The sequence below is a fragment of the Crinia signifera genome, chromosome 6 (assembly GCF_055691185.1).
Source record: "Crinia signifera chromosome 6, ASM5569118v1, whole genome shotgun sequence".
Lineage (NCBI taxonomy): Eukaryota > Metazoa > Chordata > Amphibia > Anura > Myobatrachidae > Crinia > Crinia signifera.
In genome coordinates this window covers 115,525,407-115,590,406 of record NC_139222.1, presented here as the reverse complement: position 1 = coordinate 115,590,406, position 65,000 = coordinate 115,525,407, and the positions used below count along the sequence as shown (strand labels likewise).

The following is a 65,000-nucleotide window of genomic DNA, read 5'->3' as shown; positions in this document are numbered from 1 at the left end:
GTGTGTCTGGTGCACTACCAATGCCAACTATTTTAGTGCCACTGTTGAGATACCCTAAACTGCCATTATACACCAACTCCATGCATAACTTTTCAAAAGTAAGTTGCTGGTTAGGAGCCATGTTGCGAACACACTCTGCCACATAAGTGAAGTAGTTGTCATGTTTGTCCGGGTTTCTTTGCAGGACTTGATGTGCCCGCATCATAAATTCTTCATGTGCCGCTGCTTCTCCTTTTTTTCCTTTGCCACGCATTTTTTTGGCACGGGGGAGTGGTGGAGTGGGTTCCAGGGTGGGTGGCGGAGTGCGTGCCGGAGTAGGAACTTCGTTCGATGTGCATGCATTCTCAGATAGGACAGATAGGTCTGGGGTTGCAGGTGGGTAGTCACCAAGCTGTAAAAAAATTGAACATGTTTACTAATCAATTCTATTTACTTCTAATTTCAGTTCCCTACCAGCGTGAATGAATGGAAAGTCATCGCAGAGGAGTTTGAACAGCGATGGAACTTCCCAAATTGCGGTGGAGCCATTGATGGCAAACATGTCCGCATAGCCCAGCCTATCAATAGTGGTTCCTACTATTTTAATTACAAGGGCTATTTTAGCATTGTACTAATGGCTGTTGTTAATGCGAACTATGAGTTTATCTTCCTGGATGTAGGAAGGAATGGCCGTGCATCGGATGGTGGCACTTTCAAGGACACAAAGTTCTACGAAAGGCTCATAGCGAACACCCTTCACTTGCCGTCTGTCCAGGAAACTAAACAGGGGCTTAACTTTGTTTTTGTGGCTGACGAGGCTTTTGGCCTGCACGAGCATGTCATGAAGCCATATGCGCAAAGGGGGTTGAACCATGACAAAAGGATCTTTAACTACAGGCTATCCAGGGCACGGCGTGTTGTGGAAAATGCTTTTGGCATCCTGGCAAGCCGGTTTCGCATTTTCCACACTGCCATTAACCTGAGGGTGGACAAAATTGACTGGGTTGTCACGGCGTGCTGTGTCCTGCACAATTTGCTCCGCAGAAAAGCCACACAGCAAAGGGCTACAGGCACAGCACTCCAAGAAGACCAAGAACTGCCAGAGGAGGTAGTGCAGATATCCTCCTTGCAAACCCCAACACAACACTACACAGGGAGTGCACGAGCCAAACAGGTGAGGGAACAGTACATGGCCTACTTTAATGGGGAGGGCGCTGTGGATTGGCAGGAGGAATCAATTAGATAGCCAAAAAAATAGACTCACCGATGCAGACTGCGAATTCTCCTCCTCCTCCTGCGCCGTGACTTCTTGGTTTTCATGTTCTACCATAAGGACTACTCCTGTCCTCATCGACTCCTGGCTGAGGGTGAATGTCAACCGGTCATAGTACCAGAGCGATGTTTGATACATCTCGTCGACTCCAGCACCAGACTTCTTTGCAGCCTCCACCTTCTTGTGTTCCTTTAAGAACACCGTGCGCAGATTCTGGATGCGTTTCCTCACCCATTCAACATTGGCCTCTGGGTGAAATGGAAGACTGTAGCGTGCCAAGTCCTCCAAGGCTTGGTTTCTTTTCATTTTGTTTGAATACTCCTTGGATTTTGTTCGCCACAGGCATTCGTGTGAACGATATTTTTCAATAAACCCTTCAAGAAACTCTTGTTCCTTTGCGTTGGACATTGGGACTGTAAAAAGATAAAACCATTTTAGTTGTTATAGTTATACCCATGTTTTGTTTCATATTTAAATTTTTATAGTTATAGTTACCAGTTTACCTAGTTCTTATGTTTTAAGTATTTAAAATGTTAATAAACTTTTATGAAAACCACTATACATTTTATTGTGCAGATTGCTATTCACACACACAGGTGAATGGGGCCTAGCAGAGAGGAGTGCATGGAATACTGCAATGGTGGACAATGGTTTATGTATATATATCTATATATACACAAACACACACACACACAGGTGAATGGGGCCTAGCAGAGAGGAGTGCATGGAATACTGCAATGGTGGACAATGGTTTATGTATATATATCTATATATACACAAACACACACACACACAGGTGAATGGGGCCTAGCAGAGAGGAGTGCATGGAATACTGCAATGGTGGACAATGGTTTATGTATATATATCTATATATACACAAACACACACACACACACAGGTGAATGGGGCCTAGCAGAGAGGAGTGCATGGAATACTGCAATGGTGGACAATGGTTTATGTATATATATCTATATATACACAAACACACACACACACAGGTGAATGGGGCCTAGCAGAGAGGAGTGCATGGAATACTGCAATGGTGGACAATGGTTTATGTATATATATCTATATATACACAAACACACACACACAGGTGAATGGGGCCTAGCAGAGAGGAGTGCATGGAATACTGCAATGGTGGACAATGGTTTATGTATATATATCTATATATACACAAACACACACACACACAGGTGAATGGGGCCTAGCAGAGAGGAGTGCATGGAATACTGCAATGGTGGACAATGGTTTATGTATATATATCTATATATACACAAACACACACACACACACACAGGTGAATGGGGCCTAGCAGAGAGGAGTGCATGGAATACTGCAATGGTGGACAATGGTTTATGTATATATATCTATATATACACAAACACACACACACACACACAGGTGAATGGGGCCTAGCAGAGAGGAGTGCATGGAATACTGCAATGGTGGACAATGGTTTATGTATATATATCTATATATACACAAACACACACACACACAGGTGAATGGGGCCTAGCAGAGAGGAGTGCATGGAATACTGCAATGGTGGACAATGGTTTATGTATATATATCTATATATACACAAACACACACACACACAGGTGAATGGGGCCTAGCAGAGAGGAGTGCATGGAATACTGCAATGGTGGACAATGGTTTATGTATATATATCTATATATACACAAACACACACACACACAGGTGAATGGGGCCTAGCAGAGAGGAGTGCATGGAATACTGCAATGGTGGACAATGGTTTATGTATATATATCTATATATACACAAACACACACACACACAGGTGAATGGGGCCTAGCAGAGAGGAGTGCTTGGAATACTGCAATGGTGGACATTGGTTATATGTATACACACACACATGGGGCCCACCCAAAAAAAACAGTGACATGGTCGGGTGCACGGTTGCCAAACCAGTGCTTTATACACACTATATACATTGGTGGCATCAGTGGGCATGCATAGAAGAGCATTGGGAGTGCAAACATACCAGGTTGTTGTTCTGGGAGATGAGACAAGAAGGAGAGTCCAACTGCTGCGCCAGCGCTGTTTGCTATGTGGAAAAACATGGCGCCGGGGGAGTGTTTAGGAAATGCCACTCAAATAGGCTGGATCAAACGACGGACGCACCGACGGACGGACGACGGAGGCGGCAAAAAACACTCACGATCTGCATACGATTGACGGTCGGTCGGCCTGGGATTGACGGATCCTACCTGCAGCACGTAGGACCAAAGATGCGACCAAACGAGCGGCGTGAACGCGCATTGGATCGGAATCGGATCAAATAAATGTCAAAAACACACGATAGTACATACAATCTGCATACAACCGGTCGGAATTGGATCTAAATTGACAGAATCGGGCCCTAGTCGTCCTGGTGTGTACCCAGCATTACCTATGCCTACAATTAAAAACTGTTTGCGCAGCATTGCAAAATAATCGAAGGAACACTTTTTGTTTAACAAGTATCACACTTTCAAAAGCAAAACCAGTTTTGTGTAGATTTGCTAATTTATTGAAATCAGAAACTGCTACTCCCACAAAATCTAGGTGTATAAAGTATCTGAAGTAAATATTGTGGGATATATTCTCTAAAAGATGAATAGTGTAAATGTTGCCATGTCTTAATGGAGTTGCTGCGGCTTTAAATGCAATTCTGCAGACTTTTATTTAATTTTTTTTGCTGAATCTGCATCTTAGTTGCAATGTGACTAGAGCACAAAGGAGACTACGGATTAATTTGATACGTGACACTTGTATATCTGGATTCAGTACTGAATCCCGGCGGTCGGGATCCCGGCGTTCAGAATCCCGACGCCGGAATCCCGACAGCCGAAATGCCGACAAGGGGGGGACGTGGATCGCCCTCCCTTGCGGGCTCGCTGCGCTCGGCACGCTAATTTATTCTCCCTCCAGGGGTGTCGTGGACACCCACGGAGGGAGAATGTGTCGGGATTTCGGCGGTCGGGATTCCGGCGTCGGGATTCTGAACGCCGGGATCCCGACCGCCGGGATTTTAACTGCATCCCGTATATCTTTGTGTGACTGAGTCTGCGTACGAAGCGCAACTGAAATTGACATGGAGAAAGCTGTGGCTGCATAGTAGCACTTAGTATACAGATTCAGAGACTCAGTCGCACACAGATGTGCAAGTGTTGTGTTTCCAATAAATCGGCACAATCTCTCGGTGTGTTTTAATTGTGTTGCGAATAAGATTATATTTCAGCAAAAACTCTGCTGATACTAGCAGAGTTTCGCAGGGCCCAGCGCAACAAGATTGGCTGTTTTGGTGTGACTGCAGCAATGATGTATGAGGGCATATCTGCACATTGATGTGGCTAATTTCAAAATCGTACATAGTGGTTTGCCAGATGTTCAACCAGATGTCTTCAGTTGTTCATTGTAATGAAGTGGTGTATCTATTCCAGGATTAAAAACACCTGTTGCATGCAGTTCACCTGCAGTTTGCTGTCAGAGAAAGTGCAGTGTTTACAGCAATAAGCCAGCACATGCCTGCCATGTTGCTTCTCCCAGCGCATGATCTGACCGTTTTCATTTTAGTCTTTTGTCTCTGAGAATTGAGACATCTGCAGAGGGAAATCTTTTTTTTTTTTTTGTTTAAATATATATATTTTCAGCAAGTGCATTAGCTAGATAGAATACTATGTACAATATCTTTAAACAAAACAAACAAAGCAGAACCTCAGATTTTTTTTCTATCTTTTTTAGTGGAATATGAGTGTCCCAGCTCTGACGGGGTCAGTAAGCTGCACCTGAAAAAACAGCTTGAGTGAGTCAGTTCAGTCTTAAAATATGTAATACAATAAACATTAGGAGCAAGGCCCAAAAATGGGGCAAGGATAAGGGTGCAATGTTCTGTGCAGAATCCATAGAGAGACTCTGCATGGAAGGTAGTGCAAGCTCATCAAAGCATTGGATAAGAGGAGGCTGGTATGAAGTGGGTCGTTTGTTGGGCATTGATGGACTGGAGCCATCAGTTGGCCTCTCACCCAAGTACAGGAGATGGCGTCCAATGTTGTCTTGCTCAATTTTGAAAAGTTCATATTCCGTGTGTGGCAGGCTTATACCTAACACATCACAGCCTCCTGTTGCTGTAATGTCCTGTTCCTCCCCTATGGCCCATAATTCAGCCACACCACAATTTCCAGGCGGAGAGGTGTTCAACATCTGCAAAATTTCCTGGCTTAATGGTTTAACCCATACTTTGCTTACTATGAACACAAGTTCTGTGCCTCCTTTAACATTCTTGGAGTTTACAACTTTAGTGTAGTGTCCTTTAGCGCAAAGTGTGAAAGTTGGCTGTTTACAGAGAGGGTCAGCATAGTGATAGTAGTACCCTTCCCACGTGTGGTTATCGTTATGGAATATCAGGTAGCGGGTGAGGAAGAGGACTGCTGGGCGCACTTCACACTGGCTGCTTACCCATTTGCCTTTAAGATGGCCTTGTGCCTGCAGAGTCTGAGGCAGGACCGGTGGTTGGTGTTCATCCGAGTTGTATATAATTCCACAGACACGACACGGATAGACATGGTGCTGTAAACAAAAGTGGAAGACAAATCTAAATGAGATCTCATTGTAAAAGTTGCCCAGACTTTTTAAATGTAATATATCTGCTAAAAATGCCAGGGACTGATCTTTTAGAATAAATAAATACAACTACAGCCAAGTCACGTAATTGAAGCTTAGTTAAATGTTGCACCCAAAAAATTTGATGTGAGCGATGCTGGTATTTTTAGCAGATATTTCGAGGCTCTCTCGCAGAAACCTTGGCACTCAAAGGGTAAATGACAATTTGACGTCCAGAGCTGATTAAAAAGTAGTACATCCTATTGGGTGGTAATTGATGGATTCGGTACTTGTGGGCTCGGTGGCTCGCCACGCTATCTAAAATCAACTCCATGCCAACATGGATAGTTGGGGTATGAACTATCCATGTTGGCATGGAGTTAAGTTAGTTTATTTTAGATAGTTTGCCGAGCGTAGAAACCGGAAGTAGCCATGCTGGCGTCGTGAAACTACACAAGTACCATGGATTCTAAAACAATGTGATCACTGAGCAAGTTTAAAATGTGATTCTCTTGTATATTCTAAAACTAGTTAAGGAGCCCATACACGGTCCGTTGTGGACCGGCTCCGTTCTGTACTATGCGATGTGCGCTCCCGCGCATCACATAGTACGGTACAAAAAGTATGTGCTGCACATACTTTTTGTACTAGGTACACATGGTATCGGATCGCAGTGCATGCACAAGGCATGCGATCCGATACGATGTGTACTTTAAAAGTAGCAAAACGGAGTGTGTATGGGATCCTTTACCAATGATTAGTTGGTTAGTACATTAAGGGAAAAAAAAAATATATATATATATATAGATTTTTTGTAAATTACAGGTAATCTGTATCAAGATGTACAGTAATCCAGTAATAGCCTTAAATATTTTTTTCAATTACTGCCTGGATGCTGCATTGATGGACCTTAAAAAGGGATATGCAGTCTTTTATTTATGTATATCATGCCTTAATTTGGACATACACTTTTCAGAATTAGGTTAGAATGAAAATATTGTGATGGATGAGAGCAAATAACAATTGTACATTTGCTCCTACATGCGGTAAAATGGACGATTTGGTTCAAGGCATTGGTGGGTGACCCAGTAAACAGAAACTGTTATGGGTCCTTGTGGACCGAGTTTCAGAACCACTGAGATAGTGTACAATCCAGTGGTTCCCAAACTGTGTGCTATGGCACCATGGGGTGTCTTGGAACACTTGCAGGGGTGCCCCGGGTCGGTAGTCCAGGACCAATGTATATTATTTATGGTTAATTTCCCAATAACAAACTTTTGGCCTGAGTATTTTGATACTCTGCGGTGCCGTAATTCGAAAAAGCTTGGGAACTACTGGTATAATCCATTCAGATATTTTCAGAGATATTGAATCTAGCATACTAAATGGCTGTCCCCACCATAAGGGTAAAAAAAACCAATGACACTACAACAGTGACTGAGATCACTAGGTGTTAGCCTTCTCCTGACCTGTTGGCCTCCTCAGTCTAGTACTTTGGTTAGTTAACCTAGTAATGCCCTGTAGAATGATGTATGTTGGGAGTAAGTGAATAAGGGACATCCAGGATCCCCTTCCAGTACTATGGGCTTGTAGTTCTACAGTGGCAGGGTTATACTGTACTTTTCCTAAGCCTGGTGTAGGTGATACTTACCAGGGCACTCTGTAGTGGTTGCTGGTATCCGTTCGGTCTGTAATGGATTCTTTCCGACATCTCTGTATGGATGTCTCCCAGAAACAGCTTTTCCACCAGTCCTCCCATCTGCTGAGAGTTATATTGTTTTTCCAGTCTAACCAGGCTTAGCTCATGCATAGTGAAGTTAATGGCAGCAGTACAGTCTCTATCTGCTTTGTCACTGAGAAGCTCATATACTCTTCCTGGTGCCCAAGTCCTGGCAGTGGATACAAAATCAGCACATGTCCTATTCATTTGTGCTCTAATGTTACTCATGGCCTCTTGGCTGTAAAACACAATTCCAACTTTGTGCAAGTGATAGTCTGCCTCTGTAGCTCCTCTCATTATCCATGAGGCTTGACGCAAGCGCAGTTTTCCCTTGATCACGAGAGAATAAGAAGGCTGATGGCATTGGGGATCTGTGTAGTAGAATTGGAGAGCTTTAAACAAACGATTAGGATAGAACATGTAGGATCTGGTAAGAAATTCCGGTCCAGGTCGGACTTCACATCTGAAAGTGGTAGAGTTAAAAATAAAACATGTTACAGCATCTGTACAACTATATGCTTTTTTCATTTTCATGCAGTCTTTATTATTCAAAGCAACAATTTAATAACCAAATTACCAAATTTCAGCTAAAACAGGGGTGGCCAAACCCATCCTCAAGATCTATCAGCGGTCCATGTTTTCCAAATCACCTAGCAGGTGCACAGCTGAAGTCATTACTAACTGTCACATTTTCAGACCTGCTGCATTCATTCCTACTATAGATCCACAGGTTTCCTAAAAAACATCAACTGTTGGTAGATCTTGAGGACAGGTTTGGCCACCCCTGAGCTAAAATGTCCACCCCGATAATAAGTTAGAATCAGTTTCAATAAATGGATGTTTTACCAGAAGAGCAGGCAACTCTAATAATATCTACATGTCACTTTAATATAGTTTATAGTCTAGCACAAGTGCAGTAGTGAACTCTCCAGTTTCCTGATCGACATAACCGCTCTTTTTCCTCAGCATTATATAGTGTTCATAGTGATCTCAAGCTGCATTCACCATGTAGTGACCACATCAGTCAAAACACCATTAATGTATATAAAACAGGGAGTGCATAAACTTTAGTGTGTTTTGGGGCAATTCTGTTTAGTTAGAGACTGTTCAATTTATCAAGATAAAATTAGACCAAGAGGGGCTTTCTCATTGATAAGACTAGAAGAATAGGACATACTCCATCATTGTAATAGTTATTTTGGCAGTGTAATTAACCACTTGAGTGGTATGCCCGGAAGTTTTCCGGGATCAGCTGCGCTGCTGCAGCGGGCTGTCCCGGAAAATTTCTGGGCATACCACTATGTGGTAGGCGAGTACCACTGGCACACTACCTTTAGGGGTCCACCCCCCCCCCTGTCCTGTCGCCCCCGCCCCCACCCCCTCCACTCTGGCAATCGTACGCCGGAGATCTCCGCAATTCACCATTACAGCAGTGACGTAGGCGGCAGGCTCAGGGATGTTCGGGGCGGCTCGGAGGTCAGGCGCCCGAGTCCTCCCGAGCTGCCGCAAACATCCCCGAGCTCCGGCGTACTAACGCCGGAACGGAGGTGAGGGGGGCTGGGGGCCAATGTTATGTGGTTTTGCTGGGGCAGGACACACCTGCCCTGGTAGGTTTGTCTTGCCCCAGCAAAACCCACCACTCAAGGGGTTAAACATGGTCTTCAGGTGCCAGTCAATATTGAATCATGTTATCATCTTTAAGGTTAATCCTGAATCAATCCTTAATCACAACACAGAATCATATTTATGATGGATCCTCCTTAAGCTTCTTCCCTGGGTAAAATGGCTGCACAATGCAGATTATTGAATTCCATGAGGGGAAAGGTCTGGTGAACAAGATATAGCTGGAAGGCGGTCCTGCAGCTGTAATAGGGGTTCCTAAAGTGGTAGTAGGCTGGACTTTGAGATGACACATTCATTCATCATGTGCATTTCCAGAAACAAAGTAGGCTCATCTCCATTTTCTGAGACCATTTCTAAAAACAGGAACGTGGGGATGTGCCCAGCTTTCATACAGTCATGTGCAGGAAAACTCGAAAATGACTGCAGGGGCCACACTTACACTTTTGAAAAATGACCTCTATAGGTTTTATGCAGCTCTCTTACCCTGTTGAAATCCAATGACCTTCTATGTTGGGTGGCAAGATTGTAGAAATACGGGCTCCATCCTGCAGGTGGCGCAGTTGGTATTGACACTGAGGTTCCCAATTCATTTTACCAGAACCAAGGAACTTGTCAGAAGGGACTGGAACATCCCACAGCTTGTCCCCATGTACCAGGGCTGCAAAAAATATGTAAAGCACATGCCGTGAACTGCATCTATAATATCTGAAAGCTATTTGTACCATTTTGGGTCAGTTACACTGAAAAGTGAACAAGAAGATAAATAAATCTGAACAGCAGATATATTCTATAGATAATTAATCATGTATTCAGACATAGCTCTAGTACAGGGATGATATTTACTGATATAGATATGTAATTGGGTTTCTCCCTAGATGTACTTCCGCTTGCTGTGCACCGTTCACTTTTTTTCTTGGAAATCACATGTGCATTATTTCCAACTGGGTTGGCCAAACTGGTCCTCATGATCTACCAAAAGTTCACGTTTTCTAGACCACCTAACTGGTGCACAGGTGTAGTTATTACTAGCTCACATTTTGAAACATTGGCCATTCATTCCTGACCAACACATTTTACAGATCCACAGGTGGGCTGGAAAACATCAACTGTTGCTAGATCTCGAAGACCGGTTTGGCCAACCCTGATTTAAAAAAACCGATGTTGCCAGGTTAGAGATTACGGGCCGTATGCATATAGTCTAGTGTGTACCTGTGATAATATGCTCCCACAGGTTGTCTGCATGTGCTGCACACCCAATGGGTGAATCCTGGCAACGATGACATGCAGGTGAATGTTGCTGCTAATTATATATCACACAATCTATCATTCAGGGTATGTGGCAAAACTACTATATTGTTATATCGGTCATGCGATTGTGACATTTTAGCTCCGCCCCCTCCTCTGAGACCCGCGGATTGCGGCATTTAAATGCAGAGGTTGGGGGAAGACGGCCGCGATCGGGGGCGCAATGGGGGATTTTCGGGAGACTCCCGGCCATTCCGGGAGGGCAGGCAACCCTGATCTAGGCAAGTATGTCACTATTCAGACCCAGCACGTAATATTCCATTATATACAGTTCTATTTAATTCACAGAGGTAAGCTGAATTGAGGTATATACATTAGCAACATATATATACATCCATAAGGCATAAAACATCCATTAGGCTCCTGAGAGGGGTTGCAAGGTGAGCATGGACAGAACTTGAGGAACATACAGAGGGTCTTGGACATGATGAGAAGTGCACCACCCCACCTTACTACTCTGTTCTTACTGAGGTTGGTGGGGTGTTAGTGACTGACACACTTCCTGTTGTTTTCTGTTCATTTCTGTCTTTTCATTTTCACCAACTTCCTATATTTCCCAGTAATAAATATTGAAAGAAGGGATGTTTACCGAAACAAGCAAAATGAATGATGTGGGGCGATTCCACACCCACTCTTTAGGGCAGCACCAGCCCCTATTACTGTGTGCCATTGCTACTCAATAGAAACCAGTGTAACTCAGTAATGCTAGCTCCGTGCTGGCATCATCATTGCCTCTCCTCTCTGCATGCATGGATTTATTGGATTTTTTTATTCCAAGGCACACAGATTGGAAATAGAGTAACTGGAATAACTCATCTGTCTTAATATTTTGTAAGCAGATGTGAGGTTTTACCATACAGACTTGTGGGACAAAATACATAGATGTACGCTGCCATTAGTCTCTTGCTGAGAGTGTGGAGTAATGGAAGAGTGAAAGCACTGCATGACATTACTTTATGGCCCAAAGAAATCTTCTTGTGCTCTCATTTACTTTCTAATACAGTACATGACTGAGACAGGATGGCACACTGTTAAACCAGCCAGAGACACCCTAATCCTCTCTGAGTCTCCATGAAAACAGCACTGCTCTGTCACACAGAGGCAGGAAGCTTGCAAACAGCAACTCTCAGAATGTTAACCTTTTCATTACACTGACCTTTCATTTACTTTCATTAATTTGGTTACCATATACAGAACATTATATTTTGATATATTCTTATATTATTTGTTTATTAAGGAAAGCGAACACCTGGATTCTATTGTCGACAATGGTCCTGATTCAGAGGTGACTGTATTAGGACAGCCGCTGCCTCTGATTCAGAGGTGACCGTATTAGGGCAGCCGCTGCCTCTGATTCGGAGGTGACCGTATTAGGACAGCCGCTGCCTCTGATTCAGAGGTGACCGTATTAGGACAGCCGCTGCCTCTGATTCAGAGGTGACCGTATTAGGACAGCCGCTGCCTCTGATTCAGAGGTGACCATATTAGGACAGCCGCTGCCTCTGATTCAGAGGTAAAATGCTTCAAAAAGTTATAAAGTGGAGAGTGAAAAATCACCAGCCAATTAACTCCTACCTGCCATGTTAGATTATGTGTTTGAAAAATGACAGTTGGGAGTTGATTGGCTGGTCTTTTTGAAGCTCAGTACATCTGGCCCTCTGTATTTTATAGATGTAAATATTTTAGGATAAAAATATATAACTTCTAATACTATGTGTAAAAATCAATAATTTAATTATTATGACTAATTTCTAAGATCTATAATTGGCTCCAACATTTCCTTGTGTTTTGTAAGATAGATATCTCTATGCAGGGGACAGTTCTTTGGCTGCAGTTTTCTATGAATGTGTTCTTATGGCCTTTAACAGCTTTTGAAAAAACACATAATAACTTTGGATTGTTATTATCTAGTTATCTTAAAACATTCCCAACGTTGAACCTCCTTCATTGACGCATATTATTGGAATGACTTTCAAATTTTCACACTTTTTGATCTAACTCACACAGAGATTATCAGTGTTTTACTACGCACATTTAGCCAGACATGTGTGGGAGCCAGCACACTTCCCATTGCTGTCCCTTGACACTGATTAAGCCAAACAGAACAATGAAATCCAAATATGGTTGGAGCAAATACCAATCCATAGAAAATGTAAGTATTAAAATCTCTTACTAAACTATGCTATAACCGCTTTCATGTCATATAATATTATTTATGAAAATTATAAAAATACTGTGTACTGTTTAGAGTGAAATATTGGTCATTCATTCTTTCATATCTATTTTAGTAGCTTACAAAGTGTAGTATTTATACATTTTTGTTTATATTGTCTTAGCATATGTTTTAGATGATATCAAGATAATGTGCTCTAAATGGTGCCACCACACCACAGTCAACATATATTTTGAAGAACTGTTTTGGTGCCTTGTGCCAGAAAGGGAACTGAAAACAGGGGCAGTGTGCTCCAAACGCGAGCCGCCAAAATGTAGGGGGTGGCTTCATGCAGAAGGGGGCTTGTCCGTATATTAGTACTAATTCACATTACACCACACATGACATCGCTGTGTGCCACTTGTACACATTCCACTGCTGCTGCACACAGGGTAACACCACATTGCCCTGGCACACACAGTGTTGCACCACACTGCACCAACAAACACACAGGGTTACAGTACAGGATACAGCGTTGGTCAGATACAGTATGGATCAGATACATTGTTGGTTACAGTGTGGGCCGGGTGCAGTGCGGAATAGAGTGTGTTGGATACAGTGCAGGTTGGATACGGTGAGGATTGGATACAGTGTGGGAAACAGTGGGTTGGATACAGTGCGGGAAACAGTGGGTTGGATACTGTGAGGGTTGGATATAGTGTAGATTATATATAGGTTGGGATACAGTGCGGAATATAGAGCAGACTGGATACAGTGTGGGATATAATCACAGCTGACCCTGTCAGCAATACAGGTGTGCTGGTGATGTACACAGTTTGAGGGAAATGGCGGTTTCAGCATTGCAGGGTGGTAGTTGTGTCAGCAGTGCAGGAGTGCCAGCGGTATCCTCAGTGCCGGTGGTGGCTGTGTCGGCAGTGCAAGTATACCAGCAGCGCAGGTGCAGTCGACAGCTTGGGGGTGACGGTGCAGTCCTAAGTGCAAGGGGGGGAAGGTAGTGCAATCTTATGTGCTATCCTGCTGCTGCCACCTACTGCGGGGAGAGCAGCGCACAGTAGCAGTAGAGCAGCAGCACCAGCAAGAAAAAAGGCTTCTGTGGTGGTGGGTGGGCATGAGATTTCAAAAGTCCCATTGAAATCAATGGGAAACCACTGATTGGCTGAGAGCCATGACAAACATCTCTCAGCCACTTAGCGACTGCCCATTGATTTCAATCGACTGTTGAAATCTCCTGCCCAACTGCCAATGCCGCATGCCTCTTTCCTGCCGCTCCTACTGTAGTTTCAAATTGCAATTGCTCCAAGGTGTCAAAGCATTTCCATAATAGCTTGTTTTCTAGATATACTTGTACATTGTCTTCATGGTCATTCATATCAGCTTTTCTGTGCAACAACAATACAAAACCCACCCATATTTATAGGCATTTATAGAAATTAAAAGTATAAAGAAATGAATGCTTTACATATGCATTTCAAATAAATTCAAGTTATAAATAAATTATATTGTTTATTTAATAAAGGAAACACATTGAACTAGTTTTCCTGATAACATTGTAGGTTTAGCTTTATAAGGAATTGCCCTTCACATGTTTGTTATCACCTTATTTCTGGATTTATCATCTGACTCAATTCATGGCTGAGCTGATAATCCACACACGCAGTTTCCTTGTCGCGCCTGGATAAAAAACAGATTGTGTGTATGTGTTTTGTTTCTGTAATAGAGTTAGATCTTATGCTTTTGCTGTCACCATCGTACCAACAGAGGTTCACAACTTACCTCATATATTTCTGTACAGATGTTTGTAATACTGTGGATTCTAGTGCAAGAAATGAAACATATGTACGTATCTTTTTGCCTTATACAGTATATAATACTACCACCATTGGGTGTACACTTGTCTAGGTCTACAGTCACTAGGTCGACTGACAGGAGGTCGCCACAAGCTTAAGATTAACATGGACATGGTCAACTTGAATAAGGTTGACTTGAGTTTTTCACGTTTTATTTTTTTTAAAAGGTGTTTTTTCATACTTTACTATCCAAATTGGCATAGAGTGAGAATTTAATAATGTGCCAAGCACAATGAGGCACCGTGACCAAAGCAAGTGCAGCGAGCCATGAAAGGGGAAGTGGTACACTTATAAGATGTCCATGTCTATATAGGTCAACATAGACAAAAAAATAGGAAAACTCATGTTGACCTTATTCATGTTGACCTTCTGTCAATGACCTCTGAAAAAGCTACAGACAGTAGCGAAACGCGTCAGGGTTTACAGCATCAGGACTCTAGGACTGACCTTTCACATCAGCTGCCATCACTTCAGCCCGACCCCGCTCCCCCCTCCATGTTGGTGAAATGATCACAGGACCCACTGCGGCCTTCGACAGGACCCTAAGCTATTGGGACATCCTCAGGAGATTGTATCCATTTATCATCACCCAGAGGACTCTTCCCTGATCTTGCATCATTTCACACACCCTCTGCTCCTCCAGCGGTAACTGGGGGCACTGCATCACCAGAGAGGACTTGGGGAATATGTGAGGGTCCTTTTGCTTTAAATGTTCCTCCAGCGGGATCAGATTGGGAACCGTAGAATTACAGAGGATTCACCATTTTCTTGAAACTTCACCCATCACCTCCTGGCAGCTGAATTGGTAAAGTGCACTTACCTCTTAATCTATGACTTATCCTAGAGCCATATGACAAACTAAGGCTTGCAAATTCTTCATACGAATGAGGCTATTTATCATTGTATGTATTGTGTGTATATGTCAATTAAATTGTGTTATATATTTATTATAAATCAATTTTATTGAACACTTGGTTTCTTTTATTCATTGTGGTTGTAGCGCTGCTTCTTTTGTGTTTTCCTCTGTCAATGTCCACCTAGCCAAGTCGTACCTGGCTTTTATTACTTGAAATTAGATAAGATTGAATGAAAATCATAAATCACACATTTGTTTCTCCACAGTGAATACTGAGTAAACCTTAGGAAAAAACTTTAATCAGTGTAATACATTTTAGAAATCTAAATTGTGATTTCAAAGGGAATTATGTGAAAATATGCTTTCATAAAGTGTTCATCCATCCTCTGTCAGGAGCCTTGGTGGTGGGTGGCTCACAGCAGGTAGCTGCTGTCATCTTTCTCTCAGTTCTGCCTGCTCATTGCTAAGCAATTAGGATGACACTACCAGGTTTCTTGGCAGTCACATGATCACAATTCTATCAATCTTAATTGGAGGTCTTGTACCTAATGCTGGGTACACACCAGGACGACTAGGGCCCGATCCCCTCAATCTAGATCCAATTCCGACCAATTGGATGTAGATTGTGTGGTGATTGGGCCCTTTTCTGTCCTGGTGTGGACCGACACCGATCCGATGCGCGGCCCCGCGGGTCGGTCGGTCGTTATTGAGATCCTACCTGCTGCAGGTAGGATCTCAATGACGACCATACAGCCGGGTGCGGGTCGCCATTGGATCGGACCCGCTCACGGTGCACATCGTGAGCGGGTCGTGCCCCCCGCGTCACCGTGAGCGGGTCGGATGAGACACTGACGACCCGCTCACGATGTGCATCGTGAGCGGGTCGTCCTGGTGTGTACCCTACATAAGAACCACACTGCCAGAGATACTGTTCTCATTCTTACCAGTTACTGTAAGCTGTGCAAACATTCTTTAAAAATTACTGATAGATTTTTGCCTTACCTGCTTTCAGCTACCTATAATGTTATTTGTCTACATTTATTGATATAAGCTTACTTGCTGCCTGGCCAAAAGAGTTGCTTGTCTGACTTGATAGAACTTGTCTATTTGCCTGGCTTAACCTTTGACCTGTTTAGTTAGCGGAACTTATGGGTTGTGAGCCCAGGTGCAAAGATATATTTTGGACCCCTCTCCTCCAGCCCAGTCGAAGTTTACAATATGCAGCACGGCAGTGGGTGATGGGGAAAGTAAGAGGGTAGCAGGGGGAGGCAGGGTGTGACAGAGAAAAACATTGGGTGGCAGGAAGAGGGTGACCGGGCAGCAGTGGGCCTCCTGACCACCTTATCTTTTAATCTCCAGACAAAATAAGGTGGTCTAGACCAGAGGAAACTGCTTGGCAAGATTTCAGACAAGCTTTATGTTAAGAGCCTGTCTTGCAAGCTCCTGATTTTTTTTTTTTAACAGTTTTTCTTGCAGACAGATTCCTCTGGGACAGGATTGAGGGCAGTCCTTTCACCAGGCGGTAGATAGAGAGGAGAAACCGATCCTCTACTTTAGCCAAAATTTACTGCCCAGAAAATGCAAGAACTCGACTGTAGAGCAGGAGCGCTTGGCAATTAAGTGGCCAGTTGTGTCCCTAAAATATTATTTGTTGGAATGAGAGTTTTTGTTGGTCACAGATCATGCTCCCTTGCAATGGATGCACATGAACAAAGAGGTGAATGCTCGTGTGATCCGTTGGTTTTTGGCCCTACAGTGGTTTAAGTTTGAGGTGCGGCATCATCCAGGGGATCAGCACCTCAATGTGGATGCCCTTTACAGGAAGTTTGTAGGTTCCGATCCTCCAAGCAACCCTATAGTGAAGCTCGGGGAGGAGGAAGAGGACGAGGTGGGCAACTTATGGAAGTTATGGAGGGCTGTGTACCCGAGCGGATGACACAACTAGAGGTGGGGGAGACAGAGAGCTCACCAGAAAATTTGTTAGCTTCACCGGGGTGGTTGAAGCTAAAGGGGGAGGAGTGTGGAAGGGACAACATCTATACAGATGAAAGTAACGTGGAAGATCCAGTCCAGGTTTTAGAACAGCAGCAGCAAGAAAATTAATGTGATCAAAGTTGGAATGATTAAGCAGCACCTGTGGCTTCCTAATAAAAGTGTTTCCAGGGCAGAGGGTCATTGCTCTTGATGGTGGAATAGCTGCACAACTGATAGGCTGGTGTGTGGGCTATGGTAGGGACCACTGGAGCTTTTTGAAGAGCTTGTACTATGCTGCGACACCTGTATGCTGCAATGCTGTTACCATTCTTGCTGTGTACCTGTAATGCTGTGACCTGCTCCAAAATAAAGACTTCATCTTGATCCATTGAATGTGATTCCTTGTCACAATATATATATATATATATATATATATATATATATATGATATATATTGACATATGATTATATATATATGACTATCAGCATCAAGTTCATGCTGTTCATTCGAATGATAATTATATGCAAATGTATGTTGCACTATGACATTTTGTAAATTGGAAGTTTTAGTATAGTGACAAATCTTTAAAGCTTTAAACCATAAGGCCACTTGAATTTCACACCATGTACGCTATCACAGGTAGTGACATATTATAATTGTGTTTTAGAGAGGATTGACGGACAAACCTCTTTTACATATCGCCCTGTTTGGCCCATTTCACACTGGAGTTGGTATGTACCTTCCCCGTTATACCTCTTAAATAAGAAATCCTATGAGCTCATCTTCTGAAGATGCTACTGTGATATGTACAGATTTTAAAGTCTTTATGGTTCAAGACTACTGAGGAACCATACAGATAGTGGTAGATGCTCAATTAGTTCAGTACCATTACCCAGGTGCATGAGGGAGGGGTTAACTACTACTGAGGAACCAGCTTAATCGTTTGCTTTTTAATTTGAAGCATCTTCTTTCGGTATGTATACCACTATATAGAACCACATCATAGATTGGTTATGATCGTCTTGACCGATACATTAAGGCCAATTCTTGTTTTCACCACCTAGAGTCTATTTCGCCCCTGATGAAGTCCAAGTGACGAAACGCGTCGGGTTATTATGACGAATTAAATCATTGACTCCATATGAATGACCAAACGAAGCAATACTGCAATCTGTTTTATTTATTGATGTTTTAATAAATTGTAAATTCTTGTGATACTCAAACAAGAGCTTTATTACCATCTATACTAAAGGTGGTGGTGGTATTACTTAAAGAAGGCGCACTCTATATATTCTTGTTGTCTATGCTGTTCTTCTTCCCCCACTAACAGGGGGGACTTATAGAGTTGCAGCCTACAAATACCTTCTATAGCGCAGTGAAATTGTTATCTTCCATATATATATATATATATAAATTTTTATATATATATATATATCTATATATATATATAGATATATATATATAGATATATATATATATATGATATATATTGACATGGCAATAATATAAACATTCTGCGTGTTGACATAGCAATTCTACAGTGTTATGGTGCCCACACGTATAGATATCAGATCCAATGCGATAGCTATCCAATTTTCTTTGAAATCCAGAACACCCCTCATCATGGTAACACACAGAAGGATTGATTCAACAATCAGAGAGTTTATTCAATTGTTCAGTGTGGCCATGATCAGGGGTGTTCGGGGTCTGCGGCACAGCCCGCCTCCGCCACACCTCCACCACTGGCAGACTGAGAGAAAGGCCAGCGGTGAGCAGGACATTTCAGATGAATAGAACTCTCAGGGGTTGCGGAGATGCAGTGCGGCAGGGACTTGCCGGGACATGGCCACATCGTTTGTCATGCCTACACATTTTAACGATGTGGCTATGTTTCTGCATGATGGGTCTTTCATCTTTCTGCCTGATGAAGGCTCGATGAATGACCTGTGGGCACCAACATCAGATGGTCATCAAGCCCGCACACAGTAACTTTTTAAATGATTGATCATTCCGATTGGTCGGAAATGGCCATATCGTTTTTAAAAAAATTACATTGTGTAGGCACCTTTAGAGTCCTAACTGCAACCATACCCTGGGCAAGATGTACTAAGCCTTAAAAAGTGTTAAAATAGAGAGTGATATACCACCAATCAATCAGCTCCTGTCAATTTCAAACACAGCCTGTGGCATGGCAGTTAGGAGCTAATTGGCCTGCACTTATAACTCTACATTTTATATCTGGCCCCCTATCGCTAAACCTAACCGTAACCACCACCTAGTGCTAAACCTATCCCACACCTAAACAGTAACATGAGCAGGTATTGACAGTCATTAGTACAGAAAAAAAGGGGGAATGAGCAGCGCTACTAACTGAATAACAAAAAAACTGATTGGTAGATCTATTACAAGGTTTTTATTAGATTACTAAAATGACATACTAAGCCAGTAATAAAACAATCTATGATGCAATAAAAGATGGGAGAGTTAAAAACTCCAAAAGATCTCACCAAACCGACAATAGGTTGTGGAATGACCAGGAGAGTCCCGATTTTAAAGGTCCATGTGGAACAATGAGATTCCCCAATTGAGCAATATAGAGGGACGACAAGATGGATCATCCAGGAGTGGCCTAAAGATGGCCCAAATTACCAGCTCCAACCGCTGACTTTGACAAAGCGGGATGATGTCCTCAACCTCTAGCTTCCATGGAAAGTGTGTTTGTTTGTATCCAAAATGGAGATTTGGAGGGGAGTCCAGATGGAAGTATTCGGGTCTGCAATCCCACGGTCCTTAGTTGTATGAGAGTAGTTGGGGATGGTGAGTTCCTGACGGTTATCGCTACTCCAGGTAGCTTTATCAAAGGTTTATCATTGACAGTCATTAGGTCGACACAAATAAAACTGACATGCATTGGGTCGGACACTGAATGTCAACATGGCATAGGTTGATATGGTTGGAAGGTCAACACAAGCATTAGGTTGACAATGGCTCGGTCGACAGTCAAAAGGTCATCATGGGCTTTTAGCAAGATACTGCTTCTGGTTCTTTCCTTATATGTCTAATATTTTGAGTGAAAAAGACACATAGGCCCTGGTGCACCAATCGCCTATCTTTAATGTCTCCTCCTTTAGGAGGTTATTCTGATCGTAGCGGCCAAACGTGCGTACGTTCGCTATTAACGTACGCTATCCGTACGCGGCCGTTGGGGTTAAGTCCACCCACAAATCAGCCGCATACGTACGGGCAGAAACAACGTCGAAGGGGAGTGGCGTACAATTGAGCGTACGCCAACGTACACGGACGGACCAGCCCTTACACTCCGACAACTGGCGTACAATTGAGCGTACACCACCGTTTACGGACGTCTCTCGTCCGTCTTCCCACCGACTTCTTGCGGCTATCTGAGCGTACGCCAGCTTGCACGGACGGGTCCCTATTGTTTTCAATAGAAAAGTCAGCTTATGTCACCGCTCGTGAGAGTGAGCGTACGTCCGTGTACGCTGACATACCCTTCACATATATGGACCTGCAAATCTTGCCTTTCAACTATAATTATGAAAATTAATTAATTGATTGAATTAATTAATGTGCAAAATAGTGGCCATGGGCTTAAAACATTGCTGAAACATCCTTTGTAGGTGTTAGATGTGGTTTATGTTATTGTATCATAAATACAAAACCTATGTTTGTATTAGAGTGAACACGTTGACACATGTCGACTTGTGTAGATTGAGTGTGCTACTGTGTAAAGTCTATGAAAGCACGTAGTGAATGTGTCTAACTGTTTAACAAATACCTACCTTAGCATATATAAGCAGGTCTTAAAAAGATTCTTACCTTAAATTAAACAAACCTTTAAATGTAGAGAAGTGTAGAAAGATAAGCTTCCAATGTGTTTGCGTGCTGTGTGTGGCTTGCAGGTAGTGAAATCATGGTTTGGACTTAATAGACTGCAGCATTGGTTATTACATTCAGGTGTATGTGTTTGAGTAGTAATCAGCGTAAATTAGCAAACCCAGGCGCACGCTGGCATGCGGTATCTGTAGGGGTGGTCTGAGGTGGCGGTTGGCGGCCGCCTGTTTTGTGTCCGAAATGAACGGTGCTTTAGTCGATCGTGCGGTAGTAGCACCGTTCATTTTTGGTGCACACCCCCGTGTACGCCCATGTTTACACCCATTTTCCCTCATTATTTCGGCCGCTCCCCTCAACACGCCCCTATGCCGCCCCCAATGCCCGTACTCTCGCGTACAGGTTTTTTCGCACGGAGAGACCCGTCCGTAAGCGTTGTGGAGTGTTCGCGCCTGCGCATTAGCGAATGTACGCATGCGCAGATCATGAAAAACCCCGGAACGTACGCGTACGGCCCGGCCGCACCAACCAGAATAAGGCCCTTAATGTCTCCTCCCTGGCAGAAGTCCAGAGCGGAGACATTGCATGCATCTTCGGAGGGGTGGGGCCAGGCTCTCAATCTCTATCCCTCCTCTAAAAAAAATGTATGATTCGCAGATCCATGAGTAGTGGGCAGGGCTAAATGGCAAATATTGTCATCTGTATATGGAGAGCACAGTATTTAGAACAGTACTGAAGTTATGAAACCTAAATCCGCTATACACTTCTTACAGCTGTCTGATGTATAGATAGTTGTATTAAGCTTCTGTACTGATACCACATACCACATCAGGTTATTTATCAATTTAACTGGTTTAAGAGCAGGGATTGAGTTATTTGCAGTGATAGTATGAGACCTTCTGGTTTATGTTACAAATATGAAAAAAAAGCCCACATTGTGGTGTACAGTTCTAGTAAAATGGACACAAATAGAAATTACTCTCCGGCAGAACGTGATCTCATATCCCAAAACTAAAACATTATTATCCACAGAATGGGGTCATAAGATCATCGCCAGATGAAGCTTAGCGTCTTCCTTCCCATGGAATTTATTGAAAACATAACAGTTTTGAGCTTACAAAAACAGTTAAGTCTGGCCCCACAGGGCCCTTCTGAACTCTGTCTTTTTTTAATTTTCCTTTTAATTTGGACAAGATTTGTAGTTTTGGGATTGTGTAAAGCTGTTCAAGCAAGCTAAAAGCATCTCTTTAGATGTTTGAACTGTATTAATGGAGGTCTAGACTAAATTCAGCAAAGGATTATGGGGGAGATGTACTAAGCCTTGGGGAGTGATAACATGGAGACAGACAATGTACAAGCCAATTAGCTTGTAAAGTCCATGTTCAGTGGTGCACCCAGGGGGGGGGGGGGGTTTCTAAATACACAGAAATCCTGGGTTCAGAGATGGCGGTACCCTTGTCTCAGTCTCTAAAACACCTGCGGGCTACCTGTGATCAGAGCAGCCTACCTGTTTCTCTCTGCTTAGCTGTCAGCACCTCCGTGTTAGTCTACAGAAGCGCCGACTGCTCAACCAGCCATTTGCTGGGCAGCGTTCCATGATCACAGGCAACAGGTAGCTCTCCCAGGGGGGAACAGGAAAGATGGAGTCTCTGCACCACCCAGCCGCCCGTCACCAAGGGTCCACAGCTACACACACAAAGGACAAACTGCAATGCGTATGCATGTAGGGGAGGTGTGTATGCTAACTGTATATTTTGAAGTATGTTGTGTGTGTGTATTATATGTTTGTGTGCGTGAATAATGGGCGTAATGGGCTGTAATTGTACAGTGCTTGAAAAAGGTATGTCCATGATGTAAAATCTACCAAGTCTATATTATTAGTCAGAATGTATACTGTAAAACAGAACAGAATCAAAGTTAAGACATCAGTAGACCACCAGGGACCGAATGTCGGCAGCTCATCATGTCAATATATCAATCATATAGAAAAATGTAATGACAACATAACTGTTGACCAATTGTATCCAAACCATCCTGAAAACATTTCTGTTTAAGCAGTGCTTCATAACCAGGTTTATCGCTATTTTCATTCCTAGATGAGAAAGAAGGTTACATGTGCTGCATTACAGGGGGGGTTTTGTTTCATTTAAAACAAACCTAATAGTGAATGAGTTATAAAACCAATATATCAATATACCTTCCTTCTGTTTATGATTTGGTTGTGGATAACTGTATATAGGTGTATAGGTGTCCATAGACTACTGTGATTTCTTGCAGCAGTATATGGCCAACCGATCCCCCTTAAGCCACCCGGGTCTTTTGACATGTGATGTATCGCATGCGACCCCATTCCATACCGCCGGGAAAAGATCAGAGTCGGAGGTCGGACGTGCAAGCAGGTCCGACCTCCGATCCGATGCGCACAGGGTCAGATTTCAAACGCATGCAATTTTGGATTATTTCTTGTCCCTATCCGTTGGAATAAGGTGAAATCGGCCCAAATCGCATCAGTATATAGGGGCCTAAAGTGTGCCTTACATAACCCTTGTAATGCCCCTGACTCAGCATATGGACATTAATATGGTCTTTTACTTGCGGCTTTTGAGAGGTTATTTTGTTGATGCATAGCTGTAATGTTAAATTGGAGCTAGAACTATTAGTTTATGAGACTCACTCAGTAAGGAAATGTTTTAAGTTGGCAGGTCTGATGACCCAACAGTCATGAGACCACAGAAATGATTGGTGCGTTTAAATTCTGTAAATATAGATACATTCACAGAATTAGTATCCCAAGTATCACATGTCCGGTAGCAAAATTAAGACATGCTCTGGGAAAATTCTAATGCATGGGCCTCAGGACAACGATGGTCGCGGTCTAGCAAAACCCCTAAAATAACAAAAGTTTGATTTAGAGAAGAGGACACAGACAGGAATTGCAAAACACTAACCATGTGGAGAACATTATTCTAAAGATGATGATACAGTGAAATGTATAGAATGTTGCCATTTCAAGACTTTATTTAAACATAAATATGATTATCCAAAATGTTGATGATAGATTTTCAGAAAAAGCTTCTATTACATATCCTTGCAGTTTTACAGAGTTTGTGGTCAAGACCACATTGGCATAAGTTCGTGTACAAAAACAGGTCATGGTTACATTCTGGAAGAGATATGGAAAAGAAATATAATTGTATTAAAGGAGAAGCGCTCTTTATTAATTAGAACATAAATGGAGTTTGATATGATGCTCTGTGGTAGGGGCTAAGCCCAATTTCCCCATCCCAGGGTCAGAGCACTAGCCATACATGTGGCAGCAGTATCCTCACTCTATATTGGCACTACTGTATCAATCAGCAGGAATTCTAATCTGTAGTCCAGGGGTGTAACCAAAACTTTGTGGGCCCTACAGCAAGATATTGAAGGGGCCGCTATGCCAATGATTCTTGAGACATGTCTCTGCAGAAGTTATTCATTTTATGACACATAACAGTGTCTGAGCTAATTTTGTGAGGGATAAAATTACTGTAATCATGGTGACTGTGTGAAGGGGTGGGGCTAAATTACCTGAATCATGTAATTTAGTCCCACACCCTACCAATGGACAAGTGATTTGCAGGCATTTTCCCATCTTGTGGGCGGGGCCTAATTATGTGACACTCCTGCTCCACCCCCAAAGGGGGCCTGCATCCCCTCCTCTCCCCAGAGAAGAGACTAAAAGTAGGGGAGCCCTGGGCAAGCACTAAGAATTATGAACATAGTGGCATGACACATTTCTGTGAGGTCGCATCCCCCTCACCAAGGGCCTTATTCTAGTTAACTCTTAGGGGCAAATTCCTTTTTAGCTGGACAAAACCATGTGCACTACAGGGGGGCAGATGTAACAGGTGCAGATAGAATTAGATTTGGTGAGTTATTTTGTTTCTGTGCAGGGAAAATACTGTCTGCTTTATTTTTACACTGCAATATAGATCTCACTTTGAAGAAAAACCCCACCCAAATCTAATTCTCTCTGCACATGTTACATCTGCCCCCCTGCAGTGCACATGGTTCTGTCCAGCTAAGAAGGAATTTGCCTCTAAGAGTGAACTAGAATAAGGCCCCAAATGTGTATCCATCTTTCATTAAGAATTTCTGGAATGACTCATGTAATGAATTGTTCGTTTTTGATACGCTGCGTTATCTAAAACTGAATTTATATTGAAAAGTTCAAATTAATGTTTACATATTACACTGAATGTGTTTTCTTTATAACTGACATGTGGAAAACATACAGAAAAGTCATAATTTATAAAACCATTTGTTGTGAGAAGATAACCGAAAGTGATCGATGAAGGTTCATGGAGACACTTTGAAGTTTATTTTACCATTGTGCTCACTAATAAAAAAAAAGCAGTTAGAAAAATGGGAGGACAAAATTTATATTGGAAAAGGCTACAGGATCAAAGATGAACACGTGAGTATTCGAAGTGGAAGAAAACAAAATAACAAAGACAAAGAATTTATGGAATATAGTAGAGTAAGAGCTGCAAAATTACTTTTAATGACAATGACATTTATTTAATGACCAGTGCTTTTATTGATACATTATTATGTGCAGGGGGTGTAACTAGGGCCCTTATTCTAGATAATTTGCAAACTAGGGCCCTTATTCTGGTTGACTGGCAAGTCCACCAAATGTTGCCCACCCCCCTCCCGTGTCGTGTTTCCCCTCACGCATGCAAATGAATGGTTTGCATAAACATCCATTCGCAGCTTGCGTGTTGGGATGAAATCATTCAATGGTCACCGATCATCGAATGATTTCTACATCGCTTGCAGATCTGAGACATCTCCCTGGTGTCTTCCATCTATGAGCGCTCTGTGCAGGAAGCGGGCAGCCAGATGACATCCACCGACGTCAGCTGCCTGCCCCCGCATCACAGGCATATTTACATGGGAATGCCCATGAAACGCCATGCTAGGTGCTCACTGCTAGGTGCGAACGGGATGGAGAACTATCAGATTGCCCTGCCCGCTCACGCCAATCGTCTCAGGGGAGCGATTCAACCACAATATGAATTTAAGATTGGAGGCAAATTCTCAAGGTGGGCCTCGTATTAGATTTTTATAAATGCTTCAGCTGGGTACATATTAAACGATATTTGTACCCAGCAGAGTACATACACACTTGCTGACGCTGTGTGCAATGAGTGGGGACAGGGCCCATGCTGCGAATTGCTTCTGGTAGAAATATCCTCTGTCATCCTGCATACACAGCCAGTGGAGGACATAGCTAATGACCCGCGGAAGCGCACATCGTTAACGATATAGTGCGCATACACTAGACAATATGAACCAATATAGCGTTAACTACATCATCGTGCAGTGTGTACGTACCTTTAAATCGACATGCTTTATCATATCCCAATCATGTATATTAGAAATGCGCTTGGCAGCGTAGTAAGATAGTGTCAAAGCTTTGTAAGTGTATTGGCTCCACTTACCCAGCTGCTAGTCATTCTCCAGGTCCCATACACTAGGGCATGGACCATCCGATTCCGCTGAGCCACCCGGGACCTTCCCGGGTGCCAGGATTGCATGCGATACATCGCATGCAGTCCTTTCACATGCGTTGTATCACATATGACCCTGTTCCCTCCGCCGGGAGGGGGGCCAAGTCTGAGGTCAGACGGGCAGCAGGTCTGAACTCTGGCTCAGGTCCTATGCACACGGGACCACACATCAGACCCAACATCAAACGCATCCAATTTGGACCGATTTCTTAGCGGGATCGGGTGAAATTGGTGCTAAAGTATGGACACCTTCAGTGGTAGCTACTAGGGCAGACCACACACAGCATTGGGAGAGGGGAGGGGGGTTTAAACATACCATTAATGTTACATGTAATATATGTGAAGACTGGTTGACCCATGGGATCGGCAGTGCTGTGTTCCAGAGACCCAGCTGCACTCAGAAGCAGCACTCAGCTTTTGTTCTCCTTCCTGTATAAATTTGCCTCCAGACTCTCATTGGCTAGTTACACAGAAGTGTGGGGGTGGGCTTATACAGGAAGAAGCTGAGTGCTGCTGGGTCCCGAGCGCAGCGGAGGCTTTGATACATAAAGCGCTGAGCATCTCCTGGCCAGTGTATCATTTTAACTTGTATTCTTGTACTGAATAGTAACATAATAGTACAATGTACACCAATGAGACTGCAGTGAGGTCAATGGCTGGAGAGGCATTGGTTAGCAGCATCAGAGCCAGTTTTATATACACACACACAAATGCACACACACACACACACACACACACACACTATTTAGTGGTGAGTTTTGACTGTTAAACTGTGTGCGTATGTATATATATATATATATATATATACTGTATATATATATATATATATATATACATACAACAAGATTTCCCATGCGCAACGTCCACTATTAGGTAGGTCTGTAGTGAGGATAAATGCCTTTTTCTGCAATGTAGTGCAGCCTCTTCTCCTGGGGTCCACTGTCTCCAGCAACTAGGGGCAATTTCATATAGAAGAGAATGGAGGAGGCGCACACAATGAGCATATATATTCCAACACTTTACTAAAAAATAATAAGCTCACATACCTGTAAGTTTTAAAAGATGCACGTCATCACTTCACCAATGTCGATGTGACGGTGACCGGCTTCCGTGCAGGGTCTCTCGATATACCGTTCAGCGGCTTCCACCACCAGACAGCAACACGATGTTCCCCACGGCTTCACACACAGACCCGGCTAGACTTCCAGCATCACTGCTAGCACGCCGTCAACGCGTTTCGTCACGTCAGGATGAAGTCCTGACGTGACAAAACACGTTGACGGCATGCTCCAAACGAAGTCCTGACGTGACGAAACGCGTTGACGGCGTGCTCCTGACGAAGTCCTGATGTGACGAAACGCGTTGACGGCGTGCTAGCAGTGACGCTGGAAGTCTAGCCGGGTCTGTGTGTGAAGCCGTGGGGAACATCGTGTTGCTGTCTGGTGGTGGAAGCCGCTGAACGGTATATTGAGAGACCCTGCACGGAAGCCAGTCACCGTGACAGCGACATTGGTGAAGTGATGACGTGCATCTTTTAAAACTTACATGTTTGTGAGCTTATTATTTTTTAGTAAAGTGTTGGAATATATATGCTCATTGTGTGCGCCTCCTCCATTCTCTTATATATATATATATATATATATATATACACGGTGATACCTCACTCTGATGGCCTCCGAGCCTTATGATCCAAACTGGATGAACGATCTGTACTCACACCTCCAACTGACTTCCTGGTTGAACTGGCTGATACCATCCTGCATTGCAACCACTTTACCTACCAGAAACAATACTATATCCAAGTATCTGGCACCGCAATGGGGTCGAACCTGGCACCCTCATATGCAGGCCTGTATATGCTCGACTACGAGAATGAACACATCTTACCTCCATATCGCGAACAGATCAGATTCTACAGGAGATTTATAGATGACGTCTTCCTGCTATGGGCGGGCACCCCAGATAAATTCTCCGACATGGTCAAATCTCTGAACTCCAAAGACCACCCCATAAAATTTACACACCTCATCGATGGTGAATCGATAAACTTTCTCGACATCAAGGTTCAAATAATTGATGGCAGGTTACAAACAAGTCTTTACCGCAAGGATACAGACCGAAACACGCTTCTCCACACCTCAAGCCAGCATCCACCAGCTCTAAAAGAACACCTCCCGATTTCGCAATACATGCGAGTCATGCGGAACAATACAGACGTCACCAACATGGAACCCCAACTGAATGAAATGACCGAGAGATTCAAGCAACGAGGATACTCAGGAACTACACTCGACCGATGCCTGACCAAGGCCAGGAAAAATATGAGCGAACCCCGAATGACCACACAGACGCCCAAACCCAAAAGAATGGTCTTTGTAAATAAATATGACCATGCCTCTGCTACAATTCAACAAAGCCTCAGAAAGCACTGGCCTATTGTAGCCTCAGACCACACCCTTAAGATGCATAACTATGGCCCCCCCATGGTGGCCTTCAAGAAGGGACCAAACCTGAAGGAGCTCCTCATGCGCCCTACTATGAGCCCCCAGACTGACACCAATACCACTTGGCTATACTCAAAAAGACCGGGCTGCTTTCGGTGCACCGGCTGCACAACCTGCAACAGTCTCACACCAGGCCCAACCTTCCCACATCCCCAAACCGGTCGACCAATAAAAATTAAATACCGTCTACACTGTAACATGGACCATGTAATTTACCTTTTAAACTGTCCTTGCGGTCTAGCCTACGTAGGCATGACAACCAGAAAATTCCGGGAGAGAATGGCGAATCATCGCAACTCCATCAGGGCCGCACTTGAACTCAAGAAAGCCGAACTACCTATCCCACGCCACTTTCTGTCTGCAGGACACCAGAACTCAAGTTTACGCTGCCGTATCATTGACTGGGTACCCCCACCCCCCCGTGGAGGAGACCGGGGCTTGATCCTGAGAAAATTGGAAAGCAGGTGGATCCACAGGTTGGACACCTTAGCTCCCAAGGGACTCAATGAGAACAATCCCCTTTCCATATTCTTGAGATGAACAATACCCGAACTTACCTGTACCTGAGCAGTCTTTATCAAAAAGTCTATGCACATGCTTTTTCCTTCTTTTTTTGCTTTTCTGTTGTTTTTTACATACTTTGTTTTTTTGTATTTTGTTTCACTGCAGTCTCTGCACGGAGTGTCCCCCCCTTATTGTGTTCGAACAAGTGATACAATATTAGGACTTATAGCCTACCCATCTAAAAAATGAAAAAATATAAAAATAGAAATATAGCAATAAATAAAGAACGCAACACTCCATTATTATAAATTAGAAAGTACCTAACGCACCCTTACTCTGATTTCAACTTAGACACCCCCCATTATTTATCCCAAGCACCCAATAACACTTATCATCACCCAGTGGTTTCATAAATCATAGCATCCCCCGGGCCCACGAGTGCATGCACACAGATGCATCCGCATCACTTCATGCACACTTCAATGTGTGTGTGCATGTGTGTGTGTATATATCTGTCCCCATACACCTAGCGAGCACCATTATGACTGCACTAACTTGAAACACCCCCAGTATTTATCCCTGTTACCCCATATCACGATCCCCATCACTAATCACTACCTAGTAATCTAATATTATTCATATATCACTGTACCCCCCGGACCCACGAGTACATGTGTGCATATGCACCCACATCGCTTCATGTGCAAATCCATTTGTTTGTGCATGTGTGTGTGTGTGGGTGTATCTGTGTTCATGTACCTAGCGAGCACCGTTACTACTGCGCTATCACCATTACTTGCTTATTTTCTTTTAATCCCCCAATCACATATAACCACTAATTGAATCATCACCATATTACTACTACTACACCACATTAACCCCTTGTCCCCCTGGTAAATACAGCCAATCAGTCCGGCTTTATACCTCGCGCTACTGACAGCGCAACATGGTTTATGAATTTATTCTCATTATCAGCATTTAGCTCCATAGGGCTTGTCCTGTATTAATAACAGCCCCAGAAACCCTATTACTTCAAACCATGCTCAATTAACCCTAATGACAGCGATCGCGCACAGCTCCGGCTAACCCGGAAGCTGTGCGTTCCAAATGTGCGTTCCAGCGGCCGGCTCTCGGCCGCTGAACTTCCGGTTTCACCGGAAGTCGTATAGCGCTACACAGACCTGTGTCTGTGGCGCTTTCCAGCACTTAACCCCCCATCAGGTATAAATAGCCGGACAGGAGGGCAGTTGGATTAGCTTGCTGACCCTATCCTGCACCAGGCTGATACACACGCCGCTGACTGAATACTATTTTGATGCAAAACGTAACTATGTCATTTTTTCCAGTTTAAATGTATGTTTTACCTTTTCAGCTTATACATGCATTTACTGACTGTAACCTTTGTATGCCATAGGCTCCTTGATAAAGGTCCATGTTGGGAGGGACCGAAACGTCGGAGCATACATACTCTTAAGTATATTGCCTAACTGCACTTATTGGATTAAATTATCTTTTTATCTAAATCACAAGGCTGATTTGTGATTTTGGAGAGTGCTCTGCTTCCACACTGAGTGTGGATCCTGGACTATTTGTTGGGTACATGCTCTTGCATGCACCTTTGCCGGGCACCCCAAGTGTTGCTTTGTTGGGTGAGAGTGCGGTCTTTCCAGATATCTATATATATATATATATATATATATATATATATATATATATATATATATATATATATATATATATATATATATACATATTACACTGCTCAAAAAAATAAAGGGAACACTAATATAACACATCCTAGATCTGAATTAAAATGAAATATTCTTATTAAATACTTTGTTCTTTACATAGTTGAAGGTGCTGACAACAAAATCACACAAAAATTATCAATGGAAATCAAATGTATTAACCCATGGAGGTCTGGATTTGGAGTCACACTCAAAAGGAAAGTCGAAAAACACACTACAGGCTGATTCAACTTTGATGTAATGTCCTTAAAACAGGTCAAAATGAGGCTCAGTAGTGTGTGTGGCCTCCACGTGCCTGTATGACCTCCCTACAACACCTGGGCATGCTCCTGATGAATTGGCGGATGGTCTCCTGAGGGATCTCCTCCCAGACCTGGACTAAAGCATCCACCAACTCCTGGATAGTCTGTGGTGCAACGTGGCATTTGTGGATGGAGCGAGACATGATGTCCCAGAAGTGCTCAATTGGATTCAGATCTGGGGAACGGGCGGGCCAGTCCATAGCATGAATGCCTTCATCTTGCAGGAACTGCTGACACACTCCAGCCGCATGAGGTCTAGCATTGTCTTGCATTAGGAGGAACCCGGGTCAAACCACACAAGCATATGGTCTCACAAGGGGTCTGAGGATCTCATCTTGCTACATAATGGCAGTCAGGCTACCTCTGGCAAACACATGGAGGGCTGTACGGCCCCCCAAAGAGATGCCACCCCACACCATTACTGACCCACTGCCAAACCGGTCATGTTGGAGGATGTTGCAGGCAGCAGAATATTCTCCTTGGCATCTCCAGACTCTGTCATGTCTGTCACTTGCTCAGTGTGAACCTGCTTTCATCTGTGAAGAGCACAGGGCGCCAGTGGTGAATTTGCCAATCTTGGTGTTCTCTGGCAAATGCCAAACGCCCTGCACGGTGTTGGACTGTAAGCACTACCTTTTGTCTATTCCATTTGCACAACAGCATGTGAAATTGATTGTCAATCAGTGTTGTTTGCTAAGTGGACAGTTTGATTTCACAGAAGTGTGATTAACTTGGAGTTACATTGTGTTGTTTAAGTGTTCCCTTTATTTTTTGAGCAGTGTATATATTTATATTTAATTATTATTCCAATTTTACACAAATTATATGAATAATATATATGAGTAAATATGATATTTATAAGTTATAACTATATATTTTTTTCATTCTAATCATTTTTATAGTCAAAAACCTGGACTATACCAGATTATGACATACGCCAACATATCCCTACTCGGATCACATGTCACTTTGTATACAGAAATAAATGGGCAAATCACATATTTAATCTACAGGATTTACGGACTGATGTTTGGGAGGGCTCCATTTTGTTTGGGAGAGCCAGTCTAGCCACCCTGTAGTTAAGCCTCCGATTATGTTACAGCAAATACTCTTCAGACTTGTAAATTGCCGGAAAGAGGTTTGTAATGGCCCCAGATATATTTGAGAAATGTCTTAATTCCCCGATGGCCAGGTTGTGGATTTGGGAATATTAAAACATGTTTAAAAATCCTGATTCCCCAATTCCACCTAAAAACCTGGTTTGGATTTTAGTTTGATAAAACAAAATCAATAATTCTAATAATAATAATAATAATAATAATAATAATATGATAAAAACAGCTAAAATATTAAAAACTTTTGCAATCCAAAACCCAAAATTAGGATTTGAAATCCAAATTTCAAATTATGGAAACATTTGAAAAATGGCTCAATTCAGATCAAATGTCCATGGGCATATGGACTGGGTTTTGGTTTGGTCCAATACAATTTGGGTGGTAATGGACTGTTCGGGACAAGTTTGAGAACCTGTACTCTAGACCAGTGGTTCTTAACCTTGGCCCTCAAGTACCCCCAACATGTTTTTTAAGGTCTCCACACAGAATCACAGGTGAAATAATTAGCTTTTAAAATGTGTCAGTGAATAATAAGCACACCTGTGCACCTGCCAGATGACCTGGAATACGTGCACTGTTGGGGGTACTTGAGATCTGAGATTGAGAATCGGTGCTCTAGACCATAGTAACCTGCTCTCCAAGACTGTACTTTCTTCTCAAGTGACTGGGCCTTGCTCAAGTAAGTCAATATGAATTGCATCGTTAGGACCTGCCCCCTGCACAAATCTAAGGGTGGTCATGTAGGTATGTACTGTATGGCCCAAACAACTTTTGTTTAATTGCGATTTGCAAACTTTGCAATATATCAAAGGCAAAGCTGCACTTTTTACCACATGATGGTAAACAGTCATAGATCAGACCACATTGTTGAGTTTTGAAAATGACAAAATATACAGTGCATCAATCAGTAGTTTGCAAACCACCAGAAATAGTAAAATATTTTAGATCTGCTTTTGATAGGTGAATTGCTCAAACCACATGCTTTGGCAACCAGCCTAATTAACGAGTTTGAAATTCGTGTTCCATTGCATAGAAAAATAGCAGCAACAATCCACAAAATAAGCAATAAGAATTGGAAAATTATTTCCAATCACAACTATAGCTTACCGTTTTCAATTCAAATATCATGTCCTGACATTTGATTGTTGACCTCTACATCCCCTAAGACTGTATTGCCGTGAGATTAGATGCACAAGTGCTGTAGCAACATATCTCTCAACATTTATAATTTGTGAATGAGGGCCTAGTCATACAATTCTCCAAAAAGGAGGTGGAACTGAGTTACATTAGGTTGAGTCTACATCATTTAGTAGCGTGCTTAGAAATGTTAAAGTGCTAGGCCACCCTAAACCGTTCTAGCCTGTTGACACCTCTTCATTGTTGCCAACACAGAGAAACATACCTCCCAACATTCTCAGTAGTTGCGACACACATTACTCAATCATTGTCAATCAAATCAATATAGGCCTGCGACCAACCAACTGGCACATTTATCCAAACCTCAGGGTTGCGCGATATATCGTTCTGGGTGTATGGCACAATGAATATATTTTTATATTGGTTGTGACATCAGCTATGGTACACATTGTCTAACGTGTACCTAGCCTTACGCCAATGAGCCAACAGAATGCTATTGGTCCATGAAGCCAATTTGCCCAGCCTTTATTGTGGAACCTAACCATAATCTGCCACCACTGGCTTCCCAAGGGAGGCCCATGCTGGATACTTTACATTTGCCCTGTTTAGTGTTGGTGCAAGTAGGATACTTTTAACAAGGACTCGATTACACACATTCACAAACCTGAGTATTATAACATTAACCATTTGCATCAACTTCCAATGGAGTCTCCTGGATTCATATAATTCCAGAAGATCCATTTTCTCCTGGGAGATAAGTATTAAACTGCAGCTTGGAGGGCCCCAACACAACAGCAAAAGCAATGAGACTGTTGCCCAAGGATATAGCTACCCACTCTCTGAAACTGATTAAGGCTTGGAGGGGGTTCCAGGACCTGGTCTGCTGGAAAAAAAAATTTGTTAGAGATTTAAAAACAGGGCGGAATTTTAATGTGTCAGTTTGGGTGTTATTTAGAATCTGCTGGAAAACTTCATCAGTTGACAGTGGTTTCTATGTGTAATTGATAGCATTTACTAAGCAGAGGTTTTGGTGTCTAAACTAAAGCCACCGTCAATCTCTAGTGGTTTCTGAATACCAATCATGCTATGATGTGTTCTAATTGGCAGCAGGTTCTACTGAAACTACTGTAGATTAGAAGCTATTTTATTCATATTAATTTAATGGTGCTTTTACAGCAACAAGATTCACCTGACATCATAGCAACAGACACCCGGCGTCTTTCACTATGCGGGTTTATTAGAAGTTTAAGTGGAGGAGGATAAAGTTGTAAGAAAGAATAAGGAGAAGAAATAAAGTGATTGCTAATTGTGGTGTGTTTGATATTCGGATCAATCGTTGCCTATCAAAATCAATTCACTTACCTGCTGTTTCAGCAAACATGCCTGTGTGATGCTTGTCATTAATCTGGGGTTTCTTTTCTATTCTTTTTCCGATGGTCTTTAACATCAATGGTGCTTTGATATTCAATTCTGTTCTATTCTATTCTAAAGTGTGCTGATTCTGCTGTATTGCCATTAATACATTGGCAGATTTCAAAGCCATAGCAACATAAGCCTAAAAATTGGGTTTATGTGCATGAACAGACCACAATCTGGGTCCAACTTATGTCTGAAAGGGGATACCCAAGAGGCCCGGGATCAATGACCCTGCTCACTAGGAGAGTTTTTCCTGGCACATGAAAACTGAGTATTAAACCTGGAAATTCTGAAAGGTGCAACCCGGGTCTAATGAACCGTGTAACTCAAAGACATTGGCCAGGGACAGTAGCACTTTATAATGACATCTGAGTCATGTAGCCTTATGTCTGAAACTGATATTAGTATATTTTGCCTGAAATCTCTCAGTCTAGATTTTGTGATGCCAGGGAGGAGAGTAGACTGAGCCTGTATTGGTTAAAGAGGTATGGACTGGCTTGCCCACTGCCAATATATGTGTATATACTAATACTAAATAAAAGGACAACAGTTCCCCATATAAAGTGTGTTCTCTTGTAGTTCAGTGGTTAATCACTTCCTTTCTGCGTCAATATGTAGATAAGAGCTAACCAGTGACAAATCTTACCTCTGTGGAGGAGGGGGGTTGCCGTGAGGCCGGGCCCCCCCTCCACTGCCACAGCTGCTGGTCCCCACTGCCACGGGTGCATGCTGATCCCCACTGCCGGTCCTAACCCTTGTTGCAGTCGCGGGAATGACATATGCACAGTACCTTTTTTGGCACTATGCATAAGCTGGCACCCAGCCACTATGGGCTGCTTCGGCATCAGTCCATAAAAACATATTCACAGTCCCGGGTATCGCCCTCTGTACTGCACATGCGCAGAATCCGTTTTCATGGCCGGCCCTCACAGCGGTCTGTAGAGGCATCCAGGCGGAGGGAACACCTCCCAAAGGGACTGCATTGAATGAAGTGGATCCAGGTGCCATTAAAAGCACCTATTTCTCTCCTATGACTTGTGTGCAGTTGTCATTTGCAGTTGGTGAGTAACACCAGTAAGATTGTAAGTAACTGACAACAACGGAACCCCAAGACAAATGTAAGAAACCAATGAGTAAACAGTGGACAGTGTGGCAGAATAAGCCCATCCTTTCACAAGTGTGTTTTGTGAATATAGTGCAAGAGGGCACACAGAAGGCAACAATTTGAATGAATCAGATCAAAACAGTTTCAGAGCAATGGAATAAATTAAACTGGTCCAAGTCTAGAAATCTAGAAGCATCCTTGTCTCTCATCCATTTTCACCTGATTATATCCTTCTATAGGAGAGATGCTTGCTAGGTGAGGATAGCATCAGCTATGAAAATGGGAACATTGGTTGTGTTTTTCTCACAGTTTATCTGTATTTAGATAAAATGTGATCAAAAGCTTCCATCACTGATCTGTTTGAGGTACTGGCAAGTGTAGCTGACTTCTAAGATAAAAATGTCAGAGAGAAATGGCTTTTGTCCCAGACGTGTATGTGAGGAATTCAGAAGATTTCATTCACAAGTGTGAGAAGTTAGTGAAATAGATCAAATGCAATAGATGTTTTCTTAGAGCTGATATACATTTTAAAGGGAGAGGGAAGAAAAAATATGGAAGGGCAGCATACTGTATAGTGACACCAGATAAGACCTATAAATCTGTATCCTTATCACATACACATGCTCAATGTCTCAATAGATGAAATGCCTGCTGTCTGATTTAGCTTGACATGCCATGTAACATGTTTGTGAATAAATGATAGTTACAACAAGCTGTATGAACATTGAGGGGGTATTGAAAATCCGTTCAAATTTTTCACCAGGCGAAAAATTCAGACTGTCGGGATGCCCCTTCAGGGATAATGCCAAACAGTGAGGAAGCCAGCTTGTGGCACCCCCTTGGATAAAGTTGCCAAGGAAAAGTGCAGTAAAAGGCAAGGAGCTCACAAGGGACAGGAAATACAGAGCTCTTGGTGGAGCAACTGGATCTTTTACATGGTATGGATTCTCATTGTAAATACCTGAGCTATTGTACTAATATGGTAATAGTGTTTTAGTGTTTTAACATTAATTAAATAATTTGTCTGAAATTTGTCCAGTTGTATAAACAGAGTCATTTTTTAATCTGGCAGGCATCGGATTGGAGGCATTCCCTCAATCCTTTGTTGTAGTTCCAATTTTCTGCAATAGAATGGGTCAATGTAGACCAGCACCAGAGTATTGCTAGGTACATACCATACTAGAGTTGTACCAATGTCCCAATAATCGGGACATCGTCCCTATTTCATATAGTATGTGTGAACGATTGTTTCGATATTTCATCGATAAGTCCTGAAAATGTAGCCCACAGAAAAGAAACAGCACGATTTGTCAGGGGTGACAATCTGGGCCACAATTTACTAATATGCTGCAGTATGTGAGTATTCTCAATAATCTGACCATAATTCCCATGTTTTTTTCCATGACATCCTCACTGTGGGCAGACGCATGCAAATTAAGTGTGGTGTGGCAGAAAATCGGTTGCTTAGTGTGACGCTCAGATGTTGTCGACTTCAATTTGGTGAAAAATTGTCCTGATTGTCGTGACGAAAACAAAATCTGAAAGTGTGTATCTAGTGGGTATGGGTATAAAACGGAACTGGACAGTACCCTGGAACGCCGGACAGGCTCCATTCATCAATTTCTGTCATTCCGGAGCTTGTAGTGTCCAATCCGGTGGGTGCCTGTTTGGGGGTGTCCTGTCGGAGGGGGTTGCCTGTGACAGCTGTCACCATGGAGAGGAGGAGTTAGAGAATGAAGCCTCCCTGTATGGTCCAGGCATGTAGAAAAACCGGCACGGTCCGAACCACATGGGGAGGTTGTAATCTCCCCTTCCCCATGGGGTATGGGTGAAAACCGGACCAGGACAAAACCCCCGGACTGCCGGACCGGAATTCAAACTCTGCATTTTGTAGCTTGTAGCCTCCGGTCCGGGGGGTGTCCTGTCCGGGGGGGCTGCCTGTCACACCTGTCACCAGGTAGAGGAGGAGGGTAGAATAAAGCCACCCTGTATGGTCCGGGCATGTAGCAAAAACCGGACGGTCCGGACCACCCGGGGAGGCTGTAATCTCCCCTCCCCCATGTCCCTGGTGATAGCTATCACAGGGACACCCCCCCCCCCCACCCAGACAAGACACCCCCCGGACAGGACACCCCCCGGACCGGACCCTACAAGCTCCGGACTGCAGATTTTGATGTCCTGTCCGGCGGTCCGGAGTGTAGTCCGGGTCCAGTTTTTACATAGTCCCTTCCTCTGGTGAAAGTTATGCTAGGCATCCCCCCGGACAAGACACCCCCCGGACCGGACACTACAAGCTCCAGAATGCAGAGTTTGATGTCCGATCCAGTGTTCCGGGATCTTGTTCGGTCCGGTTTTTACATAGTCCCGTATCTACTTTATGGCTCTTTGCGTTTACAAATTGCCTCATGCTTCTGCACTGCTGCTGGTTACTTGTGATTGCTCATGATTAATGACTGCCTTTGCGAGATATAAGTGACATGTATTTAGATTGGGGATGAAGCAATTCTGCAAGCGATCTGTGTAAAAGGGTGAATTATTATTCTGAGTAGCTTCCCTAATCAGGCTATTTGTGGTTGTGTATATATTTGTATTCTGTTATAAACAGATAGAACAGTAACATTTGATCCAGGAAACAGTTTGCAAACAGAACATTTGGATTTGTTACCCTGCCTATACCACTGCATCCATTTTCTGAAATGATATACATACAATGCACAATTAATCAAGTAAAAAATATCCACAAGTCCTATCTGTAGATTCATCAGTATGTGTTTATTTCTAGTTAAAACCTCAGAAACACAGCTTTGTGCCAAAATGAGCAAATGTTCCGGCCAGCTGCTACTTTTTACTGAGAGCTCTAATCTCCCTTAATGAATCTTCCATGTCTGACGTGATTAGTTATCCACAGTGCACAAATAACTAACTGCTTTGTCACACTGCACTGGATGCTCAGTGAGGACGCTGTCATCTTCTGGTCCTAAACAATACTTCTAAGAACAAAGCCTATGTATTCTCTAGGAACATGTGACCTCACTGAAGGCCAGATATATCATGCTTCAAAAAGTGATAAAATGGAGAGTGATAAAAAAAAATAATCCAATCAGCTCCTACCTGTAGTGTTACAGGCTGGGCTTGAAAAATAGGAGCTGATTGGCTGGTGGTTTATCACTCTCCACTTTATCACTTTTTAAAGCGATACATCTGGCCCTGGAAGAAGACACTTTGTGCATCTGCACCTATGATGTCTGTAAGGGTATGGGGTCATTGGGTTGACCAAATTAAGGTCAACATACATTGGGTCGACCACTGAAGGTTGACAGGCTTTAAGTCGACACATGAAAAAGGTCAACATGCCTAAGGCCGACAGGGTCAAAAGGCCAACACAAGCATTATGTCAACATTGGGAAGGTCCACAGTCAAAAGGTCAACATGGGTTTTTCATGTTTTTTTGGTCCAAATGTCGACACAGTTGACATGGACACCGAAAAAGCGCACCGCGTGCGCTCGCCATTATTCGGGCTCAGCATGCTATCAAACTCTCCCTCCAAGCCATAGTAGATGGTAGGCCATGAAATACCGCCTGTCGGCACATGTCGGCTCAAAAATATGTGAAAAACCCATGTCCACCTTTTGACTGTCGAACTTCCCAATATGGACCTAATGCTTGTGTCAACTTTTTTTACTCTGTTGACCTAAGGCACGTCGACCCTTTTCATGTGTCGACCGTCAGCGGTCGACCCAATGTATGTCGACTTTAATAGTGTCTACCTAACGACCATATACCGCCTGTAACTCCTAGGAAATTTATATGTCTTCAATGTAAGATTGAATCCAGGCTGTATAATAAGCCTCTTAGATCAGTCATCAAAGTCCCTATTTAGTAGGCGTTTCCCACACTCCTGTTATTCTGAGTGACTCCTCTAATCTCCAGTGCCCATGTGCAAAGCTACTGGATAAAGAGAGGGAGAGAGCAGTAAAGAGGTGTAAGCTGTGAGTGGGAAGCACTTTAAAATCATAGTCTACATTTGGGAGCAAAGACTACAGATCATGAACATTTCCCAGGGCCACAGAAAAATACATTAATACAATGTTGAAATTTACTTCCAGTGTAACCCACTGCTGAATTCAGAAGTATCCATTAGGGCTCCTATGATGGTAAGGTATCTGGGCACATCACATTCAATTATTAAGATGGAACCCCATTCCAATTCACTGTAATCTCCATGGTATTTTTGTTCCCCTAAAATGGATCTCTCCTATGAGCACTAGATTATAAAATCTGTGGGCATTGTTTAATGTTTACAGCTAGAGTCTACAATCCTAGATGGTTCATGACCAAAGTACTTGGCCTGTTGGTATGCTCATGGAATGTTCTTGTGACACTCACTATACTTATACCCCTTTTACACCGCCGAAAAATCCGGGTCAGCGGCGGGTCAGACCCGGATCATCGGCGGTGTAAATGGGGTACATCCGTGTCCATTTACACGGGTCCTCTACCCAGGTCCTGACCTGGGTAGAACCCAGATAGGACCCGTGTAAAGGCCGGTGTAAATGGTCCCGCTGCGGGTGCAGGCACCCGCAGCGGGTCCACAGCGTGCAGCACTGGGGAAGCTGTCCCCAGGTGCTGGGAGAAGGGGGGTCCCTGCAGCTGCTGAGGGGAGGTGGGGGTACCTGTCAGCCTGCGGTCGGAGCCGGAGGGGATGATGTGCGCCGCCGCTGCTGCTGAATCAGGCCCAATATCATACAACTGCGGGGGATGATGGTCGGAGCCGGAGGGATGATGTGCGCCGCTGCTGTGTACCACCCCCCGGCAGCCGGTCCCTGCGGCGAATGGACAGTCAGTGTCGGCGGTCCCTCCAGCGCATGGGAACTAGTACTAGTTCCTATGCGCCGGAGGGACCCCCGCCACTGACTGTCCATTCGCCGCAGGAACTTCGCGGCTGCGGGGGGAGGTACAGCAGCAGCGGCGCACATCATCCCTCCGGCTCCGACCTCAGGCTCTGACCATCATCCCTCGCAGCCCGCAGTTGTAAGATATTGGGCCTGATTCACCAGCACATCATCCCCTCTGGCTCCGACCATCATCGACCGCAGTTGTATGATATTGGGCCTGATTCAGAAGCAGCGGTGGCGGCGCACATCATCCTCTCAGGCTCCGACCTCAGGCTGACAGGTACCCCCACCTCCCCTCAGCAGCCGCAGAAACCTCCCTTCTCCCAGCACCCCAGGGGGCAGCTTCCCCCCTCTACCCCTTCAGAATTTTTATTTAAGTAGTATATATATATATATATATATATATATATATATATATATATATATATATATATAATGTGTTGCCTCCTGGCAACAAGCAATTTCACCCCCCTTGGCAACGAGCAAGCATTTTTTATGACATCCACAAGGAAAGGCAGTGCTAAACCCAGGTTCAGTATAAATGGTGCAGACCCAGGTCCGACCCAGGTCGAAGTGCTGTGTAAATGGGGTATAAAGCAGGGTCAGACCCTGGAAACTCCAGCGTTCAAAGACCAGGGTCGGACCAGGGTTTTTGGTGTAAAAGGGGTATGACACTACAGTTTTGCGGAACTTTCCAAAAAATGATGATAGTGACAAAGTGATTCTGATCAAAGCAGATTATAGTGAAAATAATGAAGTGCTACAGTACTTTACAATCAGTCTCTTCTAGATGCTGGATTGTACATTGTGGTGAGTTGTCTCCTTTTGTATCACAACGTTCTTCTAATCAAGGTGCAGTATCCCAGTCATAGTTGCCTACCTTCCTGCATTCTGCAGGAGACTCCCTGAAATAGCAGCAATCTCCCTCTCTCCCTCATTAGTCTAGCAATCTCCCTCATTTCACCTAGCCCACATTACGCTGTTACGTTTTTGGGGAAAGAAAGGAATGATAGATAGATACATTTACATTGAATCATCAGCACAATTTCCCAGCACTTTAGCAAGTATAGTAGCCAGGGCCGGTGCCAGTCACAGGAGCGCCCCAGGCGGGGGGGAGTCTGGGGCGCCCCAACACACGCTCCAGGGGGGGGGGTGTCATGCGGCCGCTGTTGCTGTGCTTAACGGGGGGGGGGGGGGGGAGGAGCTGGTGGCAGGAGATGCGGGGGGGGACAGATGAACAGTGACGGAAAGTGATTACCGCACCCCCTCCTCACCCGACTCCCTCCTCTGGAGCGGCGGCCAGCGGCTTCTTCCTCATTCCCTCTGCGGCTCAGTCTGACTGCAGGAGCCGCTACCAGCTGCTGCTCTCTTTTAATGCCCTCGCTGAGCGCTACCGTCAAATCCCGGTGGCGGGAGATGCGGCGGGGGGGGGGGGGACGGTGACTATAACCAGTACAGGGGGTGGGCTCCAAGGGGGGTCATGCAGCGGCTGCCACTGCGCTTAAGGGGGGGGGGGAGTTGGTTGTGGGAGATGTGGGGACAGGGAAGGACGGTGACTATGACCAGCACAGGGGGCGGGCTCCAGGGGGAGTTCGTCCTACTCACCAGTGCTCCCAGCTCCTTTATTCCTGTGCTCCTCGGCGGGACTCTGAACTTTGCTGCTGCTGATGCTATTTTCTATGCTGCTCATTACCGCCCTCCAGTGGCCGGCGCCCTAGGCAAATGCCTAATGCTGCCTAGTGGTGGCGCCGGCCCTGATAGTAGCTCTTACTAACTGCTTTGGGCCTCATCTACATTTGGTTATAAGACATTTTACGCTTCTAGGTGCCACATTCACAAGCTTTTTTCACAATCTCTCCATATATGGAACTAGACACGCCCTTTGAGTGGAGCATGACATGCCCCCTCCATGGGTCACTATGTACTACCAACTCTCTGAGACTAGTTTTCAAAAGTAGGCAAGTATGATCCCAATATTACTGTAGATTGCAAACGGTATGATGACTAGTAAGGAAATTGTTAGATCCTTAGAACAGACCTACAGTATAAGGCAGTCTGCGGCTTTGAGTGACATTTTTTTCCATTAGGACTGCAAGACAGCAAAATGCCATCACATTGTAAACCATTCAGATAAACCACATTATAATACTAGTTTGCCAGCTTCTTGGAACAGACTATTGCTTTATGTAGATACAATGCAAACTACTTGAGATCTCCTAGTATTAGGTTACTGCAAACCTCCTTTAATATAACATTGTTAATATAATTGATTGTAAGTGTCTATTGAGAATGTACTTTATTTATTAGTTGAAAGATACTTAGATCAGGTTTTCTATTGAAACAACTTAAGCAAGTGACCTATGCTATGGCAGCTGTTGTGGTACTAGAAGTTCCAGAAGACCATGTCAGTCTTTAATTGATGGATTGGTCAACACCAAAAGCTTGATATACACACGGTCGACATTGACAAAGGTCAACACATAAAAAGTTTGACACAATTTTTTTCGGTGTCAATGTCAACACCTCAGCATGTGGACCCCTCAATTAGTGCACCATGTTTGCCTACCATACTTTACCTTTCCCAATTGGTGTCCACATAGAGCAAGAAAAAGTAAAAATAATATATACTCGTGTCCACCTTTTCATGTGCCGGCTATTGTCATGGTCATGTCCATTTCTTTGTGTCGACATAAACATTGACGACCTATCATCTGGATACCTGCACAACGACACTGTGAACACTGGCACTGATACCTGATTTAAACAGTATACATGTACTGCTATGTTGCAGAACCCATAGGAAACAAATGGAGATGGTATAAATGCTATCTACATGAACAAATATGAGAAAGGTGTAACTAATGGAGGACCCAGGAAAAATGTGTCTCTAATTCTATTTACAGAAAGGCTAAGTGGTTTACTACATGTGCAAAGGGCGCAATGGAGTAAATGGCACAGATCAATAGACACTTGTCAGGTTTCATTCTATACTAAATACATCTTATCCAGCTCCCTTTCTGAATATGTATTTTACTGGATGCTTGTAATAGGACTAGCCAGTTCAATAACATGATACTATGTAATCTATAAATGATCTATTACTCTCAATCTGTTTTCTATACATAAGATAAGTGATGATGTTGATTTCACACATTTCTCTCTATCTCTCTCTCTCTGTATATATATATATATATATATATATATATCCATATCGTGGGGATAGCACTCTCCCAATATTCAAACAACTGCCGGGGTGCCTAAAGCCAGAAAGTCCCAATCCTGGATACTTCCAAACGCATACGAGTGAAAATTGGAGACACTCACCGGACATGCTGTAAAGCGGTTGGGTACAACATCCCAACAGTCAGGACCCAGACAGTCAGAATTCAAAAAGCGGCATCCCGGTGGATCGTGGTGAATATTTTTATCCTACCCCCCAAAACACACACACACACACACACACACACACATACAACGTAGACTAACCCTTCCCCTAGTGCCTAAGCCAAAACCTAAGGCCGATACTTTACTTTGGGATCCATCAGGATTATGACCAATGGGATCCAGCTCTAGGATCCTGCCTACATCCCTCTAAAAGTATGGCCAAAGTTGGTATGTTCTACTTGGTCTATTAAGAACATGATTGGATATCAATAGAACAGATGATATACAAGAAATGTTATTCTCAATAGGCTAAAGCTAAGTACATCCTTCAGTCATGCACCAACATTAAAGCAAATCATTAATGATCTGTTTAGAAACTAATGAACACATTAGTCAATGTTCGTTCTAATCAGAATGACCATAAGACAAAGACCATAGAACACCACCTGCCATGGAAATCAGCTCATTAAAAAATATCTGGTTCTGCATACACCCTACCTTTACCTGCATAGGTGTTATAGACCAAACAATCACTATTGCTATTGGGACATGCATGTGGAGTGCGCACAAGACTTTTTACAAAAAAACAGATATGTGAACTTTTATTTGGAATCCTGATATCCAGATATAACCGTAAAGCCGGTAAATCATTTCTGCGGTTTGGGATAATGCCATACACAAAAGCGGTTTATCTGTACAGTCGCTATGAAGAACTATACTAAACTGTGCGACAAAGCACAGTGGCATCCTGTACATTCTTTAAGTTAGTATAGTTAAGTTGGTGCTCTAAATTCTGGAAATCCCCAAGTCCCAGACATTTCAGATAATAAATCTATTAGGGAATGCTAAAACTATGGCAAGGCATGCTGGGATGTGTAGTTTCACAACAGCTGGAGGGCCACAGTTTGGACATGGCTGCTGTAAGGTAACGTCAGTCCACGTCAGTACAGGTGCGTGTAGTAGAAGAACTGCCACTTACATACATATGTTTGTAAAACATTCAGGTGCTTGTCAGATCCAAGGAGATCTCAATGTAAAAAAACAATGGTAATCTCTTAATAATAGCTTGTACTCCGATACCTAACAACTGATTCACTGACATACTATTAGCAATATTCTTTATGTATTCTAATTTATACATTAGGTTTGGTGTCCCTGTAACAAAATGAATACCTGCTAATACTACTAAATACTAATAAAGACATCACTAGTATGTAATCTAGGCAAATAAGTCTTAAAAGCTATACGAGAATATATATATATATATATATATATATATTTATTTGGTTATAAGTGTTGAGCCACATATATAAAGTCTACTATACCTTTCTTGATCTTATTAAATATTCCAACGTGCCTGAAGTACAGTTATTCATACAGATGAAAAGGGGTAGACAACCTGTGGCTCTCCAGCTATTACAGAATTCAGAATGGGCATGCTAAAACTTGTAGTTCTATAACAATCTAGAGAACACAGATTCCTATTTGACATCCCAAATAATTGCTTTGTTGCCTACCTAGAAAACATCCCAGGGTGCAGTAACGCTGTGCCATCACTCCCAGCTTATACTGTACTCCTTCCAGGAAATCAGAGTCTTCAAGTAGTTTTAGATCCAGAAGATGTGAAAACTTGTCACTGATGAGACGGTCTGCGCCACTGAGCTGGCCAGTGTCAGCACTTTGTGTGTAACACAGGGGCTTCTGCTGTGCAGGGACTCTGTATTCTCCCTCTGATCACATACTAATGTGTTCATGAAGGCAGTCTGTCCACAGTGTGTTGTTGGATTTAATGGAGCTTGGCAGTTATAGGTTAAAGTAAGAAGAGGTGGAGACTTTGCAGGGTCCTGCAGACTATTATTACAACGCATCCTGGCTGTTCATTCATAGTTTGAAGCTCTCACCTCATTCCACTCTCTCACCCACGCATTACACTAATACATATGTACATGCTTAGGGATACGCACACACGCACACACGCGGTTCTTTACATAGGGCTTTCTCCAGTTACTAAAGACTTGCAGGATATAGCTCTTCTACACAATACATAGCTATAGATGCTTATAGACTGCACATAAACAAATACTGTATACTTCTATACAGAGATAAATATATTTCCATTTCATTTACCATTTACCTTACGGTACACAGACATGGTCTGTGCTAAATAATAATAACAATAACAGATGCAAGCACAACACTGAGATCAACAAATTACACATAGGGGGCGAGATGTACTAAGCCTTGTAAAGTGATAAAATGAGAAGTGATAAACCACCAACCAATCAGCTTCTACAGTACCTGTCATTTTTCACATACAGCCTGTAATATGGCAGCAAGGAGCTGATTGGCTTGTAATTTATCACTCTCCATTTTATCACTTTTCAAGCTTAGTACATCTGGCTCATAGACGGGAATGCAGGAACACAGACTGGACTGATAATGTAAATATGATTGGAAATAGTGTTTTTTTGTTTGATATGACATATTCACAATTCAAAAACGATTCTAGTTTGTAAGTATTCGCAATACCAAAAGATGATTACACGGGAATATTTTCTTTTTATTTACCTCTAATGGTACCCTGTCATACACATCATGGGGCCGATGTAGAGTTGGGTCTACATCCTTTTTATTTGCGTAAATTGTGTGTCTGTTCCATTTTGCTGCAGCAGGAAAGGAGATTCCCATTAAATGTAAAGGGAAACAGCAGGTGTTTGTATTTCATTGAATGTATATTGTATTTAGAATGTATTTAATTATTTTTTGTATCTGGTTTTTTTTTTTTTTTTATTCATGCAGAGGCGCCCAACACTGGGATTGGTTACGATGTGTCCTGCAGGTCTTAATAAAATCATGCAAGCAAGCCCAGCATGTTAGCTATGGGATTCTTTATAATATGTTGTAACATTCCTGATTTCATTTCACATAGGACTGGCCTGGTTACGTTTAGGGCCGTAAGGGCACACACCCTACTATTCCGTTACTATGTTAAAAGCAACCAGTCTGAAGTCTGGTTTCTATGATCAGGGGGCTAATGTAGGGGCTGATTAATAAAACGGTAAGTGGATGGGGTTCAGGCTAGTTATTTATTTTATATTTAGATATTTAGTAATATATTTTTCTACTCAAATATCTTCATAACACTGGTTATATATGAAGTGTATGCTATTTTTATTTATGCTTTAAACAAATATACAGTAGTTATGCCCCGTACATATGGGGCACCGGGGGGTTTGGGCTGAACGACCTAGTTATGCACAGATCACTCAGCACCCAATGCTGCCCCAGCACTGTGTGCTGAGCGATCTGTCACTGGACGTGTTCTAAATAGAGAGAACATGGGCGATGAATAGATGTTTCAACATCCCTGAAATATCTAGCCCGGCGATAGCGATGCGCTGGACCGCTCATCGCTATCACTATGGTGCATACACACACTGCGATTTGTGCTTTATTTCTAAGCGATCTAGTCAGATATAGCTTAGAAATGGGGTTTAAATCGCATCGTGTCTATGGCCCATTATATGGATGGTAACAAGTATGCAAATCTGTCGTTATTAAATGAATGATGGACACACTGGCAGTATATCACAGCTGTAAGATTAACACAAACGCAACAATCAGTCTGGCTACTGATTTCAAAGTTGGTAATGTAATGGAGAAAATAACAATTGTCCATTTGCTCCCAAATGCTGGAAAATAAATAATGGTCGTTGGTCCATTTAATAAAACGGATTTGTCCAAATAATCGTAATTGTCCATTTTCCTGCGTTTGGGGGGGGGCAAATGATTGATTGTCATATCATTCCCAGACAGGTTGGACAATTAAATCTATTAGTGTGTTCCTATAGGTGCCCACACACGGTAAGATTTTATGAACAATCCAATCTGTCGCCAAAATTCCCATGAAATCCAGTACACTCCTGGCCAAACAATATCATTCACACACACACAGAACGATTGTGTAAACAGAGGATTAGATGGGTCATTTAACAACTAAAAATCATTAACACATCACCGGCACATTCATCATGATTATGCACGGAACGATGTGTGCCAAATTATGCATGACAGGTCGTTCATCTTTCCACCTGCTGAAGGGATCAGTGAGGAAGACGACTGACCAGTGGGTGTGCACAATGGATCATGCCCAAACACGGAAAGTTTTTAAATGATTGGTTGTTCCAATTGGTCAAAAACAGCCATATCTTTTAAAATATCTTACCATGTGTGGGCACCTTATAAAGTTGGATACACACCTAAAGATTTATTGGTCCAATCTGTCTTGTAGGAACACAAACCTGGTAATGATGGGAGTGAAGGAATCAAATTTTTGCTCCCAATATCTGGAAAGCGGACAAAAGTAATTCAGAAAAACGAACATTTTTGATTTAACGAATTTATGCATATTTTATATCTGTTTTCTGGCATTTGAGTGCAAATGGCTCACTATCATTTGCTCCCATACATTACCAGATTTGTGTTCGAACCAGCAGGGCTGCCATGCAGGGGGCTCCAGCCCTAGCCCTAGGTCCAGGAAGACAAGGGGACCAGGACTTCAGATTTCCCTTGATCCAATGTAGAGGTTGAGTAGTGCGGCCAGCGCAGACACTGGAGGTCTCACCAGGCATGCTGGGGTTTTGAGAATGAAGGGGGCCCTGCCTAAGTTGTCAGTAGCGGGCCCCCACAATTTCTAATGGCAGCCCTGCCCACCAGACAGACTGGACATATAAATCTTTCTGTATGTACTCAGCTGTAAGGACCATGACTAGCTGCACTAGACAGATTAATTGGGAACAGTGCACCTCAATGTAATATTTACAAATAAACTCTCATTTTGCATATAATTAATCTATGGTTCTGGATACACATCCTGTAGTTATTTTGCTATAGAAAAGTAGTAAGAGAAAAGGCAGAACACATAAGAGGGTAGAGAGAACATATCCAATAAGAAATCCTCATAGAAACCCAGATTATTCCATTGACAAGGCAAACTGTATACAGCAGTTACTGGAAATGGCTTCAAAGGTGCCATTGCACTTATGATAGCCTAGATCTATGTAACACCAGCAAATACTGGATGGGTGTCATATATGTTATGTACATACGGTATGTTGGTATAGTAAAATACTGATATTCCAGGCTAAATGTGGTTACCTTCCTCAAAGTAAACATCTACTCTGGTATTAGTGAAAGAAGGACTGCAAACCTATTTTTATATGGAATGTCTGGGAATTCATTTAGTACCAATGTTTGTCTTGAAGAGTCATATGTTTTAGTCATGGATCATATGACAGCCTCCATTGTTCGGTCTTCTCTTATTGTAATAAAATGTAGTCCTTGGTCAAATTATCCATGTACAGTACTTACTGAGTAGAAGAAATACCTCAGACCAGAATGTCCCACCCATGCTCCACCCAAATCATTCAATGAGGGTATGGGGAAAGGGGAAAGGAATTAATTCTGCACTGAAAAAATCTTTTTGCTCGCCTTTTAGGCTATATCTGCTATCTCTTTAGTATTCTATATTTGATTTCATTAAAATATTTTTTGTTAATTTATTTGAAAAAGAGAGGTGGTGCTACCCTTCTCTGGTATTTAAATATACAAGAAAGAAAAGGGGGGGACAGTAGAGAATAGGTGTGCACCCACCTATTCTCTACTGTCCCCCCCTTTTCTTTCTTGTATATCCACCCAAATCATGCCTCAAACCTCAGCCAGGATCTACCAGCAACTTTGCTTTTAGTGCAGTCACTCTTGTTCTTGGTCTGTGACGAGGACAAGACCTCTAGAACTATTCTAAAGTATGATAGAGCCTCTATCGATTTATGGCTGTCATGTGTTCTGGTTATTCCAACCACATTTTCTAACTCACAATACTAATTACAACTCCTCATGAAACAGATTTAGAAGAACAAGTGTAAGTGGGTTGGGCTTCACTTTTCCTCTGCAAAATCATCTTATTCTTTTACACAAATTACTAAATAATAATAATGTCAATTACTGCTTGCAGATTAACAAGGTATTTCACCTATTAAAGGTTCAGTATCCCTTATCCAAAATGCTCGGGACAAGAGGAATTTTGGATAACGGATTATTCAGCATTTTGGAAAATATATATATTTTTTTGAATGAGGTATCCTGAGGTACCTTGCATTTATGTTGTATAAGCATATCCAACACATGAAATCCACACACACACATATATATTATTTGTGCATGAAACAAGGTTTTAAATCATGAAACAAGGTTTGTGTACAATCTCAGACACTGACTGTTACATATCATGTCCTCATTAGTGCTGTGACAGATGTCCCCAGTAGGGGTGCCGGAGGGGTTCCCGACAGTCGGGATCCCGACAGTCATTTACCCAACATCAGGATCCCGACTGTTAAAACGCCGACAGCCGGGTGCCCAACGGCCACCCGCTATTTTCCCTCGTGGGGGTCCACGACCCCCATAGAGGGAGAATAGAATAGGTGTCTCGTGTAGCGAGCCACCGTGCCCGCAGCGTGGCGAGCGCAGCGAGCCCGCAAGGGGCTTTTTTGCGCTCGCCATGCTGTCTGACTCTGGGCAGTCGGGATCCCGACGTCGGGATAATAACTGTCAGGATCCCGACTGTCGGAGTCCCATACCACACTCCCCAGTAGTGCCAGTTACAAATGAGGTCCCCAGTAGTGCCAGCTACAGATGTCCCCAGTAGGTTTTTAGCAACAAAAAAAAAAGTGCTTTCTGGAATCTATGGATAAGTGATATTTTGGATAACGGATATTTGAATAAGGGATACTCAACCTGTATTATTGTTGCAGACAGTAATGAACAATAGTGGGGCAGATGTATTAAGCCTGGCGAAGAGATAAACTGGAGATAAAGTGGAAGGAGGTAAAGCACCAGCCAATCAACTTCCAACTGTCATATTTCAAACACAGCTGATTGGCTGGTGCATTATCTCCTTCCACTTTATCTCCAGTTTATCTCTTCGCCAGGCTTAATACATCTGCCCCATTATCTGCAAATAGCAGTGAGGTAAATAGTATTTGTCATAGGGTTCCATTAAAGTGGTGTTATCTAAGTCTACACAAGAAGGGGAAAATCAATCCTGAAAATGCAACCAATCAATTTTACTAGGAAGAGAATGTAACATAGAAGGTGGTAAAATAATATTTTAAGCTAATATATCGCAATTAATAATTCAGAAATAAATTTAAACGTATTTACTTTAAAACAAGAGTTTATTTACAACATTGCATTTAAGTGTGAATCTTGCACCAGCAGACAGATGATAGTCATTTGGCTTTCGATGTCCAGTGCAAACGGAATGATGACCATCCGCCTGTGTCTATCAGCAATATTTATGTGAACAACATTTGGTCACAGACATATCATGTCGGCTGTCGAATGCCATTCACCTGCATCAGGAGCTGGCAGTAATTGACAGTCCAACTTGTAAATGCGCCCACCCACTTTTGACATAGTTTACAATGGATCGGACTGAATATGGGGAACACACTGTCAATTACTGCCGACTCCTGATACGGGTCAACAGATGCCTGTACACACAGCACAATGCGCCAATATATATTTGGATATATTGGCCATCAGCTGTGTTGCACAGCTGACGCGATATGTCTGTGAATGTCATCATTCACAGACATATCACTGGTACACACTGGCTGATGTTGCATCCTTTGCTTAGCCGTTTAATTGGAAGACCAATATAGTGTGTACCCAGTATTAGAGAATTGTTGGTACTTATGTATTATCTGGGCACCCGATTATTTCATTACTTAAGGCATGCGATGCAATGCGATTTTTCATTGTAAAGACCCGATTTTTAATTGTATAGTCACCCATGGGTGATTTCATACCCTCACTATCCAACTACGCATGGAGTTGATCTAATATAGTGTGGCGAGCGCAGCGAGCCACCGAGCCCGAAGCGTGGCGAGGGGACGCGGATTACTGCATCCCCTCGCGGGGCTTGCTGCGCTCGCCACGCTTCAGGCTCTGTGGTTCGCTGCGCTCGCCACACTATATAAAATCAACTCCATGCGTAGTTGGATAGTGGGGGTATGAAATCACCCATGGGTGACAATACAATTAAAAATCGGGTCTTTACAATGAAAATCGCATCGCATGAATTGTATGCCACTATATTGCATGCAGTGCGATGAAAAAATCGGGCGCCCAGATATTACATAAGTACCGAATTGTTTTAAGTACACTGTTCGTACAGCTTTGTGGAATGGTTTTATTGACTCCCTCTAGTGGTATAATACATTAAATACACTTTTACAATGAATATAGAGATAAAACAGTTTGAGATGAAACAGTGTCGCCAGTAATGTATCACAACTGTGATTATTTTCTTACCAACCGTGTAAAGGAATCTTTGTTTATTTTTTGTGCACTGGTCAGTGTGTAAATATAGTGGGGTTACCACCTCGCCCCTTTAATTTAAATCCAGGTGAAATTAAATGTGAAATGTAGTCTTGAAGTCAGCCAGCCACAGAACCTGTGTAATTAATATGTGTCCAGAATTAAAGGGATGAGGTGGTAACCCTAAAATATAGTATTAGTTTAAGAGTGTGCAGATGGTAACAGTGGTCCTGATATCTACAGTTATTTATAGCTAGATACTTTCAATTAGCCAAGTTATTTTAATATGACAATGAGCCTTTTGTAGCCCATGCAATATGCACATGTTCTATGTGTTGGGTGTGGTAAAGGTGCACAGGGAGTGTGACTCATGAATTAAGGGCATGGCTAACAGGATCATGGGAACTGTGTGCCACATTTTATTTTTTAATCAAGAACTCTATTACAACAGGGATCTGTTAGGACAGCAAAAAGGAGCATTCCACACCGAGATGTTACTTTCAAGTGCAAAGTTACTCACTAGCATATTTTTGTGTGTAGTGCATTGATAAACTGAATACATTAAATGTTTTATTGGGAACCTGGAACTTAAGTCTGTCTCATCAAGGGACTTTCACATTTATCTTTCATGTGCATGTAGCACACAATTATGATGATGATACAGAACACAGGACTATATAAATATATGCAAAACACCTCTGAAGGTATATATGTGTAAACTGTGTAAATAAATAACATGCTGCGTGTAACATGTTAATGCAAATTAGGCAACATGTAAATAATGTTGGTATAGTTCTAGGTACACACACAGTAGTTGATGATTGCTATAATAGGGGTGATTACACACATTACGTTGTTGTAGGCTGCGGCATAGTACACCACATTTTTATCTTAGATTCTGACTCTGCAATGTTTATTTGGGTATGGGTCATTGGGGGTTATTCTAGTTCATTCTTTATGACAAAATCCTTCTTAGATGGACAAAACCATGTGCACTGCGGGTGGGGCAGATGTAACTTGTGCAGAGAGAATTAGATTTGGGTGGGGTTTTTCTTCAAAGTGAGATCTATATTGCAGTGTAAAATAAAGCATTCAGTATTTTCCCTGCACAGAAACAAAATAACTCACCCAAATCTAATTCTATCTGCACATGTTACATCTGCCCCCCTGCAGTGCACATGGTTTTGTCCATCTAAGAAGGATTTTGTCAGAAAGAATGAACTAGAATAAACCCCATTATTTATTTATTTATTATTTATTAACAGTTTCTTATATAGCGCACACAGATTCCGCAGCGCTTTACAGAGCATAGTTATAATCAAACACACATAACAAATTACATTACAAGACAGTTTAGGACAAGTACATGGTTAATATGGATAGTTGCATCAGGGGACAGGACACTGAAGCAATCATCAGGGTGGCAGTGGTTTATATATTCTAAGAAAGGCACATGAGGAGAGAGGGCCCTGCCCGTGAGAGCTTACATTCTAAAAGGGGAGGGTTAGACAGACAGGGGTGACACAGAAGGGGAAGAAGTGGGCATAAACAGTAGGTTAGGATGAGAGACGGTCAGGTTTTATGCAGGAGGGTGGGAAGATGACAGCTTAGTCTTTGATATTTTAAGTCGAAAGAAGCGCTGAGTCATCCAAGAGACAGCAGAGAGACAGTTGGAGATATGAGTGAGGATAGAGGGAGAGAGATCAGGAGAGGAGAGGTAGATTTCAGTGTTATCAGCATAGATGTGATAGCGGAAGTCGAGCGAGCACGTAAGCTCACCCAGAGAGGATATATAGAGAAAGAGGACACCTACTATCAATGGAAGAGCAGGAGAGGTGAGGTCATTAGAGGTACAGCTGGTCATTTTCAAAACTGACAGTGCAAGTACAAGCTTTAACAGTGATAGTAAAAGTTGTTTGCAGATGTAAAATGCTGATGTTATGGTTGAATTGCCAGATTAAGCAGCCAGGAGTAGTATGTTGTGTGAATAAATTTAACTCACTCAAAGCAGACTTTGGTTTTCTCCGTTGTTGTTTTGTCCTTCAGTTTCACTTTGGTTTAACGCTGGTATAACGCTGTAGTTATGAATCAGTTTTCCCACTTTAATAACGGCCCACTTCAATCTAGGCCCACAGATAAAATCTGCCCACAGCCTATCCGGCCACAGCCGTATGCAATGACTACTTAACTACTCTAACAATGCATGAGTTCCCAATTCCCAATAATTGGAATCCACTCGCTCAGTCCCCACCCCCTACAACACATAGCAATAAAAGTGGCTTAGAAAAACAAAACTAGCATTCCAGGATACCATATATCATCTAGAATAAAAATAAATCCCCCCCTACACACAGGCTAGGTACTGTTGTAAAGTACACACAGGAGATGTTCAGTGTGTTACCTAGATATACAAATCAATCCCACACAATAGATGTAATGCTCTGCAGTACAGAGGAGATGTTCAGTGTGTTACCTAGAAGTACAAATCAATCCCACACAATAGATGTAATGCTCTGCAGTACAGAGGAGATGTTCAGTGTGTTACCTAGAAGTACAAATCAATCCCACACAATAGATGTAATGCTCTGCAGTACAGAGGAGATGTTCAGTGTGTTACCTGTTGGAGACAAGAGATGATGAGTCAGATGAATCTGGTATAACGCTGTAGTTATGAATCAGTTTTCCCACTTTAATAACGGCCCACTTCAATCTAGGCCCACAGATAAAATCTGCCCACAGCCTATCCGGCCACAGCCGTATGCAATGACTACTTAACAAATTAAGGTTGCAGTACATTGTCATTGTTGTGGAGCCCTCTCCTCCTGCTCCTTGTGTAATAGGTGGGTCAGAGGCAAGATTACAAAATTATTTGCAAATTGTATTTATCACAGCCTCATCCTCTCTGCGTAATGCCACAATTTGCAGGTTTGCAATATGGCTTGTCCTACCCCCACCAAATCCATCTTTCTCTGGGATCTCTCCTGGGTATGGTATTGTGTTAAAGAAGCTGTATAGTGGAAGCAGACACAGACACCGAACTACAGCTTTATTTTGTTGGGATGAATGCAGACCAGTGACCATTACACAGTAAATGTCACTGTCACTAGCTGCGATCCACTGTACTTCCTAGTCACCTGCCAGCCTTCCTGGGATCGGTCATCATCATAAATACCCCCCCCCCCTCTTCCCCCACAGCCTGTTAGAATGTAGACTCCTCCTACCCTTCCCAGACTGATAGGTAAAGGACACTCCCACCTTACCTTGACAAGGGAGTTCTTCACAGCTGCTCTGGTTGAATAATCGCATGCACTCAGCTACCCCTGGCTGACGAGGAGAACTGCACTGATACCAATCAAGCATGGTTTTCTAGCTCTTAACACCCCATGGTTCCTTTGTAGCTCACTGCTCCTATTGCCAAAGTATATTAAATGTTGATAAGTATGATGCTGATTCTCCCATACATACCCTTTTCTAGTGGTTCTCCATCTGGAATTACTGTATATGCCTCAATATCCCTAGTCAGCTTTAGGCCTTGGAATGGCTGCTATGACGTGTAGTTCCACAACAGCTAAAGAACCTTATGCTGTGCCCACATTATCATCGCCCTAACATTGCACCATGCTGTGGAAATGGGTGTGGTTTAGAAATAGGTTAATGGTTATTATTATATTGGGCAGGGAAATGAAGCAAACACCAAAGCCCCATACTATTGCTCATGGGTAGTCCAATTGAGTGTACACGCTAAAGGATATTGGTAAACAATATTGTACAGTATCATCACCGGAACCCACTGAATATGCGGGTCATAGGCTATATGGCTAAAATCGACACAGAGTTCAGTATACAGGAGGGGTTGTTAAAGATGAGTGGGATAAAGCATCGTTAACGATACTGTGTACACACTTGAGGATATTTTAAAGGATATTGCTGAGAAGGCCCTTTCTGATCGATTTCCTTTAAAACATGTTCTAGTGTCTACGAGGCTTGATGTAAAGATCATCAATGTATTAGCTGTGGCCTTATACATTGATAATCTTTACATGGTTATTGTTAGAACTGGAGAAAAGAAAGGAACACAAAGAATTGTAGACTTATCTGTCTTACATGCTCACTTTTTCTGATGTCTGTCCAAGTCACTGTCTTCGTTAATGTCATCCTTGTTTCATGTCAGTGACAATAGGAGTTGTCAAACTGCAAACGGACAGTTCCTGAAGAGACCTCCTAGGGAGTGCTGAATAGAAGTGTCACGCTCGTTTTGACATCTATCAATCACACAGCTGAAACTATTCAGTGATAAGTGTCTTATTTTGGATTCCTGCAGGACCTCTGCTGCCCTGCGTGTACTTATCTCACAGGGTGCTATTGTAGTGTTGCCCTGCAGCTATGCCTGTGACAGATTACAAGCCCAGTCAGACTCTTTGCTTTCTGTTTAATCTTCTTCTGACAGGTTTCGGGCACTCAGATCAAGTCTTGGTTAGAATATGGCAGCCGCCAGCTGTCAACAACTTTGTTGATATCTCTTCGTTGCTGTAGCTAAAATGCTGCAAGTCTAATGAAAGAATCACCCATGGTCGTCATTGTTTTGTTGCTGTGCACTCATTCAGCAAATAGCAGCGTCATTCACAATAGAAATGTTGCAACGTTCATTGACTTTTTTGCATTTTTATTATATATTTGTTCTTGACTTTATGTTATCACAATCATACTGTATATTTTGTATTCTAATTTCAATACAACTTATGTGGGAGAAGGTGTTGGAGAGGTATCGCAGCAGTGTAATAACAATATGTATTAGTTAAATTATCCAAACATCCTGGTATGAATAACAGGGGCGATGATGAATTCATTTGCATTGGGATGTAATAATCACTTCATCCTGGTAATTGCTCTAGGAAATGGTTCTTTCGCTGCTACATACCCCCAGAGTAACCGCAGTATTTAGGTTACGTACTGCTATAAATTATCATGAAGTTATCAGCATGCACAGCAACACGGAACGATTTATATTGTGCACGTGTGTTACTGTGTTGTAATTGGGTCCACATGTGAGACTTTGGATAAGGAAAGAGGAAGGTGAGGACCAGCTCAACATCCTTAGCTGTAAACTATTGTATCAAAACAAAAGAAAAGTCTGCCCACAATTTTACCCATATTGCATATACGTGGCTATAAACATTTAGGGCAAGATGTACTAAGCCTTGGAAAGTGATAAAATGGGGAGTGATAAACCACCAACCAATCAGCTACTACCTGTCATTTTCTCAAACACAGCCTGTGACATGACAGTAAAAAGCTGATTGGATGGTGGTTTATCACTCTTCATTTTATCACAGGCTTAGTACATATGGCCCCTAAGTTTACCACCTGTTATCAAGGGACCCCAATTCTCTACACTAGTACATATGCCCAACACACCACTGCATTGCATTGCAGTTAGATGCAGTACGGGTCTCATGTACAGAGGATAACATCTAGGGTTGGCTTGTGAGCCACACTCAACTAGTCATTCTATAACTTTGATTCAAAGCTGCAATGATAGCACCAGGCAACTAGAGATGTGCGGCGGCCACTTTTTCGGGTTTTGGTTTTAGTTTTGGATCTGGATCTCCCTTCGTGTTTTGGATCTGGATTGGTTTTGGCAAAACCACCTATGCGGGTTTTGGTTTTGGTTTTGGTTTTGGATCTGGATTTTCTTGGAAAAATGCAAAAAATTGCTAAAATAACAGAATTTGGGCCTGTTTTTGCCCCTAAAGTATTATTGACCTCAATAACATTAGTTTCCACTCATTTCTAGTCAATTTTGATCACTTCACAGCTCAAAATTTTTTTCATTTACTGTAGTTGGGCCAAAAGGTTATACCGAGGTAGCTGGATGACTGAGCTAAGCGACAGCAGTGGGCATCACATACATGTGGACCTTGCACTTCCAACCTGGCACATCTTGGAAGCAGAGCGGCACTCCAGGGGCAGACAGGGTGGCAGTTTAATAAACTACCCCAAAAAAAGAGAAATGCTCCAAAGAGCAAAAAATACAAAGAGGTATCGGCCTTGTCATGACTGGTGGTAGAAGCTTCAGCACTTCTATCAGGTTGCTGATCTCCCACTATTTCCTCCTCCATCATCCTCCAAAAATTATGTTTTTATTTTATTTATTACTTTTATTTATTTTTCTTACTTTACACTGGACACAGCCTGTCACACTGGACACAGCCCCTTGGACACTGGACACTGCCCCTGGACACTGCCCCTGGACACTGGACACAGCCCGTCACCCTGGACACAGCCCCTGGACAATGTACACAACCTCTGGACACAGCTCCTGTACACTGGACACAGCCGTCACACTGGACACTGCCCCTGGACACTGGACACAACCCCTGTACACAGCCCCTGTACACTGGACACAACCCCTGTAAACAGCCCCTGTACACTGGACACAACCCCTGTACACTGGACACAGCCCCTGTCACACTGGACACAGCCCCTGTCACACTGGACACAGGCCCTGTCACACTTGACACAGCCCCTGTACACTGGACACAGCCCCTGTACACAGCCCCTGTACACTGGACACAGCCCCAGTACACTGGACACAACCCCTGTACACTGGACACAGCCCCTGTCACACTGGAAACAACCCCTGTACACAGCCCCTGTGCACTGGACACAACCCCTGTACACTGGACACAGCCCCTGTACACAGCCCCAGTACACTGGATACAGCCCCTGTACACTGGACACAGCCCCTGTACACTGGACACAACCCCTGTACACAGCCCCTGTACACTGGACACTACCCCTGTACACTGGACACAGCCCCTGTACACAGCCCTTGTACACTGGACACAGCCCCTGTACACTGGACACAGACCCTGTCACACTGTACACAGGCCCTGTCACACTGGACACAAGCCCTGTCACACTGAACACAGCCCCTGTACAGCCCCTTGTACACTGGCCACTGCAGCCCCTGTACACTGGACTTGTGTACAGCAGCCCCTGCAGACCCTAATCGAGTGAGCAGCAGCAAAATATTATATTATTATTATAGCACAGCACACAGCACAGAGCACAACCACCCTCTTCCCTCTCCTATGCTGGAGTAAAGATGGCGGGGCGCGCGTGCGTCTTATATAGAATCCAGATCCCACGAGAATCCGACAGCGCGATGATGACGTTTTGCCGCTTTTTCAGTCCGGAATTCAGGCGGGAACTCCCGAGCCGACTCGGATCCTGACTCGGATCACCACATTCGGGTCTGACGGATCCCCGCGATCCGGACCCGCTCATCTCTAGAGGCAACATTTTGAAACAAAACAGAAAATAAATATGCCTGCACTTTTTATTCGCTTTTTACCCATATTGTACATGGTACCATCTGTGTAAAAGTATTAATGCATATATATTTGCAAAACAGAAATACTTTTGCTACTGTCACTAACAACAAAAATATACTGCAAATCTGGGTGTACAGTAACTTGTACTGTATGCCAACCTTGTGCCCAGGATGGATAATCCAAGTACATGCTGCAGTGAATGTTACTTTCAGGTCCCTGGCTTGAGCTCTGAGTTCATATGATAGAAAGCAGCAGAGTATTATTTCCAGGCTGAATTTGGGGTCTGTCCTATTTTCCATGAGTCTGGACTGCTACCTGTTGAACTTGGCTTGTATTGATTTAAATAGGAATTTATAGCTGTCCTTGCAGTATCGAATGCAGACTTCCCAAGACAAACACAAAAAAATCAGAGCAGATAAGTGGTTAAATTTTGTTTGCGTTCTGGCAAATGCTTTTGTCAAGGATTATTTAATCCCACTGCTGGCATGCAGGATAAAATTACTGTGCCAGCATCTAGGGGGGGATACCAAGGGGGGCCTGAGCCTACAACCCTGTACAATAGAGTCCTCCACCATTACTAGGTTACTCTCTGTGGGCCAGATTCTCTAAGCTTCAAAAGTGATAAAATGGAGAGTGATAAACAGCCAGCCAATCAGCTGCTGTCTGACATTTTACAAACACAGTCTGTGACATGGCAGGTAGGAGTTGATTGGCTGACTGCTTATCACTCTCCATTGTATCACTTTTGAACTTCATATGCAATACATACATCCATTTCTAGTACTGGAACACATCCTTTCAACTTTTATAATAAAGAAATGTATTTTCTTTTGTATTTTCCAATGTATTGCTAATGATTCAGGTATATTCCACAGCGTTATGTGTTGTGTACTTGTTTATTTAATGTTTTCATTTTGGAATTTACACAAAAATTACTAAGTATTACAAAACACCAAGATACATCAGGTCCATTTTTGCAAGGGAATTATATGAATGCACAAACAGGAAAGCAATAGTCTTGCAGAGTCAGGATATAGGGGAAAGTTAGAGGGGAGGGAAGGGTTGGGGGGAGTAGGGGGATTAAAGCAGGCAAGCAGCATATCTCAGGAGATAATTCATTGGAAAGGAATATTAACTTCACTGAAGGCGTAATAAAAGCCATTAAGAAGGAGGAGGAGAAGCGTGAAGGGTGCAATCTTTTCTGCAACATGTAGAATCTACCATAGCGTACATGCAAGGAATGTGCAATAAGTTTCTGGATACACAAAAAGTGTTTTATTTACAAACATAGGGAGCATTACATTTTTTACATTCACCAGAGGAGTCTATGCAAAGTTGCATGCGCTCAAACCATGCAGTGAAACAGCTGTACCAGTCAGAAATAGATGAAGGTCTCCACTGCAGCTTCTGGTGACTCAAAACGTATCCCATGCATCTTGCACTTGATTTGTGGGAACATGAAGAAGTTGCAAGGGGCCTGGTCTGGACTGTACGGAGGATAACCAAGCTCCTAGATGTCTATATAGGCCAGAAAATCCACCACTTTTACTGGACTTGGGGGGTTATTCTGGTCCGTTCGCAAGGACCGTATGTACATGCGCAGCCGCATTTCTGAGCATGTGCATATGCCGGGTGCATGTGGCCATGGTGAACAGACTGTTCACTGGGTGCACGCACCCAAGGCTGCGCCCCCCCGGGGGCGTGGGGTGGCAGCTCATAGTCGCACCAATGGGAACGCCCAGTGTTTCATGGGCATTCCAATGAAAATTCTGGGCATTCCCATGGAAATGGCCTTGTGACGTGGATGCCGGGAGCGGGCAGCTGACATCACCAGATTTCAGCTATCCGCCCACTTCCTTCTGAATGCCGACGCACATCTAAGTTTACCTCAGAGTAACCTTAGATGTGCATGTGCCTTCTACATTATTTGATGTTCGGCGACCATCGAATGATGTGGGTGCTCCCCCAAAGCCTGCGAATGGATATTAATGTTAAACATCCATTTGCAGCCTGTGCATACAAACGTGGCATGCAGGGGGGAGGGGGGGGGGAGGGGGCATGCATATTGGCATTCACAGAGTGGCATCTGTTGGACTAGCAAGGCTGCAAATTTGCGGCCTTTCGAATTAACCAGCATAAGGTCCTTGGTTTGTTATGATAGAGAAAGGTACCCAAGTTCTTGGACGGCATCTGGAAATTACTTTCAGCACTTGTGGCAGCCATTTTTGGCATACCATTTCCAAGTGATTTTTGCACTGCTGACCCATTGGTACAGTAGCTACATTACCAGTCTGGCCACAAAAACAGCCATGTTCTGCTTAGCAATGTGCTGTCACATCAGAACATTTGTGGTGGCACACCTCCAGCTGGGGTCCAGTGGCCCAACTGTTGTTTGGTCTCATGGTTGAAAAAGATCCATGGATTCATCGCCACTGATGGTATCTCAGACAGAATTTGAGCGACTGCCATCAAACCTGCCAGCATGTTGCAGCACCAAGTCACAAGCCTCCTCCTGCTCTCGAGTCAGTTAATGGGGCACCTAGCATGAGGAAACCTTGCTCGGGTCAAGCTTTTCATGGAGTATCAAGCAGAGACTGTGGCATGTGTGGCAGCAATATGGTCTTCGGTGATGTTATGAAATACTTGTGTCTGAGATGATATATCTGTTAGTAGTATGGAAAATGTTAGCAGGTCACATCCTGCGTTTGTCTTCTCCACCACTGCTGGTGATGTTGATACTACTGTCCCAAATAATAAAATCACATTTTTCTACTGTGATGCTGCTTGTGTTAGCTCACAAATGTGTGGACTTACCTGTAAATGCAGGTGTATTTGCCTAAAGTGAACCAATGTCAGCACAATACCACAATTACACTGCACATATTCCTTTATTCTGAAAGGAATTATTTTTAAGCCAACTCCAGTTAGATTTGTTATCTGGAACACTCCCCTTTTGATTTGTAAACAATCAATTTTTTAATATATATATATATATATATATATATATATATATATATATATATATATATATGTTCTAGTTAATGGCAAATATCATAGCTTCCATTTCTGGAATCAGTTTGACAATAATATGCAGTACAACAGAGCTGATATGTATGCTGGGAGGTCAAAGGTGAAATAGGTTGAAGTGCTGTCTAACATGCAAATTCGCTATGCTTCGGCATCAGCTTTAAGGCTAAATAATGTCTGAACTGATCTAAAGGACAGAAAGCAGCTCTGGTGCCCATCCTGCTGCACTTTCTGCTTTCTGTCCCAGGTTAGGTATTTGTGTTTGAAATGTCCATATCAGATAGCACTTCACAGAGCGTTACCATTATTTATGCAAATGTGTCATTTCCCAGGAGGCCTTTCTGCACACTGGAGACCCATTTGTGAGCTCTGCCTAATTTAAACAATATGTTTATATGTGTATACAAAAGAGGCCTGTTTCCAAACAGAGTATCAATGTGCCCTGGAATAATATACAATGTTTCCTGCTTGTGCATAGGATTGATATAATTAGACACCCAAAAGATGGATATGCAAAATGCACTTAATTTATCAGTTTTTCTACAGTTCATTAACATACTGTATGTCCATTTTGCTTAAGCAGCACTAGTTTACATTATTTTGATTAGTCTTGTTCCACTGAAATACATTTTCAGGGACAGACCATTATTAACTATCTGTGAAAATAACTTTTTTTTGTCTATCCAAGCAAATCTTTTATACCATGTGTTTTGGGACGGCATATTGCAATAATTATACATTCTTTTTAATGGTAATTGTATGGGATATATCTACAAAAAATAGAAATACATTAAAGTAGAACTACTTTTATGTCATTAATGCAACTGCAAAAATTTACCCCACAATTAATTAGCTAGTAATTCTGAAATAGTAGTATGTACGCAGGGTTGGCTCCTCCATTAGGCAGCTTTAGGCAGCTGTCTAGGGCACCAGGATTGGGGGGAGGGGGGGGGGGGGTGCCACCAAGTCTGCCTTTCAAACAAAAATCAAGGATGTCTATGAGGATCTTTGTAGTACTTAATGCAAATGGCTTCTGTAGCCTCAGCTCCATACTTTACCCTGATGCATACCCTACATTGCTGCCCCTTTCCTTGTACTCTATTGTGGATGGCAAAGGGAGGCCTCCAGGGAAACCAAGAGACTTGCTCTCTTTCCCAGGGGGCTGGATGGACCACCCAATTTTTTGGAGCCTCCCTGACATTCTGCAAAGTGGGTATTGGTGGCAGTATGGGGAGGGGGGCAGTAGGTTAAAGTTTCGCCCAGGGTGCTTAGAAGCCTTACACCGGCCCTGTATGTACGTATGTGTATGTGTGTACGTATATGGTAGGGTTTTAATCACTGGAAACTCAGAAGTTGCTTCCACAACAACAGGTTGCAAAACTT

The 65,000-nt window shown here is 43.0% G+C and overlaps 1 protein-coding gene across 1 annotated transcript; it reads right to left on the bottom strand.

Annotated features, from left to right (window-relative positions):
• Window positions 1–4,270: 4,270 nt before the first annotated feature.
• APCDD1L (APC down-regulated 1 like) lies at window positions 4,271–46,631 on the bottom strand. The gene is made up of 4 exons (XM_083146865.1): window positions 46,392–46,631; window positions 9,687–9,861; window positions 7,512–8,043; window positions 4,271–5,827 (listed from the first exon to the last, which is right to left on the bottom strand). Exons 1-4 carry the CDS (start codon window positions 46,426–46,428, stop codon window positions 5,069–5,071), a joined length of 1,503 nt encoding a protein of 500 aa, XP_083002991.1. The 5' UTR covers window positions 46,429–46,631; the 3' UTR covers window positions 4,271–5,068.
• Window positions 46,632–65,000: the final 18,369 nt, after the last annotated feature.

What these genes read in the sequence shown, in the direction of transcription:
- APCDD1L (XM_083146865.1), bottom strand. Translation starts at nt 46,428, where the DNA reads ATGGCACAGCGTTACTGCACCCTGGGATGTTTTCTAG. An exon ending in GGTCATTGGATTTCAACAGG is followed by an intron (nt 8,044 to 9,686) that starts GTAAGAGAGCTG and finishes TACCACTTTCAG; the next exon opens with ATGTGAAGTCCGACCTGGAC. An exon ending in AACCACTACAGAGTGCCCTG is followed by an intron (nt 5,828 to 7,511) that starts GTAAGTATCACC and finishes TTTTGTTTACAG; the next exon opens with CACCATGTCTATCCGTGTCG.